Source organism: Solanum lycopersicum, chromosome 11 (genome assembly GCF_036512215.1).
Source record: "Solanum lycopersicum chromosome 11, SLM_r2.1".
NCBI classification, from domain to species: domain Eukaryota; kingdom Viridiplantae; phylum Streptophyta; class Magnoliopsida; order Solanales; family Solanaceae; genus Solanum; species Solanum lycopersicum.
Window position 1 is genome coordinate 45,018,781 of NC_090810.1, and position 72,089 is coordinate 45,090,869.

The 72,089-nt window shown below is 37.5% G+C and overlaps 1 protein-coding gene across 13 annotated transcripts; it reads right to left on the bottom strand.

Annotated features, from left to right (window-relative positions):
* Positions 1 to 2,534: 2,534 nt before the first annotated feature.
* LOC101261575 (uncharacterized) lies at positions 2,535 to 41,443 on the bottom strand. 13 transcript variants are annotated; one of them, XR_011212590.1, is made up of 19 exons: positions 41,123 to 41,443; positions 40,269 to 40,366; positions 34,341 to 34,551; positions 33,429 to 33,561; positions 32,983 to 33,134; positions 32,335 to 32,418; positions 32,165 to 32,227; positions 20,630 to 20,761; positions 20,336 to 20,542; positions 14,381 to 14,500; positions 14,105 to 14,151; positions 6,716 to 6,878; positions 6,466 to 6,603; positions 6,208 to 6,330; positions 6,022 to 6,120; positions 5,608 to 5,771; positions 5,068 to 5,149; positions 3,170 to 3,300; positions 2,535 to 3,031 (listed from the first exon to the last, which is right to left on the bottom strand). XR_011212590.1 is itself a non-coding variant. In XM_010314746.4 (19 exons), the coding sequence occupies exons 3-19, from the start codon at positions 34,482 to 34,484 to the stop codon at positions 2,903 to 2,905; spliced, it is 2,037 nt and encodes a 678-aa protein (XP_010313048.2). In that variant the 5' UTR covers positions 34,485 to 34,499; positions 40,269 to 40,366; positions 41,123 to 41,443; the 3' UTR covers positions 2,535 to 2,902. The 13 variants fall into 13 exon arrangements, 12 of the variants coding, with proteins under 12 accessions (XP_010313048.2, XP_010313047.2, XP_010313045.2 ...); XM_010314746.4 differs by having other exon boundaries at positions 5,608 to 5,697; positions 34,341 to 34,499; XM_010314745.4 differs by having other exon boundaries at positions 5,608 to 5,697; positions 34,341 to 34,545.
* Positions 41,444 to 72,089: the final 30,646 nt, after the last annotated feature.

The window sequence follows — 72,089 nt, forward strand, 5'->3', positions numbered from 1 at the left end:
ATCCTGCCGATCCATCATTCGTGGTGAGAAAGTCTGATTTGGGCGTCATGGTCCACAGATCGTGGCTTGACCAACGCTCTGTTGGTCTGGTTGTGGTTCCAAGACTTTTAGGCGCTCTTTGGGTACCTATCCACGGACCAGACCTATGGTCCGTGGTCGACTTCACGAGCCGTGGTTGGCCTCCGTCGATGGCATTTGGGACTTCTGAAATATTGTTATGTTGTCCTCTTTTGAATCCGGGGTGTTACATGCATTTACACTTTATGTTTTAGTATTACTTTAGTCTTATTTCAATTAAGTATGATTTTCTTGTTTCAATGTAAACATGTATCACATCAAATTATTGGACAAGTCATATATTTGTTGAAAGCATTTTCTTATTGGTTAAATCGGAAACTGAACCATTAAAGACCAAAAAATAATACATCAAAAATCAATAAAAAAATATCTTATTGGTTTCGTTATTGATATATCATATTTAAAATCAAAAATAGATAATATTTAAAGTCAAACTGAACTGACAGATACACACCTCTAGGTATACTCACCGTCGAACCTGTTGCAAGTCAAATTTATCTTCTCAAGGTACTTAAGACTTAAAAGAGCACTTGAATTCTCAATTGCACTGGAAATATACTCATTATCTAGTTCTAAGGCAATAACCAAAGAGATCACATTTCACCCCATCCCAACTGCAACATTCATTTGTGTTGTCGTTCCAACGCACCAACTTGGTAGAAAAACTAGAATTACATTGAATGATCCCTTTACTGTATCAACAATGACTATTGATCATTAAGACATTAAGAGGAAACAAAAAGAAAATATCTCCTTATAAGGTATAACAAGGGAATCAACAAAAAATATAGAAAGTGAAGAGTATGCATTTTTAATTATGCAACTTGTTAGGATAGATATGACTGAACAAGTATGATGTTACAAGAAATTATAAAAAGAGAAGCAAAGAAAATATCAACAGAAACTATTTAGTGTTAGTCCATTTGGTTCATTCAGTAGAAAACTTTACAATTTCTCACCAAATATATTTATTAAATGTGGAAAATAAATTTCAAAGCCATAATCTTTTGCGTTTTTTGTTACGTCTATGTTGGGACAGTGAATGGGATTTATAAGTATTTTTTTTGTTTTAGTTGACTCATATGCGCCACTAGGGGTGTTCATAATTTTGGTAAAAATCGATTCAAATTAGTTGATCTATTTGACTTGAATTCAAGTTAATAGGATCAACAGGAGCTTCAAATAATATATGATTGAACATAAAAAAATTTGAGTAAGGCTTAATTAACTCTCGATTCGAAGATCAGGGATAATTACGGATTCGATCGAGTTCAGTTACTTTGATTCAAACTATAAATTTGTAGTAATTTTTTTTAATTTGTACAAATTATTAATTTAAAACCTAATAACTTACAAGATTAGAATTTTAAACCCGTAAACTTTAATTTCTGAATCAATATATGTAGATGACACAACTTTACCGATTGAGAGGGTATTGAAAAATGATTGTATATTTTGATTGAAATTATATGGTAGTAAATTGTTGAAGAGATTGATCAGACTTCTCCTTTCCACCACTAAAGAAGGGCTTATAATCTTCTCATTTCACCAAACAATTAGTCCTCAATTTTTCAGTCGAACAACAGTATTATCATTTTTAAAAAATTTTAAAAATAATTATTTCATGATCTTAAATAAAGAACACACATTTTATACTAATATATATTTAATATGATGGAAAACACTTTTGGAAATTGTTTCTCAATCTTCTTATATTTAGTTGGTTTAGATGTTATTTTCAAATCAACTTATTTTTCTCAAATTTAAAGGAAATGATTTTCTTTAAAAATTAAGGAAAACATCTTCAAAACTTATTAAAAAAAATTCAAAAATATTTTCTTTACCAAAAAAATAATCAAATTATTGTGTCCCAATCCACCACCAAGAAAAATTTATTGGAAAAACAAAAAATTTAAACTCCTCTACCAACCTCACCCCAAAAAAACAAGACAAAAAAAAAATTAAATTTTCTTTTCATTTCAAAATACGATGTTTAGGTCGCAACTCAAATATGGATGAATCCAGACTAGAAAGTTGGGGTTGAAAATAAGAGAGATTTTCTTTAAAATGTTTTTATTCACAAATCAAACATTTAGAACATTTTCTATCTACCAACAAGCATAAGAAAATAAAGTCAAAAACAGTTGTTTTTTAGTAAAACATTTTCCCTTCATTCCAAACACCATAATATTCAATTGCTTTGCATTCCTAGAAAATACTCTGGGACCTTAGCTACTCTAATGTCGATATACAAAATATATCTAGTTTCTAAACATATTACAACAAAAAAAAAACATTACATTAAGCATACAATAAACAGCATTAATGTTAAATTGTTTTCGAATACAAAAAAAAAAAACGTTTCATTCCTTGATAACAGATTAACAAGAAAATAATACCACATGACAAAATTTTACTCCTTCCAATTAAAAATTTAATAGTGAATCTGACTATACTTAAAAACAAAGGCAAATGATAAATTAAAAATTACTGGTGGAACAAACTTATATTCACAAGGGAATAGATAACATAGAGCTTGAAGTTTTTAACTACTACTGAAGAACTTTACAGTAACCAGGAAAAAAAAAGGCAAACTAAAACAACTAATATACAAGGCCACCTTATCGCTATTGAAGAAAAAAACAAAAGGCCCAGTTATGGACATGGCCACTAAGTTTACAGTGTGCCAACTGGATCCATTCAACAAACCCAGTATAGTACACAAAACACGCCTAAGGACTAAGGCTGCTCGTAAATACCCTTCTATTTGATATACATGAACACAACTAAGCTCCAATACGATTACTAGCTTCAACCAATTCATTCATCTGCGCCGTACATGAGCTTTGCTATCACTCTGTATCCTATCCGCATACATTGGCAGTCGAATGATCTCATAAATCTCATTCAACAACACCTCTTCAGTGATGTTGTCGGTAATACTTCTCATCACCTGAATTTTAGTACAGGAACCATCATTACTCGTTCAGGGACCATAATCTATCTAAAAGATGACAAAGTATGGAAAAGCTTCTAATAAACTAAAGTCTACAAAGCAACTGCAAAAAGTTTATTGTCATTATAGAAATACCTTTCTGTACGTGTTGTAATCATTCGGAGTTCCTTTATCAACTCTGGTCCTCATCCATATCCATTTTTGGTTATTGGTATCAAAAGAGCACTCTATTATTTTATCAGAGTAGGCTGACGGATCAGAACCATCTAAAACATGAAAGAACCCAACATTTCAGGATACGTGCAAAAGGTAAAATACACAGAGAAGCGGGAGGGGGACAAAAATAACACAGAAGTTAACGGAATACAAATAAAGCACAAGAGATGCGCTTAGATATGCCACACTAAAGGAAAACAGATTATACATTTGCCTGGATGTCCCTTAACCTAATAACTGGAATAAGTAACTCACCAACACAATCACAAGGACCAACCATTGGATGTCCCTTAACCTCATAACTGGAATCAGAAACAAAATTGTTGAAATGAAGTGAAGCTTGAGAGGTACATGGTGCATGTCCTAGTCTCACTACGATGGTCTGGTTACTCAAAAATTTAGACTTGCAAAAGACCCTAACACTGTTTGGATTATTGTTTGATGTTGTTTCATAATATATTGTATTGTATTATACTGTATGATAGATACAATGTTTGGTTAGCCTCTATTTTTTTGTTTAATAACATTTTTATTGTTTGGTTTGATTGTATCGTTTCGTATTGTAATATTATAAACATACTAAAATTTCCTTAATTATTCTAGGGTAGGGGGTTTGACTAGAATCAAATAATATAGGATAAAGGGTAAAATAGTATTATGAAATATTAAGTAAGATACATTGAAAAAAGAAATTAAGTAACAACAAAATTTAACAATACAATACAATACATGTTAAGTAACAATTCGAACAAACATTGTAGGTATGATAACGATACAATACAACACAATCGATAACAATGATCCAAACAGAGTGTATATTTGGATTCATCTTGTTCACAATCACATGTGACGAGGAATTTCTGTGGTTCCATGGTTACGTTCCTGAAATTGCAAAAGAAGCTTCGACTACCCCTTGATTCATTTAAATCTTGTTCTGGCGATCCAACTAATCCAAACTAATATGTCTGATCTCTTTAACCTTAGCATCTGATCCAATTTCAAGTTGTGGAATATCCACATTCTATTTACACTAAGCCTTTACAGACCAAAAAATAAAAGCAAGAAAATGTATCTACTTTTTCTTTTTTTGGCTAAGAAGAATATGCATCTTGAGCTTACAAGAGAGTAGGATCAGAAAGGAGGATCAGTTGTGAAATAGCAACCTTGCCGTAAGGTTTTAGTCACAGCAAGAAGTACCTCTAGATTTTGTATATATATTCTTACTACTCCCTCAGTTGTCAGTTCCTTTTTTACTTGTCCCTGGTAATACAAATGAGTTCCCTTTTTACTTGTCGCAAATCAAGAGATTTTATCATTTTCTTCCAATATTACCCTTATCATTAAAAACTACATAAAGTATTAGTAGTCAAACTTAAATTCCAAAGCATAAATAAAAATGTGGGTTTAGTATAATAGACACAGAAGGTGCTAAGTCAACGTGGGCCAAGTAAAAGAGAGCGGAGAGAGTACTACTTAGCACCAAAGAGGAATCTTGACAGCTGCAAGAGGAGTGAATTAGCCCCCTTGACTTTTTAGATCATTCTCTAATGAAGGTTTCAACTCCATCAAATAATATCACTGCATCCAGTTCCCCCACAAAACAATTTTGATAAGAAATAAAATCCACCAGGGTCAGTAAAGTATACAAGACAGCAATAAAAACCAAACGAGTTCACAGTTATAAAAAAATTGTAAAAATTAACGAGTATGGATGTAGATGATATTAGTCTCTTATACTTCCAACTTAACCTCAATTAAGGGAAACATTCCTGCACGACACCACAAGTATATAACTAATATAACTGTGGATTTCTGACCTGGGAAAATAACTCTATTCCCCTCCATTAGTTTCTTCTTCCCTCGTTCATGTAGATACAGCAATTCACGATCATCGATCACCTGCCATATGATCAGAGATAATCATACTTATTTCCAATCGGAGAACATGAAACATGATACACTTCACAAAAAAAAAAGTCTGCCTTGTTGAAGAATTAAAGTATCAATCTAAAACCTTAGCTATTAGAGAAAGAACACTTTTGATAACTCAAATTATCTCAGCACATCCCCTGACATGCGGGTCTGATTCTTTTTCATGGGCCAAGCATGTGGAAACTCTTTTTGATAATGGGTGACAGCGAGACTAGAACCAAGGACCATCGCTTGCCTTAATATTATGTTTGTGATCATCTTTCCTAAAACCTTAAGCTCTTCGTTTTATTAGCTTAGCTATCTCAACATGCTTGAAGCATGGAAATAAATGATATTGACAGGTAAGGTGTAGGAGCATAACAACAAACCAAAAGGATAAGGAGGAAATAGCAACAACTCTATTCACTAGGAGAGCAGAGTACAACCTCAAACAGAAAGTCAACTGAGTTCATTTCAGGGTATTTCCACTTCAAGAGACCCTCATGAGTGCGAGGAACATAAGGATCATCCCAACCCTAACACAGAAAGAAAACAGGGTGGCTCAGTATCCAGAACCTAAATTCATCTGTATGATTTATGCATCTCCGTCCTGTTAGCCATAAACATGTCATTATCAATAACATGCAAGAGGATGTGCTTCTAATTCTATCTGCAACATAACAGCAAACGTAGATAAAGGTCGGAAACCACTTCCACAGAGAGTTTTCCAACATAGCAGCCAAAACATACATGTCATATAACTTGGTAACATCCTAAGTGATGTAAGAAATTAACTCCTCAGGAGAAATCCAATACAACACTAGAACAAGAAGCAATTCAGAATAGGTACTCTTTAGCACCTGAAAAATAAGACCATCAGCTTCATGTGAAAGCTTTGGGATAAATTCTTTGAGAAGTTTTGTTACAGTAGAGAGCAGAAAAAAATCCTTCCTCCTCACCTGATAAACATTGAGAAATCAGCAGCCACTTAGGCAGAACAAATAGTAGTAGAAAATTACAATATATTCCAATTTTGACAAACATACCCTGAAAGGCTCCAACTCATATCTATAGTAAGGGTTTCTACTCTGGTATATATGTTGACGTTCATAATTTCTTGGACCAATCACTTCTTTGTCGATCATTCTCCACCGTTCATAAAAGGGTCGCTGTAGAATTATAGAACAGAGAATTAACAACAATATACACATAATTCCAAAGAGAACCAAAAGACCCCTAAGCGTATAGCTAACATAAATTTTTCAAGAAGGAAAGGAAGGTGGTTTCATATCGAAGAATCCAACCTCGATGACAGACACATGGTTCAGGGCCATCATATCATAAATTAGGTATCTCCTTTCCTGCTTCTGTGTGTCAGGCAAAGTATCAATTACCATCTCTCCATCAAGTAAAGTGAAGTGGTGGGTCTTTTCAGCTAAACCCTGGGAGAAAATATCATATAATAAATCATATATACAGATAATTTCAAATAGTGAGACATAAAAGGGAAAAAGAGATCAGGACATCCTAATAGCTAACTGGACATTAGCATACTTCATTAGTGTGTCTGCAAGGAAATCTCATCTGAACCCTCCGGAAGTTGAAATGCCTATCAATTAAGAAACAGCCATCCATTGTGATCAGCATCATATATCGTGTCCCATCAGCCTTCCATGTAGCATAGTAGTAACGCTGCCTTAATAACTGCAAGTTTTCCCTGCACATCATGACAACGATTACCTTGGATGAATCTTAATTTATCACCTTCGTTTCTTTCTGTGGGATGCTACCATGGTTTATAAGGCAGCTAGCCAGTTTAACAAATAAACAATTGTTTTCTCAGAGAATATATTAATATCCATGTCCGAGTCCATATGAGGTTCCGGTATGACGATACGACAAGATTATTATCCATGAGTAAAATTTGTACAAGGGATTTAGAAATTAACTACTCAGAACACTTGATGGACAAGCTATCATGCAGAATAAAACAATATTAGCAGAACAAACAAAACAAACCTATTTCATGCTCGGCAAACATAATATCCCGGTCACTGTCGAAGACACATACAACCACCCAACTAAGGTAATTGATTCCAAATTAAAAAGATGGGTCTTTCTGCCTATTTGGCAGGTCACAAAAATCAAGAAGTATTTCAGTCTGATCATTTAAACATCCCAAAAACTTGGAAGTTCATGAACTACCAAAACCCCTCTTCTGTTCAAGTAGTTACTTTATTTTCAGGATCAGATCTAACTAAAACAAAACTATAAATGTGGGTTCAGAGAATATAAGCTATTGTGAAGACACTTCAAAGAAAAGTTTAGTTGCAACGTTTGTAGAAATACAGGTAAAAATATTTGGGAGTAAGTCCACAACTTCTGCAATAACAAATGATGACTAAGGGATATTCATGGTTGGGAGACGGACACTGAACCTGTCATCCAAAAAACTACGAAAAATATAATGAATCCAACAGCAATTAGAACACCAGAAATATATACATGATCGGAAAAAAACCTAGGAAAGGCCAGAGTCCATTTTCTATCATAAGCCAAATCACTCAGATAAACCAGCCAAAATCCAATTAATAGCCTGCTTAGGCACTTAATAAGTGCTGAAAAAACACTCAACTATTTTTCAAAACTGGATTTTTATTTATTTATTTTGAAACTGGACAGCACTCAACTTTTTGTCTCATAGTAAGAAAAGTAGAGTATCGAAATAAGCTCTTTATGCAAATGAAGCAAAAATAACAACCAAGTTTTATTCTATACCAAGTATGCTGTAATTTGTCAATCACATTAGACAACTTAAGGCTTAAACTGAAGAAAGCAAGAACTAGACGCCTGAAGAGAATAAAGAAATAATCATGATAATCACTTCACAAGTGATTTTACATGTTACATGCCACTGTAACAAACTTTGCAGTAAAACAAACTTCACCCATCTCAAAGAAAAAAGATCACTGGACCCATATTCACTAACAAGCTTCAAATCAACCATTAAGCATATTACTGTTAGCTATTTGAATCATGGAGGTGGATTTTTATATTGTTTGTTGTATTTGATATGTCGAGTAGCATTTTTGACATAGTAACTATTTCTATTTCTGTAGCAAGGTAAATGGGTTCTACTGAAACCATATTTACAAAAATTACTCAAAATCTTCTATCATATCCTTGTAATGAGACTAAGACATCAATGATACAAACAGTATCATTAGAGTATATCTGGTTACACCAAAAACATAGTCAAAATACAATTCATTTTGACTTGTTCTATAGTATTCTCCATATTCTCAAAGACACTAAGGTTCCTCTCCTTCCATATTGTCCACCATGTAGCCGCAGGTACAATCCTCCAGTTGTTTCTGTTTTTAGCGTGAACTCCGGCTTCTTCCCGACTGTGTAATGCTTCAGTGATTTGCCCTGGCATGGACCAAGATATGTTTTCGAGACATAGGAATAATCTCCATAGTTGACTTGTGACCTTGCAATGTATAAATAGTTGAACCACTGTTTCTGCAGTTTCCCCACAAAAAAAGAACATCTCGAACATAAAGGGGTCCCCTTTTTCATCAAAATATCTTGTGTCAGCACTACTTCCTTAGTTATAACCAGACAAAGCAAGCTACTTTGGTGTGGGATTTTGGCTTTCCAAATGTGTTTCCAAGGGCATCGAAGTATCGGCTGGTTTGGTTGGTTCATCTTCACCCACTAAATTGGTCGATGGTGCTGAAGAATTTTGGTACTCTTGGTATTTCCATTGAGGTGTCTCCTCAACACAAAATTCCACCCTTGAGGTGTCTACAATTCTGTTCTTGTGCTCTGTTGATATAAACTGAGTTATAAATATCAAGGACGAATGTCTCCACGTTACCTGCTTCGAGCCAGTCATCCTTCGAGAATAAAGTTTTAACTCCATCTGCCACTTTGACTATGGTGTTAACTTTGATTTCATTCCACAAAATTTGGATAGATTTCCATGAGCTAACACAATAAGGAGTAGTGACCTCCTTTGTCATCCAATTATCGTTCTTCTCATATTTATCTTTAATGACTCTAACCCATAGACTTCAATTTTCATTTTAATATTTCCATAACCATCTCATTCTTATAGCTTTACACTGATTCTTCAGATTTTTGGTCCCCAATCCCCCAAATCTTTTCTCATTGATCACTGCCTTCCCAATCCCCCGCACCAGAGTCGCGTCGAGACGGGTTCGCCTGCATATATGAAGAGTCCGCGCAACATAGCATTTCTCGATCATCCCATTCAAAAGCTTTCCATAGACAAAGACTTGGCCCCAAAAGGCAATTCAAGGTAGATGGTTGGTAGAGCACCCACTTCACACCCTAAGATTCCATGTTTGGCACTTCATTAACCGAGTATAAGAAGCTTTTCCTCCCGTGAACATGTAAACCTGACATTCCTTCAAATATTACCGAGATTAGTCTTGGTATTTCGAGATGCTCTTCCTCAACATCACAGAATATAAGTGTCATCTACATACTGAAGATAAGTTATCTTTAAGCTATCCCTTCCAGCTCTAGCAACCTCAAATATCTTAACCAACATTCCTTGTTTGTTGTCTTAATTATGTTGTTCAGTCCCTCCATGACTAAGAGGAACAAAAAGGGTGACAGAGTATCACCTTGTCTTAAAATAACCTGTTGGTGAACCATTATTAAGTAAAGAGAATTTTAATCCACTGATTCCATTTAATCCAAATCCCATCTTCTCTAGCATATCCATAAGAAAGACTCAATTGACATGATCATATGCTTTCTCAATGTCTAATTTGCATAGGTTTCCGGGTTTCTTCAAGTTCACCCTAGACTCTATTACTTCATCTGCTCTGGGGCAGCATCCATAATTTGTCTTCCTTTGATGAAGTCTAGTTGTTGTGAGTCCACAAGCTTAGCCATCACTCTTTTATACCTTTTAAGTAAGCACTTTGGAGAGCAACTTGTAATACTACCTATCAAACCGATGAGTCTGAAGTCTATTAATTCTTTAGCACCTTTCTTCTTTGGAATAAGAGCTATGGAGGTAGCATTGAAACTTCTTTCAAACCTTCCTTGCTCGTACAAATTCTGGAAGGTCTTCTTGATATCATTTTTTCCCACTTCCCAACACTTGATGTAGAACCCAATGTAAACCCATTTGGATCGGGTGTTTTATCAATTGCACATTGCTTAAGGCATTTCAGTACCACCTCCTCTTCATACCCCCTTTCTAAATCTTCCATTTCCTCCACTGTCAGCCTTGGGCAATTTGTGAAGTTGCTGGCAGGCCAACACCAGACATTCTTTGAGTACAAGTTCTAGTAAAATTCCACTATTTCCACTTGAATCCTTTCTTGATCACTAATCAGATCCCCTTGAACAAGAAGTGGGTCAATTATATTATATTTTTGTGTGCGTTAGCCATCTTGTTGGACGTCAACCAAGATAAAATTTATTTCCAAATCAACATTGTTAGAATAGAAATAAGTATTTCCTACTTAAAATAGGAATAAGAATAGGAATCCTAGTTGGAAAAGAATTCTAATGTATTGTCTATAAATGGGGTATCAATGTAACAATTTAGATACAAAATTCAGTAATATTTTTTTCATGTATTTCTTTCTCAGATGGTATTAGAGCATCAGTGAGAACAACAAGTCCATGTATGTCATTTCCGATGGTTGTTGGGTCTGATTTCTGTCAATATTTTTTATTATTTTTCTGTATGTGGGTGTGTTGTGGGGAATTCAACACCACCACGAGACTCAAAAAGCTCCCGCGACCAAACCCCAGCCAAAATCACCAGAAAATACTAACCTATGTGCACTTTTGCGCAGATCAAAGGTTGTATTTTCCGATGAGATCTGACACAAGCGCCAGCGCGTGAGGCCTATTCCGATAAATTTTTTCAAGAATTCTTTCTTCTATTGGGATCGTCCAGTATTTACGACCAGAATCCATTCAGTTTTCTCCAGATTAGGGCTTCGATGATTTTCGGGCAGTTTCCGGCAAAATCAGACCACTATAGGGAAGTTTCCGACATGTTTGTGGCAAAATCAAAATTTCCAGGCCACTGTCGGCCGATTCCGACATCTTCCAAAATTTTCAAACCAGTGTAGCAGTGTCCGTCAGTTTCTAGCATACATACTAGTCTATAGAGAATCGACGAGGAGGAGAACGGTTTGGAAAACCTCGATTTTAGTGTAGTCATTGTCATAAACATGAACACACACGTGACATGTTATATTTTATATAGTCCACCACCCAGTTATGATTCTATTGTTCTAAAGAAATATAATGGGCTGCTTTGATATCGCGCAAGTAAACAAAATTTTGGAAAACCTCGATTTAACTGTAGTCATTGCCATAAACCTAGACACACTAATGACATGTTATATTTTGCATAGTACACCACCCAGTTATGAACCTATTGTTCTTGTTAGAATAGAAATATGTATAAGTATTCCTACTTAGAATAGGAAGAAGAATAGGAATAGAAATCCTAGTTAGGAAAGGATTCAATGTATTGTCTAATAATCGGGTCTCAATTTAACAATTTAGATACACAATTCAATAATATATTTCCCATATATTTCTCACATGGTATCAGAGCATTGGTGAGAACTTCAAGTCATTGTATCAAATTTCGGCAACGACGGTAGGCCTGATTTGTGTCATCTTTCGTTCTGAAGGTGTTGTGCAAAAGACAACACCATCACGAGGCTCGGGAAACTCAATCGACCGAACCCCAACTAGATCCATAGGAAAATAACCCCCACGTGTCGACTGAAGGTTGAAGTTTTCCGGCAAGATCTGGTCACGCACTAGCGCGTGAGTGCTTCTCCGGTCACTTTTTGTCTAGTAGTTTTCTTTCGTTGGGGTCACCCAGTGTTTTCGACCAGTACCCATTTAGTTTTCTCTAGATCCGATCACCGGAATAAGGGTTCCGGTGATTTTCAGGGAGTTTCCAACAAGTTCCCAACGAAATGAGGCCACTGTAGGTAAATTCCGACAGTTTCCAGGAAGTTTCTTACTATTTTCAAGTCAAATTTTGAAAAATGTCTTTCGGTTGTGATGTTTTTGGCTCCAAAAAAGAGAGGTATTGGAAGTTCAAGCCTTACAATCACTTCAAAACCATTAATGGAAAGTTCAAACAACTTAGCTTGGGCTTCATCAGTTGAGTTGTAGTGCAAGGGTCAAGGTGTTCAAGATTATTTAACAAACAATGCTTGTGTTGTAAATGAAAAGACAATCTAGTGATGAAGATGCAAAAGCCAAAGCACAATGGGAGAAAGCGGATGCCCAATTATGTAGTCTCCTTTGGCGCTCTATTGATTTTATGTTGATGCCTTTGTTTTGCCCATTCCAGACATCTTACTTAGTTTGGGAAAAGGCACGTGCTTTATACACTAATGACATATCTCGATTCGATGATGTGATATCTCGGATGACCAACTCAAAGAAACAAGAATCTGATGTCTACTTGGTAAAAGTAAACGCAGTCATGGAGGAATTTGAAACATTGATACCTATCACTACAAACGTGAAAAGCAACAAGAGCAACGACAGACATTGTTTCTAGTTCTTACACTTGCTGGACTTCCTACTGACTATAACTTTGTGTGTAACCAGATTCTAGCCAGTCCTACAGTTCCCTCAATTGTTCGACATCCGGATATTCTGTTTTAGTAAGAAGTAATTTGGAGTCTTGGAAGAGTAAGAAACAAAGTGGTTGCTCGATCTAGTGCAAAATCAGAATATGCAGCAATGGCAACAACTACTTGTGAGCTAGTTTGGATCAACAGTTGTTGGGAGATCTAAATTTGGCAAAATTTATCAGATGGAACTTGTGTGTGACAATCAAGAGGCTCTTCATATCGCAAAATACTCTCAGGAGATATTGTTACAAAATTCGTGAAGACAAATGATCAACTTGCAGATATGTTCACCAAGTCCCTCATAGGTGCTCGCATTAATTACATGTGTAACAAGCTAGGTACATATGATTTGTATGCACCAGCTTGAGGGGGAGTGTTAGAGTAGAAACAAGTATTTCCTACTTAAAATAGGAATAGCCATCCTAGTTGGAAAAGGATTCTAATTTAGTGTCTATAAATAAGGTCTCGATGTAACAATTTAGATACACAATTCAATAATATTTTTTCCATATATTTCTCACAAACATGTTCCCTGCTTTTAATTAATCCAACTCAGTGGGGTCGAGGATAACTCATTCTTCAGCAACATAGATACTTCAGGCTTTGATGTCTTCACGCTTTTATTTAACAGCAATATCACAGAAAACAAATATTGGAATTCACATTCAGATATGCAGTTCTCAGCTTGATAAGCCAATTGGAAGTCCTCAACTAATTAGAAACACCTAATTGAAATATCTGTTCAAACAAATGTAAAGTTTGAAATCACATACTGGCCAGGAATGTATCACTACTGCATCACTTCCACATGAAAGAAGTCCGAAATATAACAGCATTATTCGTGTTAAAGACAATTAACACATTGCATCACACAGTACCAGCTTTTTGAAAATGGTACCAGTACATAAATTTGAGCATGAAGGCTATGCAGGAGCCATATTTACAAGCCTCACAAAGTTACACAGTATCCCAGTTCTACTGTCACACAGCAACAGTTTCTACTGTCATCTCCACATATCAAGGAATGCAGATAAATGTCATGTATCAACTTACGTGGAACCTTTTCCCCTTTTGATAAATTAACTTTATGCAGTTTTTATTCTGATTTAGGTGAGACCAACTCTGATAATTTCCTTTTTCTTTCCAGATGTGGGTGAAAAGAGCCCTCTTGTATGCATGGTTAAGCGTAATATCCTAAACCTATGGTTACGCTTGACTAGACCAAAAATATATAATGGAGTTAAAGTTCTCGAAATAAGGACTGGAACCAAACCTGTCAAGAGAGACTGGATGTGAACCAGGAAACTGTGGGCCTCTACCCTGAAAGACAAATACACCAAAAGGATTTATGATCTAGAATTGGAACAGCAGACACATATATATTTTGCAGTAAGTAGTCTACATAATCCACAACTGCACAGTAGAAAGTGAGTCCACAGCAAGATCGAAAATAAAAAGTAACGCACAAAAACAATACAGGAAATCTGCATATATAAATTTCCATGCAATAATTATAAAGACATCAAAGATCCAATTGCAAAATTCCTACCCCTGGGGTCATTTTCAGTGCTTGATAACAGAACTGTCGTAAATAATTTTGCTGATCTTGGGGGATTGCATCTCCCAAAATGTCATCATTTGAGGTTACTACTTGTGCTTCAAGATTGTCCTGAGAAGGGAGAAAATGAGTTATGAGGAAATTATAAAAGCTCTCTTTCAAATAAACAAACTTTACTACACTGCAAAAATAGAGAGACCAAAACCATAACATGTTGGTATAAAGATGTAATCAATCAAAAGCATCTGTATTCTTGATTATGTTATCATGATGAATTTATACTCTAGATTCTAGAACCTGCACCATTTGAATAAATTACTAAATTGAGTTTTCTAGCGCAGTGTTCTAAACAATTGTTAGGAATGTGAAAAGTGGAAAAGTTAGTTGGTTGGTAAGACATCAAAAAAAGTTGGAAGTAATATAAGTTTTTACCAGTTTGAATGATGGGAACAGAGACTTCTCATTTAACGAATGATCATATTTTGGGACAGACCAAATGGAAAGAAACATCAGGTATACTAGCACGGAGTGGTAGATTGGACGACATCAAGCAAAAACAAGTCACTCTTCGTAAAGAATAACATGATTTCACAAACAAGACCCCTCCTTTCACTTCAGTGCAATCCTCACAAACTTCCATTCTCTCTTCCTATCTGCATTGCCTCCCGTCTTTGTTTTACACATACACACACTCCCCCCCGGATGCGCCGCGTTTCTTCCCACTATTTGCCCCACTCACACCTTCTCTACTACATCCCCATGACCAATTTTCTCGCTCAACTCTCTGGCTCTCTGATAAGGCACGTATCTTCCATACTTGTTCAAGGAGGAAGAAGCAAAGAAGGATAGGAGAAGATACCGATTTGCATCATCTCAAATTACTAGAGGTTTCACCCATGGAGCAATGAGCAATTTCTTACTGTTATTAGGAGTTATTTGGAAGTTTCTAACTGTTATTAAGAGTTATCTATCCTTATCTTAAATAATTATAAAGTAGTTATTATTTCTCTATTATGTAATAGGAGATCTAGTAAATAAGTAGTGATATGGTAATATATCTTTTAAGATACTTGTCTCTCTTTGTATTTTCTATTGTTTTTATTCGGTATAAAACCTCGGTTCTTATCATTGGTATTAGAGCAATCAGATCTGTCATGGTAAACACACGAACCAACGCTTCCCACAGCGAACCTATCATGTCGACTCCTGATCAGATTGGTTAGCAATTAACCACTAAAGTAAAGAAATTGGGAGTCATTAACGCTTTGGCTGCTGATGTAGCTGCATTAAAAGCACAAATACGCAAAATCAACATGGAAAGTCTAAAGTTTTACAGAAAGAGGTTGAGGTTGAGGTTGATAGCACTTGGAGGCATTAAGAAATTATCGACGTTGTCACACAAAGATGGAATTTCCTAAGTACGAAGGAGGAGATCCTCGAGGTTGGATTTTGAAAGCAGAGAAGTATTTTCAAAATTATCAAACACCTATGATTGCAAGGTTGATGTGGCTTCAATGTATTTGGAAGGAGATGCATTGGATCTTTTTGCTTGGATCATCAGTGAAAGAACAATTTTATTAGTGGGATGAGTTGGTGAAAGTTGGTGAAAGTTATGCAGGAAAATTACGGACCCGCTGAGTTTCAAAATCTAGATGAAAATTTGTGTAGTATCCAACAGAATGAATCAATTTTCGAGTATAGGCAGGAATTTGCAAAATGGGCAGCCCGTGTGCGAACTTGGCCAATACATTGTTTGCTTGGACTTTTCCTTAGCAGACTCAAAGAAGACCTTCGTGTGGACGTTAGGATTCATAAGCCTCGATTTGTGTATAAGGCGATGAGTTTGGCCTTAGAATATGAAGGAAAACAAGGACTAAATCAGTCCAGTAAGGTGCCTGCTTGGCATCTGTATTTAAGACCTTCATCTATAGAGACTTCCTCTCCAACGACTCGAGAATCCTCTAATTTTCAATCATCCCGCCAACCAGCTACACACCCTTTTTAATAGTCATCTCTTCCAAACACTTGCCTATTGAATTCTGAACAACAAATTCGGCGAGAAAAAGGCCTATGCTACCGTTGTGGAGACAAGTTTACTCCTGGTCATCGCTGCGAATCTAGGACTTTTGCACAATTGGAGTTGATGCAAGAGGAAAACCATGTTCAAAGTGTTGACGGTAACCAAAATGAAGACATACCCCCTACTGATTTGGGGGAAATCTCTATTCATGCAATTTTGGACAAAGAATCTACTTCAACTTTGAAACTTGAAGGCACTCTTTGCAAGCATAAAGTGTTTATGTTGGTACATAGTGGTTCTACACATAATTTTGTAGCAGAAGAAATTGTCACAAAAGTTGGGTTTGCAATCAAATATATCACTACTTTGGTGTCCATGTAGGCAATGGTGATATTATCAAATGCAACAAAGTTTGTCATGACCTATCAGTAGATGTTTCTAACTTGGTCATAAAACACAATTTTTTCCCTTTTTCCTTTAGTGGCGTAGATATGGTGTTGGGTATACAATGGCTAGCATCCTTGAACACAATACAAGCCAGTTGGAACGAGATGTTCCTAATTTTCCAATTGAATGAGAAAACTTATAAACTGCAAGGTGTAAGGTGTTCCTCAGAAGACGCTCATACCAACATCTTTCCAATCAGACCTTGAAGAACAAATGTTGCCCAGAGATGCAATGTTAAACCTTATAAAGGCAGATTATAAGCACATAGACCTCTCTTCTAATGTTGGTGATGCTTTTGTTTTACGTCTTCATCTATATGGCCAAAAATCTTTTTTAGCGGCAAAGTTTCCAGATTTTCGCTTTGATGACAAGTCGCCTTTCTAGGAGGGATGTACTGATAAGGCACGTGTCTTCCATACTTATTCAAGGAGGAAGAAGCGAAGAAAGATAGGAGAAGATACTGATTTGCATCTTCTCAAATTAATGGAGGTTTCAAACATGGAGCAATGAACAGTTTCTTACTGTTATTAGGAGTTATTTTGCAGTTTATTGTTATAAGGAGGTATCTATCTTATCCAAAATAGTTAGAAAATAGTTATTATTCATCTATTATATAATAGGAGATCTAATAAATAAGTAGACAGATGGTAATATATCTTTTAAATGCAGAAAAGGTTGTTCTAAAGATACGAGATACTTGCCTCTCTTTGTATTTTCTATTTCGAGATACGAGATACTTGTCTCTTTTTGTATTTTCTATTGTTTTTATTCAATATAAAACCTCGATTTCTATCACTCTCCCAGTTTTTTTGTTTTTCTGGAACACAAAATTTCAAATAGTAAAAGGTGAATAAAATAGAACAGGGAAAATATATAGTAGATTGTCTGCAAATGCTCGCTTTCCTATGAAGAATCAGTCCTACAAATTAATTTTTCAGTAACCATTTTGATAAAAAGGCCAGTCATCAAAACCTTGAAAAGCAGTGAAGGAGCGATGATATAATATAACAAAATACCAAAATACTTTTTTCCCAGCAAAAGATTACAGAAAAAGGAGGACAAACTTCATTTATCTTTTTAGAATGTCAGCAAAAATGATACCACTAGCATGTGTATTTCTTAAAATTTTCATGCCAAACACTCTTAATCAAGCTAGAAAATACTATAGTTGCTCCAAGCCTAAGCAAGTTAGACATCTCTTAGCACTTTTTAGCCGCTTTTGTCGAGCTTTTAAGAAAAACTAGATTTCTTCTTGGGTGTGTGTTTCTTTAATTGGTGGAGCATACTTTGTTTATCTTTCTAGAAGGTCAGCAAACATGACACCATTAGCACGTGTATTTTTTCAATTTTTCATGGCAAGCACACTTCATCAAGCTAGAAAATATTCTGCTTGCTCCAAATCTGAGCAAAGTTAGATCTCTTCTAGCACTGTTTACCCACTATTATCATGCTTCTAAGAAAAACTAGATTTCTTCTTGAGTGTGTCTTAATTGGTGGAGGATCAAAGGCGATGAAATAGGCTGTCAGTGGAGGTAAAAACGCTCAAATGCAAATAAGAATACAAATATGGCAGTACACAGTTTTCATAATTTATAGGAGAAATTCGTTATCAGTTAGGCACCCAGTCAGACATATGGATGATGACCCAAAATTCTTCAGCATTAAATTTTGGCTACTTATTTCTCACCCTTAATCTGCTAACTCCATAAAGGGCTGCTGGGTGGGAATGGACAGATAAAGGAGCACAAAAGATCATTTTCTTAATTATCATTCCAGAATTGAAATGACATTGAGTCTAATAAAGCAAATTATATAGACGATTCATATCCTGAGTAAAACTAATTTGGAATTGAAGCATAGTTGAAGCCGAGTCTAGGGAAAAGAAGTCCTCACTCTGAGAATAACATATCAACATCTTACGGTACAAGTTTTATCGGAAAAAAGAAAGTGAGTATTAAGACCAGCCATGGAAAACGTCTCTTGGCCGACGAAAGGATGCTCGCATCAGGTGGCTCAAGTTATCTAGTCTCGACAAGCATGAGGCTTTAATGACTAGCCCAGACCGAATTCAAGTAATCTCATCATGCCTTTAAAAAGTTGTGGCGATCCTCGCATCCCAAGTATTGCAAGGTCGGTACTCAAGAGTTACTCATTTACAAGTTCCATTGGCAAAAGACTTGGGAATGATATAAACTGGTAATTTTCATAATCAAGCTTAACATTGCACTCAAAATCAAGTTTTACTAATTTCTACCTTTTTTCTTTTTGAAATTGGTAATGTTGTATTCCTCAGCACTATGCATATTTTAAAGACCTTCAAAAAGAAGCCAAGAAAAAAAAAGAGTAGGAGAATGCTACTTTCAGAGATCCTAACAAATCTTCTACTTCTAATTCATCTATTTCTATCTTTTTACACCAATAACAAAAAGATACAATACAATTCCATTTAACTTTATGGATGGACTTGGCCCTATCTTCAAAGTTTCTACTATCTCCCCCTTTCCATACATTCCACCATATACAATGCGGGATGACTTTCAACCATCTCTTCTAGCTCTTGCTTCCTCCTCTTCTAATCCAACACTCAGCATATCTGTTGATTGCTCAGGCATGGTCCATATTGTATCTGTGAAGGAAGAAATAAGGTTCATAGTTGTGCAGTGAATTTACAATGCAAAAAGAGGTGATTGTTTGTCTCTTTTGTTTCCCCGCAAACTTGGCATCTGGAAACTATGATACGGCCCTTCCTCTTCAAAGCCCAATCTGTTAGGCAAGCCTTTCTTACTACCAATCAAGTGAAGCATTTTACTTTAGTTAGAGCTATGTTCTTCTATACATTATTCCACAAAAATTGTCGTCTTCTGTTTTGATGTGCATTACTCATTTCACAAGCCCTCTAAATAGAGAATTTTCCTTCTTTTTCGTGCTCCATCTCATGGAGTCTGAATTTGATGTAGTGCTTGAGAAGTCATCTAGTAGAAGAAGTGTGTTGGCACCCTTTCCACCTAATAATTTAATAATCATTTAAAAGAAAAACCACATCCGTGATCGGTCCAACATTCTTCGACAATTGATTATGGGTTGCTGCATGTGAAAAGAAGTTGAAAGGGTTGAGATCTGATGGAAATAGGCCACCTGAATGAGGACCCTAGATACCCAGAAAGGGTCTCTAAGGTTTTGGTCTTGGGGAGAGTGCCTGGGAGCATTTTTCTCTCCAAGTCCCAATGGACTCCTCAGTATTTTGGATGTTAGTTCACTAATTTCTCACCATAGAAGTATCAGAAAGAGATAGGCTTCTCATCTAATGCCGAGACACACTAGAATGTTACCACTTTAGTGTTCACATTCAATCAAATTCAACACCGCACTAGTGGAAACTGAAGGCTTACAGTTGCATCGAAAAAGGAAAAAACAAACACTTAACCACGAATAAAGTGCCAACAATATCAAAGAGCAAAGTTATGTTGGAGAACACATACAGTCAAAGGAGCTGTAGGACCTCCATCGTCATCGTCATCAGGCATAGCATCACCATTCAGATCAAGCTCAGAAGATCTTTTCCACTCAGGTGTTGGAGGACAAACAACCATTTCAGGTTTTTTCTCATGATAGAAGGCATATAGGGCATCAACATAGTCTAGCTTATAGATCCCAGGAGGACGAGCATCAGAAAAAATTTTAATTGCCTGCATATCAGTACTCTGATTATTCACACCCAGAGATATGTGTTTAAATTTGAAGCAAGAAGGATGTAGCATCGCAAAAATACTAACCTGACTGACAGATATTGGTAGTGTACGCATAAGATAATGAATGATCATAAACCCTGTGCGGTTATGCCCATGTGTGCAGTGGACAAGAATATACTTCTTTGCATGTTTCTGACGGGCAAGAAATTGTGAAACCTGATAGAAGCGATAAATATTAACGTCAAGTTCCTTTCAATAGAATTCAGTGTGATATGTTAGCCTTTATTTGCTTAAAGCCTTGAAAAAAATAAAACTCATATGACAACATGCTTCTCATCAATGATGAGTCCTGATACTTAGAAAACCTAACTAGAAGTTAATAGAACACTTTTCGAATACTCTGACGAAGTACAGTATGTTTTATCTGAGACAAATTCTCAGAAAATACAGTTCCATTGCAAATACAGTATTCCCCACAACTTTTTGCATTGGAAAAAGAAAAACGCTAAAATGGATTATGAACTTGAAAGGTCGTGGAGAGGGGTGCAAGTTCAAGCAAAGACGGGATATTAGCAAGGTGTATAGTCGGCTATTTTAGAAGAGGAGTGAAAGAGACCCCAACTCTACTAAATATTAGAAGGTGGGCACTCTCAACATGGAAGAACACTTTCGGGTGAACATATATGAAATGGCAGCAGCCAGGCAATTTCTCTTAGAGTTTCCAACTAAACACATGACAGAGCAGGTTTTACAAGGAGAATGGACATGGAAGAAGGAGAAAATCCAAATTGAATGCTGGTCACCGGTCGCTGGTTGTTGCACTGATATCCAAGAGACAGAGTGGACATCAATAATAGCTATGGGGCTGCCCTACATCTATGGTCTGAGAAAACCTTCAAGGCTATTGTGTGGTGTTGGTTAGAAACCTCTTTGAAAAACCATCTCAAATGAGAAAGACTAAACATAAGAGGAGGGCACAGGGTGCCATCAGTAGTGATCATAGAAGACAAGGGACTGATATACATAATACCCATTTCGAGTGAAATTCCGATGAGGGTGGATGTTGGAGAAGAGTGGAAGAATTTGTGAGATTTGAGAAATTATCGGGAGACTGGTTCACAAACACGAGAGGAGGGTTTGGTCCTTGATTTACTAAATAGAGAGGAAAGTGGGCCATCTGCAGGTGATCGGGTTTTTTCAGCAGAGATGGGCTTTGACCAGAAGCCCATTTGGAGTGATAAAGATTTTGGGCCCAAAAGCTTTATTTCCTCACGTTTGGTGGAAGAGCAAGATATGTACCCTCTTACGACACTATTACTGCTGAATAGATGCCAACAAACTTTGTACCACAAACCAAAATCGAGTCCTACATGCAGAGGAGAGATAGAAGGAATATAGAGCATCATACAAGTTTTTCACATCTAATCTAATCCATAAGAGAGGGTGATATCATCGAGACAGAAAAACGGGCAGCAGATATGAATTCAGAAATAACTGGGAATAAAAACACTCAATCGGCCGAACTTGAGCATTGGCCAGTCGAAGATGTTCAACCACTAGATACTCAAATGCAGATACCAGAGGTGGATGCATCATTATGGGTGTAACGTAATGTTATGAGACTCAGTAAACAATTCGAGGTGGATATTCAGGGGTACAAATGGGAAGTATGGTCTCTTCTCATGAAGCTACATAAAAGAAGACGGGAGAGACTAAACAATGCTAAAATTTCTTCTCCTAAATCAAAATGGCTAGAATGAAGTGAAGAATCTTCTTCCATTTGGGGTAAAATTTAAGGATGGAGAACCAAGAATTAGGGGAAAGGGAATATGCAGTGGGTCTCAATGGAAGTCCATATCATCTCGTGGAATGTGAGGGGATTGAATGACATCAACAAAAGGAGGGTGATCAGATCTCTAATTCAAGATTTGGGCGCTGATTTTTACTGTTTTCAAGAAACAAAAATGGAAGGCCAATATGGGGAAGTTGTCAAAATATCTATTAAGTAACAGGTGGGCTGATTATGTGGAATTGGATGCCAATGGAAGAAGTGAAAGGATTGTTATCATGTGGGATAAAAGGTGCTGGACAGGAGAATTAATCCACTAAGGTGTATATTTTTTTTCTTGTAAATTAAGCTCTACAACAGAAAATTACAGTGCTGACTGGGGTTTAGGCCACAAATTGTCGAAGGAAAAGGGGCAGTTATGGTTGAAATTAGGGGGTACCAAGTGGGTATGTGAAGAACCTGGGTAGTGCAGGGGGATTTCAATACTAACAGATTACACTCATAAAGAAAGAACTGTATAAACATCTCGAGAGCCATGAAAAAATTCTCGGATGCCATCGAGGGGCTAAAACTTATTGACCCTCTACTTCTGGGAGGAAAATACACTTGGATCAGAGGAGACAATCATGAAGGTTACTCTCAGATTGATAGATTCATGTACTCGGCGGAATGGGAAATAATCAGTACTTCCAAGGATCATATCTGACCATTCTCCTATTTTTTTGAAATGTGGGGAGTGGGACTTTTCAAAGTCTTACTTTAAATTTGTGGATGGAGGTTCCTGGAATTAACGAGAGGGTGGAGGAACGGTGGAATTAATGTGAAGCACAAGGAAAACCTGATAGTGTTTTGTCTTGTAAACTAAGATTCCTCAAAACATAAATTGAAGAAACGGAATACTGCTTACGGGAGGAATCTAAAGGCTAAGAAAGTTGATAGGCTTTCTACTAGAGTTCCCCGGATACCATACAAGACCAAAGAATGTTGTCCGAGGATGAATTACTTTTGAAAGCAAGCTTCAAAATGGAGTATCAAGAGGTGGCCAAAAATGAGGAAATTTCTTGGAGGCAGAAATCCAGAATCTTATGGTTGAAATAAGGAGACAAGAATACTAAATTCTTTTAAATGATGGCCTATTAGGATTCAATTACATTGACACCATAGAAGCTCATGGAGAGAGCATAACTGATCCAGATAAAATCAAGGAAGAGATTGTGGATTTCTATAAGAATTTGTACTCTGAGACAGAAAGCTTTATTAAATTTCGAGAAGGCTCAATAATCACTAAAGATGATAATGATTGGTTGCAAAGAGAATTTGAAGAACAAGAGGTACTGGAATGCTTGAAGTTATGTATTGCTGACAAAGCTCTAGGCCCAGATGGATACTTTATGGGATTTTTCCAATGCAGCTAGGAAATTATAAAAACGGAAAAGGGCCTAAAATACCTCGAAGTATTGAAAATGGTACACAATTACCCTCCATCCACCTATTGGCCCCCAAATACCCTTCACATCCACCTTTGGGTCCAAATTTACCCCTTCATTAACAGACCAAAATTAAAAATAATTAAATAATAATTTTTAATGACGTGGCACTCAACGATTGGTTGTAATTTAATTATTTAAAATAATTTTAAACCCACCCATTACCCACCCATTTTAACTAAACCCACCCATTACTTTCCCATTCATTTTTCCCTTATTACCCTTCTCTCTCCTAACTTTCCCATTCATTTTATAAGGGAAAGTTAAAATGGGTTTTTTCCCTTGTTTTATCAGTTATGAAGTAAGTTAAAATTATTTCTTAGTGAAGTCTTCCTCAATTTACACAGATTTTCTCGGGAAAACATCTTATTCTGTTCCTTTAATCACATGTCTCGGATTTTTCGTCTCTGAATACAGAGTAGTCTTTGTTAGGGATCTAGAGTACCAAACACTATCCATGTGTTTGGCAGAATCCTGTTAAAAATCTATGTATAAATAATTTATCGAAAAAATTAATTGAACTTTTTTTTGGTTAGAATCTAGGACTCATAAATTCAAAATTGTGGATTGTTACGGCTTGTAATGTACTCAGTTTTTATGTAGTACTGCTAATTAGTTTTTGTAATATTCAAACTTATGCAGAAAGTGAAAGAACAGGGGATAGAAAGTGAAGTACCGGAATCAGGCGAAGAAATTGTGTGTGCACAAAAGACGATTTTCTGCCGGAGGAGTTCAAGAGCTGGGGAAATTACGCGAATGCGCTGAGGCAAGAGAAGGGTAATATGGGAAAAATCAATGGGAAAGTAATGGGTGGGTTTAGTTAAAATGGGTGAGTTTAGTTAAAATGGGTGGGTTTAAAATTATTTTAAATAATTAAATTACAACCAATCGTTGAGTGCCACGTCATTAAAAATTATTATTTAATTATTTTTAATTTTGGTCTGTTAATGAAGGGGTAAATTTGGACCCAAAGGTGGATGTGAAAAGTATTTTGGGGGCCAATAGGTGGATGGAGGGTAATTGTGTACCATTTTCAATACTTCGAGGGTATTTTAGGCCCTTTTCCGTTATAAAAAAGGATGTGATGCACACTATCAGAAATATTCACAGGAATAATTATTTGGAAAAGAGTTACAATGCAACTTGTGTTTCCTTGATTCCTAAGGAAATTGGTGCCAAATGTCTTAGAGATTTCAGACATATAAGTCTAATTGGGAGTGTGTAAAATTAGCTCTAAGCTCCTCACTGAAAGGCTCAGGCGAGAGTGGTTGATAAACTGGTGGATAGACATCAAATGACTTATCAAAGGTAGACAAATCACGGATGCAGCATTTATAGCCAATGAGTGTGTGGATTCTAGAATCAAATACCAGACTCTCGGTATTCTCTGCAAACATGACATTGAGAAGGCTTACGATCATGTTAATTAGAATTTCCTCCGAAAAGTTCTAAATGAAAAGGGTTTTGGTATGAAGTGGATTAGATGGATAACCCCATCTGTATTAAGACTGTCAAATTTTCTGTTCTGGTAAATGGATCTCCTGAAGGGTTCTCTTCCGAGAGAATATTGAGACAAGGTGAACCTCTCTCTCCTTTCCTCTTCTTATAGCTATGAAAGGACTGAATCAGATGTTTGAAATTACAAAAGACTTAGGAGACCTGAAGGGTTTCAAGGTTACAGACAGGTAGAGCATTGGGAACTGGGAAAGAGAACATCCATTTACTTTAGGCAGATGATTCTCATTTGTAGTCTGTGATGCTGATATTGAACAGGTCAAACATCTGAGAGCTATTCTGGTCATTTTGAGGCAGTTTCTAGGCTGCATGTCAACTGGCATAAGAACAGTTTATTCCCGGTTAATAAAGTGGACAATATTCAAGAACTTACAGGTATTCTGGGATGCATGGTGGGTTCCCTACCTACTACATTTGGGGCTAACTTTGGGTGCTAAAAGTATAGCCATGCAGATCTGGAGTGGTGTCATAGAGAGGTGGGAAAAGAGGATAGCAATATGGAAGGGACAATACTTATCTCTAAGTGGTAGGATCATACTAGTCAAAATAGTGTTTTGGATCCCCTTCCGACTTATGTTGTGTCTCTTTTTCCTTTACCTAGCAAGGTTAGAAAAAGAATTGACAAGATCTGAAGGAATTTCATATGGCAAGGCAACAACCAAAGAAAAACATTCCACCTGGTTAGCTGGGATATTCTTATCAAATCGAGAAAAGATGGTGGCCTTTGCATCAGGAACCTAACTGCTCACAACCAAAGTTTGCTAATGAAGTAGTTATGGAGGTATAAAACATATGCTTTACGTTGAAATGTCATCCATGACAAGTAAGGTCAAGATGACCCAGTGGTGTTGAAAGGTGGTTGTGAGCCCCCATGGTATAGGAGTCTGGAAAGTAATAGATCCCTCTGGTCCCTGACGGCTGAAAAATTAGTCCAAGAGTGGGCAATGGCAGGAAAAAAAAATTCGTGTGATAATTGGCTTGGGCATGGACCTCCAAAGGAACTCTTCCGTGAATTATATACCATTGCCGCTATGCCAGACATTAGACTGGAATCAGCAAAAGAAGTACACAGATGGAATATTACTTTTTAGAATGCCACTACATGATTGGGAGTTGGAGAGAGTTGTTGAATTTTTCAAGATCTTGGAATCATTCCAAGGGTTCAAAGACACTGAAGATTCACTTATGTGGAAGCCCACTAGTAAAGGAACTGGATCTGTAAACTCAGCGTATAACATTCTGATTAGGCACAAACAGTCAACTAATTAGTGACGATGGAAGATCCATTTGAAGATGAAGGCTCCTTTTAAGATGGTAGGCTTTTCTTGGCTAGTAGCAAGAAATACTAGTCTCACACATGATAAACTTCAAAGAAGGGGATTCCAACTGTGTTCTAGATGCTTTTTGTGTGGAGCTGCTGGGGAAAATAATAGTCATCTATTCATTCATTGTCCTGTTACCCTGGACAATTATGGCAACTATTCTTGAACATGGTAGGAATCAGATGGCCAATGCCAGCAACAAGTGCTTATTTGGGTTAATGCTGGAACCAGAATGATGGGGCAGTTAGTCACAAAAGTTGGTGGAAACTTGTCCCTGCTTGCATATGGTGGACCATTTGGAACTAGAGGAACAATAGAGCTTTTGAAGAAAAATATAATTATGTGGAGAAAATCAATATGAATTGTATATTTTTGTTTTATTTTTGGTGTAAAGAAAGTTATGCTGAGGAGGCTGAATCCCTAGTTGTTATGATAGGATCCTTGTGATGCAGTGACTAAGCTTGGTTCGGATTTTGTGTTATATATATATGAATATAAATATAGTCGTTAACAGTTTAAAAAAATGCTTTGTTATCCATTCCAAAAGACAGGTGATTTTTGGTTAATTGGGAAGGGGGGTATGTGGATTGGGACTAACCAAGAAGGAAATGCAGGATCCAATGATGTTCCTATCCCTATTAATTAGATAGGATAGTCCTAGTGCACTAAGGTCTTATAATGTATGGGGTCCAGGGAAGGATGGATCACAAGTTTTACTGTAGTGTCAAGGCTCCCCCTGACATCTTATGTGAATTGGGACAATCCAAAAAGGAAATGCAGGATCCAACAACGTGTATTAAGTTTCCACTTTTCAGGGTCTAGAGAGGGAACCATATTTTTTTGATGAAGTGTTTTATAAATCACAAAGGCATCAACAAGATGCATAGTTACAAAAGAGGAGATATCAGCTAAAAAGATAACAAAGACCTAACAAAATCTAAAGAGGAGACCATATTTGATCTACTGATCTACTGCAAAACAACATTATTTTGCATTCCTGCAAAAGCTATTTTTGTTACGTGTCTCATGATCTGCTTCGAATGGGTCAGAGACTTCAACTGATTATTAGGAGATAAGTTTTCTCTTAGTCATTATCTTATTAACTAGTTATAGTTGTTCCTATTTTATAGGCATGTTAGCAGTCTTTTAGAAGTCCATGACTCCATGTTGTGGAACTGCCCCTCTACTTATTTAATCAGCTTGAAGTTCAATAAAAGTTTACCATTTTTCAGATTTCAATTCATCTTGCTGTTTCAGTTAATTAATAACATTGGTATCAGAGCCCTACTTCTTAAGGGACTTGTGTGAGACTTGTGAGGTTCTTTTCCAAGTGTTTATCCATATATTATTCTCTGCAAACACCATTAAAAAAATGGAGAATGCTGGCTTTTTTCCTGTAATGGCTCCACCAGTTCTCGATGGAGAAAACTATCAAGCCCGGGCAGTGAAAATGCAAGTTTATTTGGAGGCTAATGATTTGTGGGAGGCTGTCGAGGAAGACTACGAAGTGCATCCTCTCCCAGGGAATCCAACTATGGCTCAGATTAGAACCCACAAGGAAAAGAAGACAGGAAAATCCAAAGTTAAATCTTGTCTCTTTGCTGCAGTTTCTGCCACCATTTCAGTAGAATAATGACATGTAACTCAGCCAAAGCAATTTGGGATTTCCTCAAGAAAGAGTACGAGGGAGATGAAAGAATCAGAGGAATGTAAGTACTGAACTTGGTTAGAGAATTCGAGATGCAGCGTATGAAGGAATCAGAAACCATTAAGGATTATTCTGATAGGTTTGCTTGGGATTGCCAATAAGGTAAGGATACTTGGAAATGAACTTACTGATAATAGAATAGTTCAAAAAATACTTGTAACTTTACATGAGAGATATGAGGCAACTATTGCTTCATTGTAAAATACTAAAGATCTGTCTAAGCTTAGCTTGGCAGAGTTATTGAGTGCACTGCAGGCACAAGAATAAAGAAGAACGATGGGGCATGAGGGATCCATTGAGGGAGCCTTGCAAGCCAAGTTGCAGTTCGGTTCAAGTGCCAGGGGAAACAAAGGAAAAGGAAAGAAAGGGAATCATGGAAACTACGAAGCAACAACAGCGAGAAATGGTGTTTGCAACTGGCAACAACAAAGAAGGTAAATATCCTCCCTGCCAACATTGTGGGAGGAAAAATCATCCACACTTCAAGTGTTGGAGAAAACCTGATATGAAATGCAGAAAGTGTCACAAGCTCGGTCATGCTGAGATTATATGCAAAGAGAAGGGATTACAACAACCAAATGATGCACAGATTGCAGACCAACAAGAAGATGAGCAACTATTTGTGGCCACCTGTTTCGCAAGCAAAAATTCAAGTGAAAGTTGGCTTGTTGATAGTGGTTGTACGAACGACATGACCAGTGATGAAAAGCTATTCAGAGAACTTGATAGATCAGTTAAATCAAGAGTTAGGATCGAAAATAGAGAATACCTCCCAGCGAAAGGAAAGGGGACTGCAATTGAAAGTCACAAAGATACAAAACTTATTTATGAAGTTTTATTTGTTCCTGAAATTGATCAAAATTTATTAAGTGTTGGGCAACTCCTAGAAAATGGACTTAAATTATTATTTGAAGATAAAGCGTGCCTGATCAGTGATCCTAGTGGTCAGGAAATATTCAGAATTAAAATGCAGGGAAAAAGTTTTTCCTTGAATCCATTGAATGAGGAACACAACTTTTCCAAGCCAGCTCACTGTAGCGGAAACGTGGCACAAAATGTTGGGGCACTTTCATCACAAAGCTTTATTGTTTATGCAAAGGAGCAAAACGGTAAATGGTTTACCCAACATGGAGGAGAACATTTCAAGTTGTAAGGCTTGCGTGCTTGGCAAGCATACTAGACTTCCATTTAAAAGTTCCACTTGGAGAGCTACAGAAAAATTGCAACTCATTCACACCGATCTTTGTGGTCCACAAAGAACTCCATCACTCAATGGCAGCAGGTATTATATTATTTTTATTGATGATCTATCAAGAATGTGTTGGATTTACTTTATGAAGTTTAAGTCTGAAGCTGCTGGAATTTTCATGATGTTCAAAGCTTGGATAGAAAATAAAAGTGGCTGCAAGATTCACGTCATTAGGTCAGATAATGGAACAGAATATACCTCAGATATGTTCAATTCTTTTTGTGAAGAAGCTGGAATTGAGCACCAGCTTAGTGTCCCATATTCTCCACAGCAAAATGGAGTGGGTGAGAGAAAAAAAAAGAACAATCATGGAGATGTCGAGATGCTTGTTGCATGAGAAGAATCTACCAAAGAAGTTCTGGGCTGAAGCAGCAAACACTGTTGCTTTCTCGCTGAATAGACTGCCTACGCGGGAAGTGGAAGGAAAGACTCCATTTGAAGCATGGTATGGTGTCAAACCTGTTTTGAAAAACCTCAAGATATTTGGATGTCTATGGTTTTCTTATGTGCCACAGGTTAAGAGAGACAAGCTAGATAAGAGGGCAAATTCGGGAATTTCATTGCCTATAGCTTATTTTCTAAAGCTTATAGGATCTTTCAACCTCAAACATACAAGATTATGGTAAGTAGAGACATTCAATTCCTTGAAGATGAGCAATCAGAATGGAATGAGGGGTCTCGAGTTAAAAAACATAATTCACAACTTGATTATGATGACTTGGTGGATGATCAACCAATTAGGGGAACAAGGTCACTCTCTGATAATTTTGAGAGATGCAATACTGCTGTTTTTGAACCTGCAGGATATGAGGAAGCAAAAATGGATCAAAATTGGACAAATGCAATGAAGGAGGAGCTCACCATGATAGAAAAGTACCAAACTTGGAAGCTCGTGGAAAGACCCCAAGATAGAAAATTGATTGGAGTTAAATGGATTTTTCGAACAAAGTTAAATCCAGATGGTTCGGTAAACAAACACAAAGCTAGATTGGTGGTGAAAGGCTATGCACAAGTTTCGGGAGTAGATTTTTCTGATACTTATTCCCCAGTAGCCAGATTGGATACAATTCGGATGCTTTTGGTTATTGTGGCACAGAAAAGTTGGAAGATTTTTCAAATAGACGTGAACTTTGCTTTCTTGAATGGTCTACTACAGGAAGAAATATATGTTGAGCAGCCAGAAGGGTTCAGCGTACCAGGACATGAAGATATGGTTTATCTGTTAAAAAAAGCTCTATACGGACTAAAGCAAGCTCCTAGAGATTGGTACAGCCGAATGGATAATCATTTGCTAGGCTTAGGCTTTGAAAAAAGCTTAAGTGAATCGACTCTTTATATCTAGAAAGTAGCCTCTGACATTATTATTATTTCTCTGTATGTCGACGATTTACTTGTGACAGGAAATAATACAGGGCTGATTGAAGAATTCAAGGAGGAAATGATGGAAGTCTTTGAGATGACTGATCTTGGCGAGATGACTTATTTTCTGGGAATGGAGATCAAGCAAACTCAGAATGAAGTTTTTGTTTGTCAAAAGAAATATATGAAGGAGATTCTAAAAAGATTTAGAGTGGAAGAACGCAAGAGTGTATGTTTTATCCAAGTTTTTAAATTGCAGCTGGAGCAAGTAGAGAGCACTGAGATCCTTGTCGATAATCAAGCTGCTATAGCCATATCCAATGATCCCGTGTTTCATGTTAGGACCAAGCACTTCAACATCAAGTTTTATTTCTTGACGGAAGTGCAGAAAAATGATGAAGTGGTTTTACTCTACTGCAAATCAGAGAATCAGGTGGCAGACATTTTTACTAAGTCATTTCATGTTAGCAGATTCGAATTTCTAAAAGAAAAGTTGGGAGTTTGCAGCTCCTGATTCAGGAGTGTTGTTACGTGTCTATCTGCTTTAAATGGGTCAGAGACTTCAGCTGATTATTAGGAGATAAGTTTTCTTTTAGTCATTATCTTATTAATTAGTTATAGTTGTTCCTTTTTTATAGGCATGTTAGCAGTCTTTTAGAAGTCCATGACTCCATGTTCTCTGTTACTGGAACTGCCCCTCTACCTATTAAGTTCAATAAAAGTTTATCATTTTTCAGATTTCACTTCATCTTGCTGTTTCAGTTAATTAATAACAGCTATTTTCACAGCTTGAACATATGGCAATCCAATAACATGATGACAGCTTTTACTGTTACACAAAAGTTCCCTTGAAGAAATAGATTACATTCTTCCTTTTGATAAGAAGAGAGTACATTCATAATATAATATAAATATTTACATAAACATCTACCCTGCATTCTCAAAATAGCTCTCTTTTTTATTCATAGAAGCTTATACACTAACTAGAAATTAACTTTGTTTTCCACTTGATGGGCAAACAACATCACCAAGTGAAACATATATGATAATAAATCTGTAACAGAGAAGATCTAACCATGCATGAATAAAGGTACAAACAAACTTGGAGTACTTTTACACTGTAAGTAATGCAAGCTCATTCTCAGGTACAGAATTCAACTAAAACTGCAACCAACATATATAAAATTTACCTCATAGACAAATAAATTTACAGACTCATTGTCAGGTGCAGACCCACGGCCTCTGCATTGAATCTGATACACATGAAACAGTAAAATAAGAACAACAACCAGAACTCAAAGAGAAAAAATCACGCCCCCGCCACCTATTCTCCTCCATGACTTTATTACCATGCACCAACCTTTACATGCTTGATGCCTTCTTTCCTCCAATCTGACAATGAATAGTATCGACTTGTATTGGTGAGATCAATCACCATACCAAGCTGAAATTAACATGCAATGAGTCAGTTGTAGTTTAGAAGCTCCTGTGCTGTCAAGGTAACTCAAATGAATGAAGGGGTCAGAGTAAACAGGGCATCTAATGATAGTGAAAGTAACCCAAACAAATTAAGAGGACAAGAATTTACAAGACATATAATGATTATATCGTACCAAGTGGCAAAACAAAATAGGATATAAGCCTCAGCTTTGACATAAAACATATCCAAGATAGTGATATAAAACATGTCTAAGAGCATAATTCATATGCAGTAGCTTATTAACTGATTCAACTTGTTATTTAAGTCAAAATTAGAATCTAGAGGACATATACAACAAAAAGCACTACCAACAAGGCAACAACGAAACAAGAAAAACTTCAAACAACAAGAAAAGCTTCAATCTCGTGATAACATTTACGAATCAAACTTATTTTATCGTTGAAGGTCCTTCATTGAAAAAAACAGCAGAGGGAACAGTTTATCATTGCTGTAAGGAATCAAATATTTTGAAAACAAATCCACATCAAGTGAATGAATAAGGACCCAAATTTAGATCAACACACTCACTTTTCTTCCTAAAACTCTCTGTTGGTGGAGGACTTGCCTAAACGAGTATCTTTTGCCAGGAAGAACACAATCATTGAAAGTTTCATCCAATGGAACCTTTGAAGGAATAATACACCCTATCTCCTGTCCAAATGCAGGACAGTCCAACCAACCTGCATAAGCAATCGAAAAGATGAATGATGTAATCGAACCTTGAGCAGCAAGGAAGAGGGAAAAAGGAGAGAAATAAGAACCTGTGTTAAGATGATAGTCAAAGAAGGCACCGTAAAGTTATGTGCAATCTAGAGTTACACTAACATGACAAGAACAAAGAGAAAGATGGACTACATGGAGGGAAGCAGGAACCTATTGCTACTTCAACAAATCATAAAACACACACACACACAGCAAAGGAGATAAGTGACACACAATAGAGAAAGAGTGTGTGTCTGTGCACAAAAAAAAACCTGGAGGAAGTCTGCTGCTTGGCTTCTGTCTCTTCGTCTGAAAGATCTCATCCCGCATTCGTGGTTGAGATGGATATGCAGGTCTATCATCTGGATGTTGTCTTTTAAGTCTTTGAATCCTTTCCTCCCGCTCCTAAAACAGACAGCATTTAGAAAGAGGGCATACAAACTAGAAAATACTTTTTTGACGGAGTAGAAAAATATAGATTTAAAGAAGAAAATGGAAGTCTCCACAATAATAAGATTCACAAGAACATACCCCTATCTATGGGCAGTCCCCTATCCTTTCTACTATCATAGAATGAAGCGATAAAGAAGCAAGTTCTATTTCTTTATTTTCTCCCCTTTTAATGGAGACGAGATTGTTAAAAGGAGGTATGAAGTATGCAATGCAACCAAAAATAGTTCAATTTCGATCAGTCAGATAGCTGTCTTGGAGGTAACCAGATGACCAACAACAATGCTGAATTCCCCACTGCTCAACAACCACTCTTCCTCTTCCATTTGAAGAGAGGGGGGGGGGGGGCTATTACAGGAGGAAAGAAAAATAAGTTAATCTGCGTAGTAACCATGTTCCTTCCTAAAATAACTCTTAAGATTTATCAGACGTCATAGGCACCTCGAGCAAGTAGGGGTTTCAACTTTCAGGATTCTTACTTTTTGGTAATCAATTCCATCCTCTGGATTTTGATTTGATGAAATTTTACTTCATTTGATTTTAAAAAGATAGAGGCAGCACACAAAGCTTTCTACTGGTTATTACTCTGTAAAGACAAGCAGCAAAGAGACAACCAATATAAAAGAGACATGTATCAAACAAAGAGGCCAAAAAGAATATCAAATAAAGGAGCAAGTTAAGGTAGTAGTACAGCTCAATAGTTGATATAGAGAGCAAAATGAACAGAAACATACGCGACGTGAAATCTCTACAGCAGTAGTGACATAATCTGCACGTTCGTCGCTATGTAATATAATAGGTTCTTGCGGTTCATCTTCTAATTGTTGTCCAAAAATCTCGTCATCATCCTCTGGCTGTGGCAAGGCATTCAGATCCATGCTGGTGATTCAAGTCTGAACATAAAGCATATGTCAAGGGTCTTGTAAGCAATGTATAGTTCTGTTCCTACAACAAACAAGAATGACATCGAATTGTTCAGACCAAAAATAAGCTAATAATCTTATACGACAACAGAAAAGGCTGAATTTATTCAAATGTAAATGCATCGTGCAAATATTAGAACTTAATGAACCAAACAAACAGCATAAATTTGGATATTAAAGAAATACAAAATTAACACAAAAGGAAACAATGCTAAACTAGATGATATGAAAACAACAATAGTTGACTCTAATTATAGAATACAACCCTTTCAGGGCCAGATACTAAAGAGCAAAAAAACATATCAACCCAAAAGACGTATACAGATCTCCAGAGTGTCATCATCATTTGGGTTTCATTTGGTGTCACCCAGTGTTTTGGACGGCGAGAGGCGACAAAAGGCGACAAGGGCCTGCCTCGCCACGCGGCGAGGCGCTCGCCTTTTTGAATTGAGGCGCCATTAATACCAAAAATTAAAAACATTTAATTGCACATATAATATTCAAAATATCAATAGCAATTACATATATTACAAATACTACAATAATTACTATAGAAGGATTATTTTTTTTTCAAAAAAATAATGGACAGCAGTCACAACACAGTGAAAGCAGAAAGCATTTTACAGTAATCCGGGACAAAACAGAGTGAAGAAAACAGAGGGAAAAAAAAGAGTAGTGAAGGCAGGGAGCAGCAAAGAGAAAGAGACGAATGGAGCAGCAACTCGAGGGAAAGAGACGAAGAAGAGAGCAGCGACTGCGGAAGAGAAGAAGAGTGCAACGACTGAGGAAGAGAAGAAGCAACAGCGACTCGAGGAAGAGAAGTAGAGGAATACACGAAAGTCTGATGAAAGTTTGAAAATAGAAAAAAAAACTAATATTATTAAGTTAAAACTTTTTTAAAAAAAAAATCAGAATGGCGACGCCATTTACGTCGTCATTGGGTCGCCTCGACTCGCCTATTTGAGGTCGCCTCGCCGTAGTGGATAATGGCGACACAGCCTCGCCTCGCCATTCGCCAAAGGCGCTATGGCAAGCGCCTTTCACAACACTGGTGTCACCAATACAAGAAATCGTCAATTTTGAAGGAGAGAATAATTGTTTATGAATGACCGTAGTCATGAAGCAACAAGGCAAAGAACTGGTAACTCTCTACTTTAGCAGAAATAATCCATGACAGTTTGTGTAAGTGTAATTTGAGAAGTTGAGGAAATGTGGGAAGGGTACATGAATTCCCTTTGAGATATTATGTACATTATACACGATTTTACTTTTATGCTCCATCCAGAGTTCGCAATTCAAAGCTAACTTTGTTTGCTTTCGACATTGATGCATAGACACGTACAAAACAAAGGAAAAAGGGTACTCCAAAGATTAAGAAAGTTAAATATATTTGTTATTTGAACTAGAAAGTATATTAAGCATATGATCGAAGGGAAAGAGTGAAGATTTTGTTGAATAACAAGATACAATTAAATGAGGGACTGTGAATATATGACTTTCACAAAGAAAAGTTTGGCATTTAAAGAAAGGGGACAAGTGAACATAAGGGGAGAAAATAGGATAAGTGAACACACTTAAGTGATGAGTCTTCTACCAAACAAAAGACAAAAAAAATGAGTGCTTGAGGAAGTACTTATAAAAGAATTTTTGTTTGCTTATGATCCTAAATAAATATAAGTTCATTGGCAAAACCTAATGCTAACTTGTAATACTAAATACAAGTTCGTTGGCAAAATTGAATCAGATGAATCAACCCTACAGGCACCAGTGTTTTGGATGATGAAAGGCGATAAAAGGTGACAAGGGTCCGCCTCGCCACAAGGCGAGCGCAAGGCACTCGCCTTTTTCAAGTGCGGCCCAATCAATAACAAAAGAATTAAAATATTTGATTGCATATATTAATAATCAAAATGTTAATAGCAATAACATATTAGCAAATAAAACTGAAAATAGATAGTACATACTTAGAACTTGAATGAGAAAATTACATAACAAACGTAAAAACTGAGGGAAAAAGCTAGAATAGAAGTGACTCTGAAGTCTGAAAAAGAAGGAAAAAGAAACAAAGGAAGAAGGAAGAAGAAATATGAAGGAGAAAAGAAGAAGAAGAAGAAGAAGAAGAAGAAGAAAGAAGAAGAAATACATATTGGTTGGATTTTGGAGTCGCCGGAAAAGTCTGGCTAGTCGTCCGAGGAGTCTAGTCAAAAACCTAAAATTACTCTAAATTGGTCGCCTTTTTAAGGAAAATACAAAAGTGACGCCTTTCTTGCCTCTCGTCTTTGTTGCCATAGTGTCATCATTCGAAGATCGCCTTGGCACAGAGCTAAAAGGTGATGAAATATCGCATCGCCTTGCCTCTCGCCATTGGCGACAAGGCAATCGCGTTTCACAACACTAACAGACACTAAGTGGAGAATAGTCACAAAATAGGCAGAATAGTAGACTTGCATTGAAAAAAAAATGCCCAAGCACATCTATCGAGGTCTTCTCAAGATTGCAGAACAACCTCTTTCCGGAATTTGAACGGACTGATAGCTCAGCTTACTGTGGTTGCTCTCAAACTCTTCTTTCTCTTTCTTTTTCTTTCAAATTTCACAACCTGTCATCTCTGACAACATCTCCTTTTCTCTTCGTTCTTTCATTTAGGCCCACAGATATTTGAGTATGGAAGACAATTGGTTATACTTCAATGCTGGATTCAAATCCTTTGATATTACCAGGTGGCCAGATAGCAAAAAGAGCTAATATGAATCTGTAGGAAGTAGTCGTAGCATCATGAGACAATAGACTCTTAGCACAAGGACTATGTCTTGGATCTGCAACATTCTCAAGAGACATAGAAAGAGAAGACAAATTCGATCAAAAGATGGAAAACGAAGCACAAACAATCAGAGACATCTGTATTAAATAGGTTCCTCAGATCGGGTTGTGGGAATACATAAAACTTGATATGTTGTCTCTGCGTTACATAAGCATACCTGAGCATCTAGAGGGAAGGAAAAGGCTTACTTAACAAGTGTGGCATTAGAGAATTTTGTGAGGAGTCTGAAAAAATCACATTGTCGGATACAAAGAGATGGACTAGCATCGCTTAGGTGGCTGCCTTTGGGGCCAACATTTATGATATGGACGAGAATATGTTCTTGTTTGAGTTCCCAAACAGGAGTATGGCATGACAAATTTTGTGGAGGCTAGGGGATAGAGGACAAGAAAGATTAGTGTGCTCCGGTGGAGCCATACAATAGGTTGTTGTCTACCAGCTTCCAGAAGATTAATATGAGCAGCAGGATCCCACTTCACCTTTGGTCGCAAAAGGTTTTCACTTAAATTGGAAATATATGTGGCGGATGGGTGGTTACTATGTAAGAAATTGAAATCAAGAACCATCTCAAGTAGGCGAGAATCAAAATCGAGGGGATGACTGGAATTGTCCAAGTGAAGTATCCAAAGAAAGAGATGGGTACAAGTATCACTTTTTCCGATATTGATCAAAACAGAAAGCGAGATTTGAAAAGAAGTTGCAAGTGATACAGGGAATCAAAGAACCTATAGGATCAAAGGCTTCTTTTGAGTTTGGACCCGTGGGGCAAAGGAGTTAAACATTGTGGAAAAATAGTATGATTACATGCAAATTTAGACTGTATCAATGATGGACGTGGAGACAATTGTTCAAAACCTAGGTCAGTTGAACATACTACATAAGTGTCAATTGACAACCTTAGGGGCCATTTGTAGCTGGTTTGGGGATGAATCATGCAGGAATTAAATTTGCAAAAGTAATATCACGTTTTGATAGTTGTTTAGGAAGTATGTTATCAATCAATAAAATTAATACTGTGTATACTGTATAGTTTGCAATTTAGAAATTCACATAACTAATACATGTATAAGTTATGAGGAAACCAATGTATTTATTATGCAGGAAAGAAGATGGAATAAGTAAACCCTACACACTAATCCCAGCATAAAAGAAATACATAGATTCCCTCATAATTCGTTCATTATTAATACCTGCATAACTTTAACCAACTACCAAAAGAACTTTTTTTGAAGAAGAAGAACTATCAAACAACTTCTAAATGTATAGAGCTAACTCCCCTTTGAACACAGGAAAGGGTACCACATTACATTCATGTTATAGAAGGTTGGTCCCTCCATGCAATAATGCAATTGTCCTTTCAGTAAGTTGGTTATTATCCCCATACAATTGATACTTCGAATGTAATGTGGTACCCTGCCTTGTCGTTCTTGAACACAGGGGAGTTAGCTTTATACATTTAAGAGTTAATTAAACTTCATTTAAGCTTATTTTAACAGCTAAATAACATTAACTATGGTATCATGCCTTGTAATGCATGAACACAAGGGAGTTAGCTCTATACATTTACGAGTTAATTGAACTTTATTTGAACTTATTTTAACAACTAAATACCATTAACTCTAACCAGTTTAAAACTAATTCCATCAACTAAATCCACCAACTAAACCATATTACTTCAAATAATTGATCAAACTAGGGGTAATCAAATATTATTTGAACTTATTTCAACAACTAAACTATATTAACTCTAACTAGTTTTAAACTAATTCCAACAATTAAATCAACTAGCCAAACCACATTATTTCAAATAATAAATCAAACTAGGGGTTAATTAAACTACATATGAATTAATTTCAACAATTAAGCCACATTAATGTTAAATTAGTTCCAAATTAATGCCAATAGGATCAACTAGTGTTGTTGTGTATGCTTAATACACTCATTATCCTTAAATTTAAAGCTAAGTATAAGCACTAGATGAACACAAATTGATCTTGCAAGAAAAACAATTTTGTCATCAATAGGATCAACTAGTGCTGGTACTCATACTTAACAAACACATTATCCCTAAATTTAAAGCTATATGTAAACCCCGGATCGGCACAAATTGATTTTGCAAAAAAATCAATTTTGTCGAAATCAAATATAGCAAGCAAGTCACTAATTTGTTCGGCTTACAGCTTCATTCCCAAAGTAAGGAGAAAGGGAATAGCTTCGAGAGGGACTTTTCCGAGTAAAGAGATAAAAACCGGTAAGATTTATTCTAATTGAGTAGGTGAAGAGTCTCTTCCAAGCGAGATCCTTTACCACACCTAACTAAATGAAAGAAAGTAAGAGAGAGTGGCGGCCTATGTCTTAAATGAAAATGAAGGACTTCCTTATCCTAAGGTTGTCACTGAATGTATCATCACATCGCCTCCGACAACTTCTTGTGCTTTGTAGTTACACCTCTTATCCTTCCTAAGTGATTCATAAGTCTCTCTTAGTTTAGACTTCTAAAGACTATTTGCACCGTTGTTCCTACTTAGCTTGTGAGGGATTGCTCTTGTTGTTCTAGTGTTATAGATTTATAAGAGTAGAGTGAGTACTAATCTAATTAAAAAAAAGGTGGGGGAAGGTGTATGGTTGCATACAGTGAAAGATTTGGCATAGTAGAGTGAGTGTCACTGGTTGTTAAATTTGTTTGTAAGTATCTGCTCTACCCCAACCCACTCTCCTCCTTTAGGTATACGGTTGTTAATGTGTACACCATCGTTATCAATAGGATTAAGTAGTATTAGAATTTATGCTTAACAAACACATTATCACTAAAGACAACCCTAAAAATTCGAACAAACCCTAAGCAAAATGCATGTGTGGTACATAGAATAAGACAAAACTAATATATACAATAATTAAACATTTGGAGGGAAAAATACCTCAACTTTTTTTAATTAGGGCTGGAGATGGAAGTGTTGGCAGCAGTTGGCTCGACAGCATCAGCGATTGGATACTTTAATTGGACTGTAACCATGCACTTAGAATTTCATACACTAAATTTATTAGTACATTTTATAGTTGTCGAACTTTTCCTTTAAAAAAAATACTTTTTTAACAACAACAGATAGATATCATAAACGACTTAGAAAACAAATAAATATACTCATATAAATTGCTAAATGCCATAGTTCAATTTGATACATTTCCTAAACACAATACCTCTTTCTAAATAAAAGACAAGACAACAATGCCATATTTGACTTCCTATGTTCCAAAAACACAATACTGTTATTGCTAGCAATTTCGTGGAAAAGACACTGGCAGAAGGCAAGTGACCATTCCAAAGATCAACTTGCAATTATTGCAATATCTTAATAAGCTGTTGTGGGTCTTTTTTTCTTTTTGAAGTCTTTTATGGAAGAATCAGAAATTGGGGACTTGAAGTCTTTGGTCTTTGTTGGAAGAATCAGAAATTGGGGACTTGAAGTCTCTGGTCTTTGTTGGAAGAATCAGAAAATGGTGAATTGAAGTCTCTGGACTTTGATAGAAGAATCAGAAAATGGCAAATGTAGCAGTGTGATTTCTTGCGGAGAACTTGATACAGCTGCTAGGGGACAACGTAGAGTCAGGGAGTTAGCTGGAGAGATCAACGCTATACGAAACAAAGTCAAAGAGATCCGACAGAATGATGCCATTGGCCTTCACGCCCTTCACAATGATGATCTATATGATCGAATGATCTATTGCAATTGAAGTCTCCGGATCCAACAAATTAGTTAACTAATTTTATTACCTTTGAGATTGCAGAATGGAAGTGCAGCGCTACTGCGATGTGAGGCGGGATGCTACGTGCGGCGGCCTGCGACGTGCGGAGCTGCTGCGACGGCGACGTGCGAGCTGCTATGACAGCGACGGCGATAGCGATGTGCGAGTTGCGAGTTGCGAGTTGCGAGCAGCGTGACACTGAGGCTCGAGGGACGTGTTTCACCTGAGACAACACTTAGGGTTTTGAGGGAAAGGAAAAAATTATTGCCATTAATAACAAAATTATCCACCCATAGAAGTTGATTTCTTTTAAAAAAAAAAAAAAAAAAAAACTGAATATACTGACCTTAGGATCTCCATAATCTTTAAAAATCTATATATAGATATATATATATATACATATATTTAAAAAAGATGTAGATATTGCCAATTAACATTATTAAATATCTATAATAAATAGTGACAGAAAATTTGATATTGATTAAATTATATAATTTAAATATACCGGTTGAGATCGGTGCTTATTAATTTCTTTTAGGGAAAATGGTCAAAAATACCTCCTCCTTTGATTTCTTAGTCGATTATTTTTTTTAAGCTAAACGGATGGGTCAAGCCCCTTTATTAATAAAAAAAAATTCAAAATGTACAATAATAAACCAGACCCAATAAAGACCCGATCCATAAACCTATTCTAACAAAGGAAATATAGGAAACAAAATAGGAAAAGGAAAAAGGGGATCGGATAAGAAAGTTCTTCTCCATTGCAGACCTATATATGAAAAGTATCCCACTTTTTAAAAGCATACCCACCTAAACCCATACATTGGATGTAACCCTACCTTCATCGGGGTTCTTTTTCACAAATTAGGGGAACTCTATCGGTGGAAGAACCCACAGATGAAAAGCTTATCATACCTTAAACAAAGCCTAAGCACAAGTCTTTAGCAATTGACCCTTTGTTCTCGACCTTAACTTCAACCCTAGCTTCTTCTTCAATTGAGGTTCTTCTTAGGGAGAGAAATATTCTTTGGAGAGGATGAAGTTGGGTTTTCTTTTTATTTTATGGACAATGACTTAATTGAGGTAAATTAGGTCTAGTTAACTTATATACTTTCTAGGAAAGTAGTGGAGAAGTGTTGGTTCAAGTTTTGGAGAGATTACTTAAAGACCCCAACTTAAAACATAAAAACATACCTTTCCCACGTTGTAGATCGCCCTTTGGCACACTTTGGTTAGCCAAAGCATAAGCAACTCGCCTAATGCTCCTTCGTCCGCCCAATTTAACAGTACTTCCCTAAATGGGTAGTGCTTCACTATTTCGGGCATAACTCTTTACCCCAATATTAGAACTGTAACAACCCTAAAAATGAACTAGGTTAATATACAGACTATCATGAGTGCTATAAGTTAATAAGGTGTTAAAAATGAATAATATTTATAGAAGTCAAATTGAAGAGTTTGGAAGTCAAAAGTCGAAGAACAACCAAGACGTTCGAAAAGTAGTCTTGTGTATGTGCTAGTGTGTCCTTGTATGTTGTGCATGTTTTAAGGTATTATTTGGAGTCTAAAATTAGTGGGATGACCCTAGTACATAGAGGGACATACCTAGGGTCAAAACGTCCTAGCATGACTCCCTAAGGACCAACCAAAGGGTCCTTGAGAAGGACCTAAACATGGGCCAAAGAAGCTGTTGAGGCAGCCCATATTTGGAGACCATGGCACGTCGCGCTTGCAACATTTAAAAGGCAAAATTTTTGCCTTGCGATGTGGGCTCAACACGAACCATTCAGTCTCAAAATTTTCTAGAACTAAGAATTGGAAGTGTCCCCGTGACGCGCAGCCACGTTCAAGATATGGTCGCGTCATTTTTAAGTCAAATTAGACTTGGTTAAAAGGTCCAATAAGTTTAGGGGTATTTTGGGTACTTCGGGGTTTATTTATTGACTGTTATTGGGTAATCTTAAACCCCAAATTCACCAATCAAACCAAACCCTCAATCCAAAACAAAATGTCTCCATTCTTTCTCTCTAAAAGCTCCATTGTTGAAGCTTTGAAGCTCCTAAGAAGAAGACCAAATTCTCCAAGTTTTTTCAACCCAATTTTGTGGGCTTTTTACCAATAATATATGGTGATTTCATCTTTGATTCTTCTTCCATTCAAGGAGCCAACTCCAAAGATTTTTCAAAGATGATAAAAAACATAGAAAATCCTATTTTATATTCTAAGCATGAGTTCTTGCATGAAAAGTTTAAAATAATGTTTTGTGAAGTAATTGATGTTAATTGAATGTTTTAAGATAAAAAAAAAACTCCATATACCCATGTTTTCTTTGAATTCCTAATTTTGACTCTAAATTGGGTGAATTGATCATGACTTCAACTTATTGAAATCATGTGTACATTGTATTTGACTATTGAATTACGTATTGATCCATGTTAGAATTGTTATAGTTTGCCTTATAATGTTGATATCTATATTGAGTATTGTTGGATCATTGATATGGATGAATCTTTGGCCTAATAATGTGTATATTGTTGTTGTAAAGATCTCTTGTTATGTGAAATTGTTGGAAAAGCTAAGGAATGGTGACGATGGCTATTGGAAGGTGGTGAGTTGACCTAATTCCTTTGTTTGACATAGAATTGATATTGAATTGTTGTTGATTGGTATGGTCCACTTATGGTGGCGGTGTTTGATTGTAATATATGTTATGAACATGGCCTTGTCGGCATTATTATGTAAATAATGGTATGTAGGGGTGTTCATAGTTAGATTTGAATCGTTATTGATTAAAACCAAAACCAAACCAATCTAGTCGTTTTTTTATGTTTCTAAAACAAAACAAAACCTAACGAAAAAAATAACCGTTGGTTTGGTTATTGTCAGTTTTGTTCGGTTTTATTGATTTATTCAGTTTGAAAGTAATAATTTTTTTGAGGACGTACGTAACTTGATAGACACAAATACCAACTACATGAACAATTTACTATTAAGCGAATGTCAGTTCATCAAGCAATATTAGAGTTATCATTACACGAACAAAGTGATTCATTTAAGAGAAAGTGTGACTATTTTATGTGAAGTACAGTAGGTAAAGACTAAAATGAATTTTGATGAACTTGGATTTGAGATTGTTATATTTGACCTAAGTGTTGGGCTTGAGAAAATGGTAAAGTTAAAGACTAAGTTAATTAAATTTCAACAAAATATTTTTAATCTATTTATGAATAATATATAAATAATTATAATATTTATATATCTAATTTATCGGTTCGGTTTGGTTTTCTTTGCGGTTGTTTTTTAGTAAAACAAATACCAAACCAAATAGTATTTTTTTTCAAAATTTAAAAACCAAAATAAACCAAAGATCAATTTTTTAAAATCGGTTTGGTTTGGATTATTGTTTGATTTGGTTGTTAACCGTAACCATGAACAACCCTAATGGTATGATCATGATATATTATATGTGAAGTTATAAAGTGAAGGTGCTCGTGTATTGCCTATATGATCTTCTATGGGTGCTATAATGATATGATTGGATATGTTTCTTCTCTAGTTGTTTATATGTGATGATGAAGGACTAGGAAGAGCCTTTAGAGAATGATGTTATATCTAGAATTTGTGATCTTCCTTGAATGACTAAATGAGGTATCCTAGTGTATGTCTTGAACCGGTACACCAAGCATGATGCCCCTTCTTGATAAGTCTAGAACCCTAGGTGAATGTAAAGCCTTGAATATGTAAAGAAGGTAAAAGGACGTAAAACCTTGAATAATGAAAAAAGATCAAGAATGTAAAGCCTTGAGTAAGAAAAAAGGTTGAGAATAAGAACCTTGAATATGAAAATAAGGTTAAAAAGAAGCCTTGAAGTGAAAGACCGTAATAGTGTCCTTCTTGAGTGGAATGATGGATTTAGGGGTAGGTTGGCTAGAACGAGATGAAATCATCTCTAAGAATGTCATAAGAGTTATCCGAATAGTTCTTAGTTGGGAGCCCTAGTGGACCCATCCTTGGAAAAAAGGGTATTGTGAGTTGGTAGGGCATACTGATGGTACCTTCTCTAATACACATAGGAAATGATTTACTCTATGAGAACAAAGGCAAACCACTGAGTGAATATTCTTGTGGTAGTATCTCTACTTTAGATGAGACTAGAGTACAAAGAAGCCTTTGATATTCCATAGCCATGTGCCAACATGGGATGATTACTAGTTCTACCTTTAGCAAGTGGAACACCTTCCACATTGTGGGGTCTTATGACACCGGATTCCATACCTAGCTAGTGTGGTCTATGTCTTTTATGGCCTATTCTCATATATGGGATGTACACTCTAGTCATTAGATTGGTTCTACAACATATAGGTAGTGGATAGGGCACCATTTATACATTGCACGAATAGGCTTTGAACATGTTAGATAAGTTCCCTCGGTCCTCCAAGACCATTATGTGAAGTCCTATAAATGCTTAATTGTCTCTTAAATGGCTTAATGAATACTTTTAGCTTAATTTAATGCATGTTGAATAGAAATGTTCTAATCTAAGGTAGCTTTGAGGATTGCTTAGGTAGGCTTGAATAGGGTGTATGGGCAGTCTCTTCATGTTTTTTACTTAGGTGAGTCTTATAGTAACCTTAGGTGGAGAGTTTAAATGATGAAAAGGGAATAATATTACTTTGAGAAGTCTTAAGGATCACTTAGGTGTGTGTGAAGGAGTTGTATGTGCACTCGCTTCATGTCTTACTTAGGTGGGTCTTAGGACAACCCTTGGTAGGAGGTCTAAATGATGCTTATGTGTATAATTAAGGTTGTCTCTTATGGATTACTTGAATAGATCTTATATGTGAATATTGAATTGAAGAAGGTTCTTATACTTGTTTTACGAGGTTTCTATCAACAGAGCATAAAAAAATACTCCATCCGTTTTCAAAAGGATGACCTAGTTTGACTTGGAACGGAGTTTAAGAAAAGAAAGAAGGCTTTTTAATCTTGTGGTTCTAAATTAAAGTTATGTCAAATGTACCAAAATGCCCTTTAATCTTGTGGTATTAAACATGCCACGTGGAAAGCTAAAGTTAAAGTGTTGCCAAAAATGGAAAGGGGTCATTCTTTTTTAAACAAACTAAAACGGAAATATGTTCATTCATTTTGAAACGGAGGGAATATGATTTAAGGCAAATGTCTATTTTAACATGGTTTTATTGCATGTCCACCATACTTAGTGCATTCAATGTGCTAATTCCATATGTTGTTCTATTTATATAAGTGTAGGTGGCAAGTGAGGATTCTCTTAGAAGGTGAAGCTTGGGAAATAACATTCTCTCAAGATTGGTATTGTAAGGACCCAAAAATGTATTAAGTCAAAATGGAGCCTAACAGGTGTTTCATGAGGTTTTGAGGTCATAAAATGGTTAATTATGGTGCTTAGAGGCAATATATAAAGTTTGATAGAGTTTGGAGGTGAAACGTCCAATTACATCCTGTGACGTTTGAAAGTTAGCCTTGAGACGTGCTAGCGTGCCTTAGTATGTTTCATGAGGTTTTAAGTAGTGATTGGAGATAAAATTGATATGGAGGGTTCCTAACATCTAGACGGACATATTTGGGGTGGAAACGTCTGGTCATGGCTCCCCAAGGACCCACCTAAGGGTCCCTGAAGAGGGACCCATTACTTGGATCTGTTTTTATGCTATTAGCTATTGTTAGGAGAAAAGTTGTCAAAACCAGCCCCACCAATGACGGGCACCAATGGACCGTAGGTCCATCGACGCCCCGTTGGTAAGGGGAGTTGGTCGAGACTTAGTCTCTTGATCTTAAGCCTCAAAGGAGGAGTCTCTGACAAAGACGATGACTTGCCAGCGCGGCCCGTCGTCAGTTGACGCCCCGTAGGTGGCCCTCCGTCGATGGATCTGCAATTTCTCGCAACTCACTGTAAAGTGGAGGGGTGAATTGGGAAATTCTCCCTACGTTCAAATAATTATATGGGCAGTTCTTTTAGGTATTTTTAGGCATTATATGAGTATTAAAACAATAAAAGACCCCCTTAGACTCTAGACTTCAAATCAGAACCTCTCTCTCACATTAGAACTCTCAGGAACACAACTGAAGAAGAAGAGAAGTTTGGGGCAGCAACTTAGGACGAATTCACCAAGGGTTCATGCTAGGATGAAGGCTCTAATATAAGGTATGTTAAAGTTATTCATTCACGAATTCTTCCATCCATGAATCCCCCTAGTTCACTTTCAATTGTGAATCCAAAGAACCCCAATCTAGTGAGGGTTGTGATTGCATTGTGGGTAAGGTGTGCGTATGATCCCAATAGAGTAGGTAGCATTCACTTATGTTCATGTGATGATTATGTCTTTTTTCATGGTGAATTATAGTAATTGAAGTTTAAGGTGATCATGGTAATCTTGGGCCATTAGAGGCTAGATGAAGGTTTTGTATTGATCTTCTTAACTCTATTGTATCCTATACTATTTGATCATGATTGAATCACCTAGATATAAATTGAACCAGGTCTAATCGATTAAGAATGATCTTGACCGAAGGTGGAATTGAACCTATGTGATCATGCATGACTAGAATTGCCTTCTAATGATTTAATTGAATAGATTAATATGTAATTTAGTATAAATCACGGGGGAATAAATGTACTAGTCGTTTGTAGGGATTATGGCCATTGTTTCTAGGGCTTTGGGGGTGAGGTCATAATGAGAATGATTGTGATGATTTTTCCTAGTAATGAACAATGAGAGAAGAAAGCTAAGACTATAAGATCCTATACTCTACCTATAAATGAAGATAGAATGAATTCATGAATAATTAAGCTTAGGTTGGTTGTAGATTTAGGATGATTGAATGAAAGTGACAGATTCACTTGAGCATGGAGAGATTTTCAAGCACATCCTTCCATGAGAGAAGTGTTGAGAAAGGCTTGACAAGAAAACATTGGAGTATAAGCTTGACTCCAAGTGGATATGCAAAGTGAGACGGATAGTCTAGCAAGGGTCCGGGCTCCAAGTAGAAAGGAGAGGCTCACCTATTAGTTGTAATGACTATCGAAGTAGTTCTGATGAGGCGGAGTCCTTCACGTAGTTGAGTCAAGATAAGACGTGCTTGAGAAGCATATTGTAGTGTTCAAAGCAACGAATGAACTTATACATGCCCAAGGGGTATCTCGTAGTGTTCATAAGGTGTGAATGAACTCAGACATGCCCAAGGGGTATCTCGTAGTGTTCATAATGTGTGAATGAACTTAGAAATACCCAATGGGTATCTCATAGTGTTCATGATTATTAAAGAATCAAGACATACATTAAAAAGTATCTCATAGGATCCATATGATTAAGGAACTTAGACATATTCAAGAAGTATCTCATAGTGTTAAAAAGACAAAGACAGGGGCTAGGCTCTAATGTAAGAAGTAATAGAAAAGGATCTAAAATTAGTACCTTGCATGAATGTTGTTATGAGGCATCATAAGTTCATTGCACAAGGTATAACCTAGGGTCATTATGGAAGAAGAGATTGAAGATAGGATTGGACTAGAGTTTCCTTTCCTAGTAAAGTAGACTAAAGATGAGAGAATCTTGATAAATGAAGTTAAGTAATCATGAGGCTATGGAAGATGAACATGCTAAGGATAATACTTCCAGATAGGCTCAGTATGTGAGGTAGTATGGGATTCTTTATGTACATTGCACAAGCATGTTTTGAGCAAATCATAAGGTTATAGTACTTTTTAGTATGAAGTAGGTCTACAAGAATTCCTAAGGTGACATGAAACAAGATAAGGTGACTTCAAGATATGCTTCGTGTATGAGGTAGTATGGGATGCTTCACATGCGTTGCAGAAGTGTGCTTTGAGGTGGCCTAGGTGCATAGTGCTCATATTATATAATGCATTTAGGTCCTTGATTATGAAAGTGGGCTATGATCAAGAACGACCAAAGTGATGTACTGAGCTTTGGTAGTAATATGGGATGCTACCTTAGCCTTTCACTATTATACTTGGAGGTGGCTTGTGATGTAGTTCATTTAAGTAAGAAAGTCAATGAGTTAAGAATGAACTCTTATATGCTTTATGATACTTATGATATTCATGTTATGCTTATGCCTCTATATTTTATGATAAAATCTATTGTTGCCTAACCCTTTGAGATATCTTATGTTTGGTATGATAGTTTCCATACTTAGTACATATTGTACTAACACATATTGCCTAATGTTGTCCATGTAGCGACTTGAGGATATTTAGTTGCTTTCAAGGGTAGAGTTTCCAAGGCTTGCAAGGAAAGAATATTGGTGATTGACACACTCAAATTTACTTCTCAAAAATAAGTATAAGCTGTCGTATCAAGTAAAGAACCCAACTATGAGGTTGGGGTCGATCCCACAAGGAAAATGATTTAGACTTAACTTTAACCCATTATTACTTCTATTTAGTCAAGTCCTTTACGAAAACAAGTAACAAACAGGGTTTTTTTAAGCAATAAATGTATTATCTATTTTAAAAAAACAAGTGATAGTTTCAAAATTTGATTTTTATCAATTAATGAGAGTGACTAGGGCTTAAGTGTTCCTTACAACATACGCGGTAATTCTAGCTATAACAATACTTTCCTTGTATCTTGCATTCAAATTGGAAGTTATGTATCCCTAATTCCTTGGTCCGACAACTAGAAAATTTCACTTTGAACCTTGGTCTGACTATGTGTGTATGCTTTACTTAACCTTACCTTTACCTCATATTAAACATCATAATCGATGTATGACTTGGTTGTTACATCGCACCATTCGACACTAGCCTATTAGATAGTATATACTAAATCTACATTGATAATTCTTTTCTTACTATCTACCTCCTTGGTCCGACAAGTAGCAACAAGGTGAGTTCTAATGCGTGCAATAGTTAAAAAGACTTCTAAACAAAAGAATTATCAATACATGCAAGACACTATTCTAGAATTGTTATTTTAGCTAGCTTTTACCTTGTTAATTACCCATGGTTCCCACAACCCTAGCTATGGATTTAGTTACCCATGTAAATAATCATACAATTCATATTAAGTTGATAAGAATTCATGTACTTATTTTTGATGAGATTGAACAAAATCCAGAAAATTACTTGAATTAATCAATAAGCTTGCAATAAATGATTTCCGGAAAATAGAATAATTTCCCAAAATCACATGTTCACAACTAGAACAATAAAATCTGAAAATAACCAAGAGTCTAACCCCCAAAACGAGGTTTTTACAAGTATTTATAATAGAGAAGTCCTAATATAAAAGGGAAATCTATTTAAGGAAAATCTGCCCAAAAACACGTCTGAGTCAACGACTGGAGAGATGGATCGTCGAGGTCACAATAGACCGTCGAGGCCCTCCGTCATTCCATACTTAACTTATTTTTTTGTTGCTTTCTTCACCTACTTTCTGTTACCATCGACGGACGTGGATGACGGTCCATTGCGTGCATAACAGTCCGTCGATGGCTTCTGTTCCTCCATAGTTAGAATCTTTTGAAGATGGGTACTAGGGTTACTTTCTGTTAACATTGACGGATGTGCAGGACGGTCCGTTGTGGCTATGACGGTCCGTCGAGAGCCTTCGTAGCCCCACACTTAGTCAGAGTTACCCAACTTCCTTTCGCAGCCTTTTTCTTCATACGACGGTGGCCACCTACGGACTGTTGAGGTCACGACGGACCGTTGATGGCTCCATAGGTCGTCACTTCTGCAATTTTCAGCATAATTCTCCCATGTTCTCCTTCTAGACAAATTTCCTGCAAACAAAGAGAAAACTACATTAAAACCAATACAAAGGGCATTAGACACACACTAAACTTAAAAAAAAAGCATTGATAGTACTGTGAAACCACGATACATCAATATCCTCAACTTTAATTCGTTGTTTATCCTCAAGCGACGCACTATGACTCACCACAAAATCTTTGTGCAAGAGTATCCTTATATTAGCTTTTATTTTGCAATTATTTGGCTATGAATCCCGATTATTTTCACATTGATTTGTGCATGCTATCACTCTTAGGCTTGATTATGTGGATCAGACCATGACACAGACTCACCACACACCGACACCTATCCTCTTTGACCTCTCACCAAGGTGCTAATTTTCTGATATTGCAACTAGTGCCCTTGCTTCAGAACAATATCCTCAGTTTTCACACAATGATTTCAGTTTGAGTATAAGGATTATTTTTCAATACTCGCTGTCAGAACAACTTCACACCTCATTTATGCTTATTGCCATAGGTTTACCCTAATTTTCACTGCTTTAAGTTCACCATAATGCATTCTTAGGATCACGATAGGACTTTCTTAGCTTGTAACATAGGATCAGGGTCAGGTAGGGTACATTTATATATGTTTTAGTGACCTGTTGTCCTCCTTGACATAACGGCTAAGCGTCCTACCTTTTTATCGTTTTATTCCACCCTCTTTCTCAATTTTATTTCACCTTGATATTCTCCCTTCTTTCTTCATTTGTGTAAGTTACTCTTTTTTTTCTTGCTTGTATTTTCACATTTTCAAATATATATTTTTTAATTTTTCTTTAAACTTTTCTTGATTCACTTTTCTATTGTTCTTTCTCTCTCTTTGATTTTTTTCAACCCCACTTTTCGGAGCATTCCTCATAATAGCCACCCTCAACGTATGGCTTTGCCATGAGTCAAGGTACAAAATACCCAAAGTTGGGTCAGGTCCACGACAAGGTTGTTTTCTGCATTATTTACCCTCAACTTATGCTTTTGGCATAAGTTGAGGTGTACATGTCCAAGGAGGGACCAGGGCCAACACATTGTTCTCAGAAAAGATCAGTTGCGGTAAAAAAGAAAGGTCTATTTTAAGCTCAAATCGTTTGGATCAAGAAGGGATTAATTTCATTCGATTTTCTGTTATTTAGGCTAAAGATTGGATATATTGAACAAGGGCCTGTTATCTTTTCCTAATTGTCTATTATGACTTACTTTTAGCAGGACTAGTTCTAGCTCAATACAAATAGTGGACTATTAAAATTTTACTCACAATTACTTGACATCTCGTTACTCTACCAGATTATTAGACACCTATTTTGAGTCTTAGATTTAGGGTAATATAGTGTTGTATCTCCATGTCATGCTTAGAGCCACACATTTATCAGTTACTATGCCTAGTCATGCAACATTTTCTTTAAATCAGGATATCATTTTTGTTTATCCATCATGCTTCAGAGTCCATTTCTATACTATGTACAAAAGATACCAACATGCCGTTCAATAATAAAATAACCAGTCTCTTGGGGAAAAAGAACACAGGCAAGAAAACCCCAAGAGAGGATCGTGAGTTGGGCTACTCATACTTCACCCTATCACTCACTTTCCATTTACTCCACCCCAACAAAAAGACATGCAATTGTCCCCAATGCAATTGTCCCCGATGACCAACAAGCTTGCGGGTCCGTTGCCCGAAACCCGCTCCCTCTTTAGTCGGGATACCCTCAGTAGTGTCCTCAGCAACAATAACACCACAGTAGTGATCCTCGCAGCCTCAACAACTCTGGAGCTTGATGCCCCAACAGCCAACTCTACAGCCCTCAACTGGCGGGCCTCCTCATCAATAAGTGAGGCTCTCCTTGCAGCCTCCAACTCATGGCACTCCTTCTTCCAGACTCCTCCTCATATATAACTCTATGCCTCTTGGAACGATCTCGTTTGGGAGGTGGTTGCACTGTGGCAGTGGAGAATAAGGCCGCCTAAACTGTGTCCTTAGCGGGCTCTGCAGAAAAGGCCTCAGACTCCGGCACCCGAGCCTCTAGTATAGTATCTAAGTCTTCTCTAAGACTCTCCACAACAGCCTGGAGAGCCGTCACATCCACTGTAGGGGATGGTAGGGCAAGAACCCGTAGCTCTAAAGCGTCCAAGATCTGGTGGACCTCCATGAACTTCCGCTCAGTGTGTTGTTCCATCTTTCTTTCTAAGCGCTCCTCTGCCTCATATATAGACCTCTGCATCCAAGGCTAGATGTGGTGCAGAAGTGTGGCCATTTAGGTCTCAACTTTCTGGACCCTAGCGAGCGGGACTAGAATAGCAGATGGAGTCAAGCGTAAGGAGCTCGGAGCGGTGCTACAACCCAGGACAGATTCGACCGGAGTGGTGTAGGTAGGTTCAAATGTAGCCGGGTTAGACGCTTGGGCTTGCTCTACCGTTGCCGCTAGGTTCTCACCAAGCGGAAGCATCTCGGGACAGGGCCCTCTGTAGGGAGCCAACTCATTGACCTCATCACGAATGAGGCCAATATCTACTATGCCAGGCGAGATCTTGAGCACATCCATGTGCCGCATGGACACTCCTGCTAACCTGCACAAAGCAAAAACCATGCATAGGAAAGGGTAAGTAGTGTGGTCTAGAAGGCCCTCTCGTGCATGAGCGCCTGTAGTAGCCATGTGAAGTCCTTCTCGAACCCCGCAATCATCGCCGCCATCAGTACCGCATGATCCCAAGTGACAATATTGTTAGATGAAATGGGGGAAAGGCAGTGTTAGACTATTAACCACAAAAACATGGCTATGAAGGTGAGTTTAGCCTTCTTGATACTTCCCTTGGGCTCGAGCACCCAATCAGCAACCTCACCATTGACGGAAAGGTACTACGCAATCTACCGCTTGGTGGTCTCTCTAAACTCTGGCTCACATTGGAACCGGCCATCTTTAATCAATTTCCACTGATAGTCAAACTCAGAGATGAGAGGTGTCCAATTGGCATCAACATCCGCACCATAGAGAAACCTGCGGATGGCCGGTAAGAAAATGTAAACCCGCTTGCCGCGAACTCAGACGTAATCCGAAGGAGCATGTTTGGCGGGGGCTGCCTGCCTGTCTAGCTGAGATCAGAGAGTCTCCATATAGGAGGCGTAGAAATCTTGGACCATCTCCTCACTGTAGCGGCCTACATCCTGAGCCGCCGATGCCTGGTGAATATTTCATGAATAGACGACATGGTGGGGAGACTCCCCGTAAGAACCAGCCACTCTAGTTTCAGGGTTTGGGTCATGACCCCCTTGTCATTCGACAGCTTGGCGTCGGTTTATACTTGATATTTCCCTTCAACATACCACCGGTTGGGCTGATCAGCAATAGGGGAGCGAACGCCAGTCTGGGGTGTGGAGTAGAGTCAGCACTATCATCCTCATCAGACGAGGCAGATTGGGATGCGGTGGCGAGAGCAGATGCCTCTTTGGACCCGGAGACCTCCTCATAACCAGACACTTCCTCAGAACCGGAAGCATCCTCGGAGCCAGATGCTCCCTCAGATTGTGTAGCAGACCTAGAAGGTGTGCCGGTCAGTATGCGCTCCTCTTCAGACTGAGAGGCAGTGACTCCGCCGGGCGCCACCTTCGTGGGCGTGGCTCTGGTGATGCGTGCAGCACGGGTGGGAGTGAGAGTTCCTGGTGGCACGTACTCCGGGTCACGCTCATCGTCTTAGCCTTTGACTATCTGGATAGACGTGGCGACGGACTAGGAACGCCCTCCTGAGTAGACACGGTTTTGTTTTGGCGCCATTAGTAATTGCAAAGAAAAGCAATTAGCACCAGTACATGCAACAGAATAAAGCAACAAAGTAGAAACAAAAATGGAATGGCAGTTCAGCAGTTGCAACACTGCATGATGGACCCATAGATGGTCCGTCGGAGGCACGACGGTCCGTCATGGGGCTCCGTCGAGGAACACTTAGTGAAATTTTTGTATATCATTAGAATCAAAGGTTCTCATAGTGGTAACGATTGTGCAGGACGGACCGTCGAAGGCACGAGGGTCCGTCATAGGGGTCCGTTGTGTAGGACGGACCACTGAAGGCACGATGGTTCGTCATAGGGGTCCGTCGAGGGACACTTGGCCTAACAGTGAGAAGTGGTGAGTGACGGACCCCCATAACGGTCCATCGAGGGCATGACGGTCCGTCGACGGGGTCTCATACTGTCACTTAGGGATATATTTTTTTTATTTTATTTTAGCCAATTTAGTTCCCCTAACTTACTAATGCGGAGTATCCTTAACAACCCAAGATTCCCAAGAAACTACCCAACATCCTATCATCCCTAGGGCAATAATTTTTTTGAGTTTTAGTATTCACTTTTCAACAGCCTATCAACCCTAGGTCAGAAACAGAATCAGGAAACACACACCATTTTTAACAAAACACCCCCATTCCTTTTTAATACCAGTGTTTTTCGAGAACTTAGGACTACGGGGATGAGTTCTAACATGCAATAAGGGTCCCAAATTCGAATCCCACATAGTCAGACATCAAGTTTAATCAGAAAACAAAAAATTAGTGATAGTTAATTCACGGATCAGAAGAACATACTTGATAACTAGAGTAGAGGAAGAAGTAAGACAATGGTGTTGAACAGCAACACAAACACCACGAACACTGATCGACAATGGATTGAAGAACTGGGAGAATTGGGAGAGAAAGGGATTGTGGGAAGTTGGGGAAAATATGGGAAATCAGAAGATGGAGAGGGAATGCGAGTTAATGGTGATGAAGTGGGGAGAAATGGTAGGAAATGAGGAGATAAACAGTTATGAGGGGTTATGTGAAGTGGTGGGAACTTTAAAGGTTTAAAACTTTTAATATTCAGTCGGACGGGTCGGGTCTGGTCGGTGGGTAAAGACGCGACGATTCCCCATCGATGGACCGTAACGGGGTCGCCGCGTCATGGGGTCCGTCAAGGGTGCCTTAACTTTGAAAATTTGAAAGACGTACCTGGTCATGATGGATCCCACCGACGGTCTGTCGATGACACGATGGTCTATCGATGGTTCCATCAATGGGTGCAACAAACCAATTTTTTGCATATTTCTGGTGATTTGATACATGCACATTTAACACCCATTAAGCTAATCTTTTTGTATTTTCTGGACACTTTTTGGACAAGGACCCTAATCTATGCTCTAGCCAACACGACTAAAGAAAAAGAAAAGGTTAGTCAGACGGAACATTAAATAAATAAAAGCATAAATAATGCAACTATTCCTAGAAAATAACAAAATACATATAGTTGGCTAGAGGATACATATTGGGTTGCCTCCCAATCATCGCTTGATTTAACATCGCGGCACGACGGAGGACTCTTGATTAGTCATACTTCCTCAAGATGGTATGCCTCAATTACTTCCTTTATCGTTTCAGCATGCCCAAGATAGATTTTGATTCGCTGCCCGTTGAGCTTGAACCTCACACCCTCCTTGTTCTCCAACTCAACTGCACCATGAGGAAATAGTTGGGTGATCAAATAGGGACCAGTCCATTTGGACTTGAGTTTGCCAGGAAACAAAGGCAACCTAGAATTGAACGAAAGCACCAAATCCCAACCAAAAAATCGCGCTTTTCAATCTTTTGGTCATGGTACTTATTCATCTTTTTTTTGTAGAGGGATGAATTTAATATGCTTTCAAGCGAAATTCATCAAGCTTATTCAACTCGTTTAACCTTTGTTTCGCAGCCTCATTCCAATCCATTTTCAACTTCTTCATTGCCCACATGGCCTTATGCTCTAATTCAACCGGTAAGTGACAAGCCTTCTCATATACAAGTTGGTATGGGAACATACCTATGGGAGTATTGTATGTTGTCTGGTAGGCCCAAAGAGCATCATCAAGCCTCCTTGACCAATCCGTTTTACTAGCATTTACCATTTTTGCCAAAATCTGCTTAGACTCCCTATTTGACACCTCAACTTGCCCACTAGTTTGAGGATGGTAAGGAGTGGCCACCTTATGGTGAACCCCATATTTTTCCAATAATCCCTTAAACAACTTTTTGCAAAAGTGAGATCCCCCATCAATAATAATAGCCCTTGGGGTGCTAAATCTTGAATATATGTTCTTTTTCAAGAACGAGGTGACACTCTTCACTTCATTATTCGCGATTGCAATAGCTTCCACCCATTTAGACACATAATCGACTGCCACAAGAATGTACTTCGTCCATGGATAACCCACAAAAGGGCCCATAAAGTCAATGCCCCACACATCAAACAACTCAATCACAAGAATGAGATTTAGAGGGAGCTCTTGCTTTCGCGAAATGCCACCATCTCTTTGGTATATATCACATGCCTTGGCGAACTCATGATCATCTTGGTGGATGGTTGGACAATAATAACCACATTGCAAGATCTTGTGAGTTGTCCGAATACCACTATGATGCCCACTTACAGGCGAAGAATGACCTGCCTCCAAAACACTGAACATCTCAACTTTTGGCACACAACGTCGAATAAGCCCATCAGCACAACTTCTATATAAGTATGGCTATCCCAAAAGAATTTTTTCACATCATGTATGAGCTTTTTCCTTTGATGAAAGGACAATTTTGGTAGGACGATATCACTAGCTAGATAATTCACAAAATCTGCGAACCATGGAATCTAGTCTTGGGAGGCATCCAATACATGCTCATCAGGGAAGGTATCATCAATCTCAGACTTTTCACCCAACTCTCTCATTTCTTTGTCTTCTATTCTGGACAAGTGATCAACAACTTTTTTGGTCCCTTTTCTATCTTTTACCTCAAAGTTGAATTCTTGGAATAGTAATACCCAACGAATCAACCTCGGTTTTGCATCCTTTTTTGCCCTCAAATATCTCAAAGCAGTATGATCAGTATGCACTATAATTCTCGTGCCAAGCAAATAAGAGCAAAATTTCTTGAAAGCAAAGACTACTGCATGGAGCTCTTGTTCAGTCATAGTGTAGTTCTTTTGGGCTTCATTAATGGCTTTACTAATGTAGTAAATGGAGTAAAATATTTCGTCCCTTCTTTGTCCCAATACCACACCAAGAGCAACCCCACTTGTATCACACATAACCTCAAAAGGCTTGCCTTAATTCGGAGAAATGATGATAGGTGAAAACACCAACTTTTTCTTCAAATCACCAAATGCCTTAATACAAGCCTCATCAAATTGAAACTTACACTCTTTGTCAAGCAACTTGCACAAAGGATGTGCAATATTTGAAAATCCTCGATGAACCTCCGGTAAAAGCATGCATGCCCTAGAAAACTTCTCACACCTTTTAGAGAGATAGGTGGAGGAAGTCGCTCTATCACCTCAACTTTAGCTCGATCAACCTCTATACCCTTCTCTGATATGCGATGACCCAATACAATACTTTTTTTCACTATGAAGTGACATTTTTCCCAATTTAGCATAAGGTTGCAATCTTCATCCCTCTTAAGAACCTCATACAAATGACTCAAACACCACTCAAAGGAGTCATGAACCTCTGAAAAAATCATCCCTAAACACCTCAATAAAGTCCTCCACCATATCGGAGAATATTGACATCATACATATCTGAAGTGTGGCTGGTGCATTACATAACCCAAACGAAAATCTCTTGAATGTGAAGGTCCTATAAGGACAAGTAAAAGTGGTTTTCTCTTGATCTTTCAGTGCAATAAAAATCTGATGATAACCCGAGTAGACATCAAGAAACAGTACCACCCCTTTCCTACAAGTCTATACAACATTTGATCCATGAAGGGCATAGGAAAATGGTCCTTCTCGGTCCGTGCATTTAATTTCCTCTAATACATACATACCTTCCTTCCAGTCACCGGCCTCATCGGAAGAAGCTCATTTTTCTCATTGGGGGACCACAATCATTCCCCCTTTCTTAGGTACACACTGAACAGGGCATACCCAACTACTATTGGTGATTGGATATATCACTTAAGCATCCAACCACTTAATGATTTCCTTCTTCACCACCTCTTGCATAGGTGGATTTAAACGTCTCTGGTGCTCAATACTTGGCTTATGATCGGGCATGAGTTAGATTTTATGTGAACAAATCCCGAGAGGGATTCACAATAGTCCACCCAATAGCTCTTTTGAATCTTTTTAACAACTCCAGCAAACTCTCAACTCGATGTATATTTGAATCTGATGCAATAATTACCGACAAACTGTCACCTTTTAGCTAGAATACATACCTCAGATGAGGTGGCAGAGCCTTAAGTTCTAATTTTGGAGTCTCATCTATAGATGGTTTCGCCGGTGGAGACTCGTGATGTTTCATATCTAACTCCAACTTCTTTGGTTTAAACCGAACATCACCTCGATCAAATGCCACGACCAATGACCATACTCTTCAATGCAATCATTATGAAAATTCATGATCACTGCCGCTAGTTCTTGTACACCCAGACGCTCTTCTATTTGTACCTCAGATGACTTTTCAACCCTGTAAGATATGGGAGATACCGATTGGATCTCACCACTCTGCCTCATAGACCTACAAATATTGAAAGTCACTTGTTCATTGTCCAACCAAAATTTTGTTTGCCCTTTCTTCTTATCAACCAAGACTCTACACGTAGCAAGGAATGACCTTTCAAGAATAATAGGTACCTCAAAATCAACCTCATAATCAGGAATCACAAAATTTTCCGGAAAGATGAATGACTCCACCTTTACTAACACATCATGGAGTATAACAATAGGCCTCTTCACCATTTGATCGGCCATCAGTAGCCGCATCGTAGAGCTTTGGGTCACCCAAACCCAACTTCTTGTAAGTAGAAAGAGGCATGAGATTTATGCATGACCCAAGATCACATAATGCTTTCTCAAAGTGTAATAACTCGATTGTACATGGAATAGTGAAGGCACCCCGATCTTGTTTCTTTTGCACTAGAGACCTTGTAACAATAGCACTATAATGCTGCATTCTATCATCATCCTCAAACTGACCAATCTTTTCTTAGTGACCATATCTTTCATTAGCTTGACATAATCGGGCATTTGTTCAAGAGCTTCTATCAGAGGGACATTTATGGAGAGCTGTTTGAGCATAGTGATAAAACGCCGGTATTTACCATCCTTGGTCTTTTTCACTAACCTCTGTGGGAATGGAGGTGGTGGTCTAGGCATGGGGGTCACTTTTTGGGGTACCTCAGCTTCTTTCCCTGTTTTGTCTTCTAACTCACCACTTACCCCACTACCTCATCATCGCCTCTTATCACATTTTCTACGCCAGACGGCATCGGTGGGTCAATGGTTTGCTTACCACCTCGAGTTGTGACTGTTATGCAATGTTCATTTTTTTTCTTATTTTGGACAGTATTATTAGGAAGAGTGCTCTGTTGGCATGGGTTCACAGTCAAAGACAATTGGGCCATTTGCAACTCAAGATGCTTAATCGATATTGCATTGGCACCAACTTTTTTCCCAATACTTGCTAAGTCACTCCTCAACTCTTTAGTATGCTCATCACTAGCATCAAACCTCTTCATCATTTTCTGTCACATATTCTCAACTCGCGCCATACTACCTCCACCATCCCTAGGAGCAACTTCATGATTTTGAGGTGGAACGTAGGGCCCACTCTTATCATTTGTGTTACCATAGTTACCCCGGTTGAAGTTGTTGTCGCGGTTGTAATTTACATTTCGTACATAATTACCCTCTCGGTTGTAATTAGCATAGTTCCGACCTTTATTTCCCTAACCTTGGTGCCAATTCTCCTGATTGGAGCATTGGACGTTTGGTCGAAAACCCCCCGTCTGCTAATTTATAGCATAAGATCCTCTCCTAGTAATACTCATCAGTCAGCGGTGCTGGTTCAAACAAGTAGTTCACCGTATTTACCTTTTGTGCACCTCAGTGACGTGTTTCAACACAAACCCAAGCTCAGTTCTCATTTGAGCCATTTGTTCATGAATCTCATCTATGGCTGGGTTGTGTGCGGATTGCATTGCAAAAGTCTTTCTCCAAGTATGTGACTTCCTAGTACTCCAAGCTTTATTATTTTGGGAGATTTTCTCCAACTTCTCAGCAATCTCAACATAGCACTTCCCATAAGAACCAACTGCTATCGTATCTAGTATTTTTTTATTATTATTATCTTGTCCCCAATAGAAGTACTCTTTTAGTGACTCATCATCGATTCTATGATCGGGGATACTTCTCAAGAACAAGGTGAACCTATACCAAGAACTACTGACTGATTCTCCCGGTAGTACCACAAAGTTGTTCACCTTATCTTTGTGGTTTAGCTTCTTAGACAGCGGGTAGTAACGTGCTAAGAACACATCCTCAATTGATTCCAAGTGTAGATTGAGTTATAGGGGAGCTTGGTAAACTATATAGCGGTCTCTCCCGTCAGTGAGAGAGGAAACACTCTCAACCCAATTACGTCCATATTTAAATCAAGCCTCCCTACACAACTCTGACACACCAACATCACCTTGGCGTTGTTAGCATGTGGATCCTCAGAAGGTAGCGCCGAGAACAAACCTCTAGCGGTGAGCATTTGCATTAGACTACTAGTTACCATGAAAGTATGGCCGTGTGGTAGGGGAGGCAAGACAAGTGGGCCGTCAGAGTCAGTAATATTATCATATCCCCTATAATACTCTTGTGGGCATGGAGCGGGAGGTTGCCTATGTATTCCACCTGCCCCAAGATTTTTAGGTAATAATTGATCATGAGCATCAACTGGTGGTGGAATTTCAATATTGTGATCATCATCGAGAATACCCAAATTTCAATTTATTCTACGTAGTGTACGCTCTAACCCGGGGTTAGGTGAGAGTATAGGTTCTCCTTTACTCCGCGTACTTGGCATACACGGAAGTTAGATCTCTAAGATAAAAGAAGAAAGAAAAAAAGTAAAATTAGGAAAATGTTGACTAAACTTTGGTAATAATCTTAAAGTTAATCTAAAAGCCACTTTTCCCCGGCAACGGCCCCAAAATTTGATACGATCAAATTTACTTCTCGAAAAGAAGTATAAGCGGTCGTATCAAGTAAAGAACACAAATATGAGGTTGGGCTCGATCACATGAGGAAACTAATTTAGACTTAACTTTAACCTATTATTACTTCTATTTACTCAAGTCCTTCCTGAAAACAAGTAAAAGACAGGGTTTTTTAAACAATAAATATAATTATCTATTTCTAAAGAAACAAGTGACAGGTTTTAAGATTTGATTTTTATCGAGTAATGAGAGTAACTACGTCTTACGTGTTCCCTGTTGGTTCATAACGTAATAATTCTAGATATAACAATACTTTCCTAGTATCTTGCATGCAAAGTGGTAAGTTATGTATCCCTAATTTCTTGATCCGACACCTAGGAAATTTCACTCTGCACCTTGGTATAGCTATGTGTATATGCCTTACGAAACCTTACCTTTACCTCATATTAAGCATCATAATTGATGTATGGCTTGGTTGTTACTTCTCACCCATTGACACTAGTATATTAGATAGTATATACAAAATCTATGTTGATAATTATTTTCTTTTTATCTACCTCCTTGGTCTTGCAAGTATCAACAAGGCGAGTTCTAACGCGTGCACTCGTCAAAAAGACTTCTAAACGGAGGAATTATCAATACATGCAAGACAATATTCTAGAACTGTTCCTTTAGCTAGTTTTTACCTTGTTAATTACCATGATTCCTACAACCCTTTCTATGGTTTAGTTACCTATGTTAATAATCACACAATTCAAATTAAGTTGATAAGAAAATCTAGAAAATTACTTGAATTAATAAATAAGCTTGCAATAAACGATTTCCGAAAAATAGAATAATTTTCCAAAATCACATGTGCACAACTAGAACAATAGAATCTTAAAATACCCAAGAGTCTAACCCCAAAAACGAGGTTTTTACAAGTACTTATAATAGACAAGTCCTAACATAAAAGGGAAATCTATTTAAGGAAAATCTTCCCAAAAACGCGTCTGGGTTGACGACTAGAGCGATAGACCGTCGAGGTCAAGACATACCGTCAAGGCCCTCTGTCGTTCCATACTTAACTTCTTTTTCTACTTCTTTCTACACCAACTTTCTGTTACCATCGATGGACGTGAATGACGGTCCGTTGCGTGCACAATAGTTCGTTGATGGCTTCCGTTCCTCCATACTTAGAATCTTTTGAAGATGGGTACTAAGGCTACTTTCTTTAACATTGACGGATATACAGGATGGTCCGTCGTGTTTATGATGGTCTATCCAGAGCCTCCGTAGCCTCACACTTAGTAAGAATTCCACAACTTCATTTAGCAAACTTTTTCTTCGTACGACAGTGGCTACCTACGGACCGTTGATGGCTCCATAGGTCGTCATTTCTGCAATTTTCAGCACAATTCTCCCTTGTTCTCCTTCTAGACAGATTTCCTGCATACAAAGAGAAAACTACATTAAAACCAATAAAAAGAGGCCTTAGACACACACTAAACTTAAGGAAAAAGCATTGAAAGTACTATGAAACCACGGTACATCATTGAGCCCTCATAGCATTTGAGGACATCACTACTACATTGTCTCTTATATCCTTTCATGTTTAGACATTTATGGGCTGTGACCCAAGGCTTTTTACTCATGATGTCATAGATGGTTTTTGATACATATGTTAGACGTTTTATGAAATGATTTCCGCATTATGTTTTTAGAAAGAAATGTTTTAATTCTGCACTATTTTTCGTATATATACAATGAATGATGTCTAAGGGATTGAAGACCTCCAAGAGGTCAAGTACGCCGCGTTGTGATTCGAGAATGACTTGTATTCATGGATATTTTCTTGGGTCATGACATGTATATCCTCATATGTTTGAGGATATGACTTATGTTTTAGTTTCCTTTTCTAAAAGACTTTGTAATAGACTATAGTTCCTTTTAAATTGATGTAATGGTTATGACCCTATGATATTATATATGTCTAAGATGGCTATGAAGAGACCTAGTTCTTTCTTATATTCTATAAATATTTGAACTATTTTTGTGAAAATTTTTAATTTCACACTAATTTTCATATATATCCGATGAATCTTGTATAAGAGCTTGTATAAGACCTCCGATAGGTCGAATGCGTCGTGTAACTTCTAGGGTATACCCTTGGGTCATTACTTGAATTGGTAAACTCAGTGGCATTGGAAAAATGACTTAGAGTCCATTAATTGGATAGGTAATGATCCACCTAATCCATTTTGAGCTAAGAGATATCATCATTTAAAGTCTACCCTACACTAAGTCAAATGAAAACCCCTCACAAATGACTTTACGGTTCGTGTGGGGCTTCATGGACTGTTGTGATGCCTTTGGTCCTTTAACAGTAGCCTAGCTTGCCACTCCCTAACTCCTTTTACGACCTTGCTCTCCCAATGGACCCACTTTGCTTGCCAAGGGAAGTAGGTGACTCGCCAAGTAAACCTTGGGCTCGCCCAAATTAATAGTACGCTCCCCAAATGGGCAGCTCACTAGGCGATATGGAGGCTCAAAGGGTGAATCTCCAAAAAGCTTTGGTGACACATGACCTTTTTCGCAACATCTAGGAAAAGTTAAAGTGTTCCACTAGGCGAGGTCAGTCCATTTGGCTCATCGCAAGGGCACATGGGCGAAGTTATTGCCCATCGTCGAATGAACTAAGGGTAGCTATGCTTTCTCTTTATTTTTCTAGGGGATTTAGGTCTTGCACTTCATCCTAAATGCTTGTATCTTCCATTTTATCGTAGTTCATTCTACACATCTCCGGAAAGTTATACCAACCCTCATGTTAAGGCGCTAGTCCAACCTATCATTTTCCATTAGGCTCAAGCTTGGTCTTATTAGATTTTTGGGTTGTTAAATTATACCCCCCTTAGGAACACTCATCATCGAATATCATTCCTAAACACTTCTTAAAGGAAACAACTCTATACTAGCAACCTAGCGTGCATGCATTATTTCTAAATGCACACACTGTAACGACACCTAATGATTTAGGTTCAAATAGAACCTAACATGTGTCTTCAGCTTGTAGAGTCGTAATATGACTAAATTAGTTCTTAGAGTCAGCATGCGAAGTTTGGAGGTCAAATGTCCAAGAACGTCCAAGATGTTCAAAAATTAGCCTTGAGAACGTGCTTGCGTGCCTTAGTATGTTTAATGAGGTTTTATGTAGTGTTTGGGGCTCAATTTGATAGGGAAGGTTCCTAACATCTAGGTAAACGTACTTGGGGTGAAAATGACCGGGTATGACTCCCCAAGGACTCCTCAAGGGGTCCTTGAAGAGGACCTAAAAGTGGATATTGCATTGCCTTAGCAGTGCTAAAGAAAGACAAGATTTACGCTCCAAATCAATAGAACTATGCCTCGTCGATGGAGGGGGGGGGGGCGCCCTATACTTATAATGGGAGCCCCTATTTTGTAGAGTCTCTTTGCAGGCCGTCATTAGAGTCTGCAATTCCCTGCAACACAATGTTTAATGAAGGGATGAATGGGAAATTCACCCCACGTCCAAATAAATGCATGAATGGTTAAATTAGGTGGTTTTAGGCATTTTAATTTGAAGCTCACCAATGCCTTGTTGACTGCAGGTTTCACTCAGAGTGCACATGATTACTCTCTTTTTACCCTAAAAAGGGATGAAGGACTTGTCATTATTTTAGTTTATGTTGATGATTTGTTGATCACAGGCAACAATGAACAAATGATTACAAAAGCTAAGGCGAATCTACATCATCAGTTGAAGTTAAAAGATATAGGTGAACTAAAATACTTCTTAGGTATTGAAGTGTTAAGGTCTTCCAAGGGAGTTATTTTGAATCAAAGGAAGTATATCGTAGAATTTCAGATGCAGGGCTCACTGGTGCCAAGCCTGCTCCCACTCCTCTTGAATCAAACTTGAGACTTAATTCAGTAGAATATGATTCAGTGAATGAAGTTATTGGAGATGAGGTTCTTCATGATATTACATCTTACTTGAGATTGGTTGGAAAGATTATTTATGCCAACATCACAAGACCTGATATTAGCTATGCAGTACAAACTCTCAGCTAGTTTATGCAGTCCTCTAAAAGGTAACTTAGGAGGAAACTATAAGGGTAGTTAGATACATAAAAGGTACAATGGGTGAAGGTGTTTGGATACAGGCTAAACCTGCCACTATGCTAACTTGTTGGTGTGATTCAGATTGGGCTAGTTGTCCAAATACTAGAAGACATGTTACTGGATTTGTGGTAAAGTTTGGTGACAGTTTAGTATCTTGGAAATCTAAGAAGCAACACACTGTCTCCATAAGCTTAGCTGAAGCAGAATATAGAAGCATGTCTTCAATTGTGTTTGCAATTACTTGGTTGTTGGGCTTATTTACTTAGTTGGGGGTACCTATTCAAGTGCTTGTAACTTTTTTTAGTGATAGTAAAGCAGCAATTCAGATGGCTGCTAATCAAGTTTTTCACGAGCGAACAAAACATATAGAAATTGATTGTCACTTTATTAGAGACAAGATCAGAGCAGGGGTGATTGAGACTGTGCATGTTCCTACTCAACATAAACTTGATGATCTATTGACAAAAGGATTAACTCGTTCTTAATATTTGCATCTTCTCAGCAAGATTGATGTGCTTAATGTCATGCACCCTTCAGCTTAAGGGTGTGTTAGAACTAGTAGTTAGTTAATAGTACTGTTAATTATGTTTCATTTACTGTTTCATTTGTTAATTAGTCAGTTAACACTATTCATTCAATTAGTTAGTTAGTTAACTCAAATTTTGTTCAACAACTATGAGCTTGGAATCTTGTTTCACATATCCTAACTATAAATATACTAGTTGAGGATCACACTTTGTATGTGAATGCAATTAACATCAATAAACACTTTTTCTTCTTCTATTCACATTTCCTGTTCATCAATGAACTAATGAGCTTGTTAGCTCACAGTTTTTCTCACAAGTATAAGCATACCTTGGTTAAAGTAGAGAAATGTCACGATTGGGGAGCACCCCTTAGACGTAACTGGCATCGTCGTCCTTGAAGAGGTCTAAGACTAGCCTATTATAATTCATCATTACATTTCATAGGTCAAAATGCGGAAAAATTTGAAGCTTAATACATATTGAGGTATACATTGACCTCTCGCTTACATTAGATATATACATATGGAGTTTACATAGACTCCTCACATAGGAAGCTTACATTGGCTTCTCGTTTAGTTATCATACACAACATTTAAGGAGTTAGTCTACTAATACAGTCTCACATTAAACCATCTAAACGAAGTAAAATATTTGGGCATAGCCCTTATACAAGTACATATTTCCACTTAGGCTTAGAACAAATGTCTTTAAGAATAAGGAATCAACAAATGTCATTTAGGTTATTTCGATACTACTAGGGTAGATCAAAGGCCACAATCCTCGAACTCGGAGGACTCACTTCTACTTGGAGGAAGAAGTCCAAGTATCTTTGTAAAATGGCCTAGAAGCTCTTCAATGTCCAGAACGTACAATGTTGGGCAAAAAGGGAAGAAATATTGGTTAGTACAAAACACATGTATTAAGTATGACTCCTATGCATAAAATCATCAATACATGAGAAAAGACACAATTTAGTCAAACCTTGCTTTATGTCCAATAACTCAACATGCACGTATTTGGAATATTGTAAGTCAATCCAACATGATATTAACCGAACACATAAGCAACCCAAAGCAATACTTGTGCAATCCCAAGAATAGAACCTCATAACCCTATCCAAAGCTAAGCATCACATTAAGTCACTTATTACATACATATAATATAATCTCATAACTTATCATAACATGCTTGTTCATAAGTTCATATATAACTTGACATGCATAACATATAGACAACTTGATCATACAACCCACTACTAGAACCATCCCTTAGGATCCCACATGTGCAATGAGTAAGAGAAGTCCCATACCCCCTTACCCTATGTAATAACCTTCTATACAACCCTAATAGTAGTTACATACTTGACTTGTCCATTTATATTATTACATTAGGGAAAATAGTTCAAAAACCGACCTGAGACCATGTGAGCTACATGGAATTCCATGTTCTCCTCCCACACCGAAAATAAAAGGTTAAAACTTGCCTAAGGGTAACCAATCTACATATATATTTAGGTGGATCCACTAAGATATAGTCCTATGTGGGTACATAGTTAAGGGTCAAGGATATTGTTACTAGAAACCTTGACTTACAACATGAAGGTTTCCATCTCATGAGACAACACATATCGTGGGAATCCAAACTTGTTAAACGTGAAAAACCCATGTGGGAGGCCAAACTTACTAAATATGAGACCTCCATCTAATTTACATTCCCTCTCGGTACTAAACATCTATTCCCTTTAGTAATCATCATGTCTTTTTTACAAGATTGCACTATTTTCTTTTAGACCCCTATGTGAACAATCCATCATAATGGATCATATATATTCAATTCATAAGTGAGAAATACCTTTTCACTTTAGAAGACCACATACAAGTGAGTAAACCATTAACTCAACACTTTATCATAATATTGAGAAGTTACTTTCAATCATATAATAATCATATCATAATACAGTTGCATATTTCACAAGCAATCCAATAGTCTAGGGTTAAGTATGATGAATACTTAGTATCAACATCACAAACAAACACACATAGAACATAGAAGCATTTCGATCAAGTAAATCATACTTCATAATTGGATTCAATAAGAATAAATGTTCATACCTTATTGCGCTCTCATTGCCTGCATACTTCAATTACCAAGAATTCCACAACCAATGCATAAACAAGGTGAATGCAAGAAGTAATACATAGCAATTACTATTCTACACCTTCATGTAATCATCATCTTTTACAATACTGTAGAATTTCAAGACATGATAGATGTAGGGAAGAACAAAGGTTCAAAAAGAGAAATCTTAATGGATTAACAATAATTGACAATTAAACAATGATAAAAGACTATAATTCATCACGGTTGTTTAAAAATTTCGTTTTGAAAAGAGAATCCATGTCTAGATTGAAACCCTAGTTTTGGCGAAGTTGAAAATTATCTTTGGAAGGGACTCTAGGGAAAGGAATCCCAGGAGTGAAAGAAACCATACCTTGGTGATGATCTTGCCACGAATTTGAGATTAAATACTTGGTGAATTTTTCCTTGTATTAGAGCCCCAGTGTTCTTCAATGGAGGTTGAAGTTTAGGGAAGAGAGAGATTAGAGAGATGTGATTTTGGGAATTGTGGGGTGGTATTTTAGTTTAATGAGGGTTAGGTGTTGTATTGTCCCTTAATTAACTTAATTAGACCTCCCTTAATATATAATTAACCAACTAACAAAGTAACTAATTAATTTAACTTACTTAAAACTCACCAACAAAAACGATCCCTGACCTACGAGACCCCGACCTACGGTCCGTAAGTCAGTCGATGCCTCCTTGCAACCACCGTTCTGCAGAACCATTGTGTGTGTTAGAGACCATGTATTTGACACCCTTTTGAAAATTTATAAGGAATAACCCATGGATTCCCTTGATGCCTCGTTGCCTGGATGACGGCTCGTCCACTGGTCTCGTAGGTAGCCACTGTCATTTGACTGCGAAAGGTCCTCCTCAAGGACCCCTAGGGTGGTACTTGGGAATTCATACCCATATGTTTCGATGAGAAACATATTCTAATACATGTTTAACACCTTCCTACAAAATTTCATCAAATTCTGACTCCTAAAACCCAGTAAAATAGGCTAAGGCACAATATCACCTATTTAACTAGTCTCTGGACGTCATGGCGTTTCTTGACATCTTGACTCTAAAACTTACAAATGGTTTATAAATAATATTTTACGCCTTAAAAAAGTAGTAAAATCCCTTGTTCATCATGCTAGGATATAGATTAGATCTTAGACTTCCGGAGTGTTACATTATCCCCCCCTTAGGATCATTCGTCCACGAATGACACTAAAAATCTTTCCACGGCAATGATAGACTCAATTCTAGCAGCCCAACAAACAAAAACATATATTAAAACGAGTCATATCTCAATCAACTTTAACAACATGTCATTTAGACATAACAACTCAAATCACAATTTACTACATATAAGATCTCAACATCATAACATGAGGAAATTCCTTCTCAACATTAATATGAGCTTAACATGATCATCAAGTCGCTTATGCCAAAACTTCTTACAACACATTGACATGCTGAATAATATTTCATGAAGTGAACAATAAACAAAACACAATTAAGTGGAAATAAAACAAAAGAGCATTATCACAAGAAAGCTCATCTTAATACAAAATTTTTTCCTCAAGATATGCATATTTTTGCAAAACAAGTCAAGACATAACTTATTCATTATTTTCATTATTATTAGGACTAACTAACCTTAGTTAGGAAAGAGATAACATGACTTCATGTCGGCCTCGACGTCACATGTTTCTCCCTCTACTAGGTGGTTTCTCCGTAGGACTTTTACGAGGCCACCTCCTTGTTCCTCAACTTCCTGAGTTGTCTATCAAGGATCTCTATCGGAACCTCTTCATAGGAAAGAATCTCATCCACACCTAAACCTTAAATAAGAAGAATGGATACGGGATCACCAGTAAACTTCTTTAGCATGGAAACATGAAACACCAAATGAATTGAAGATAGTTCACTAGGTAGTCTCAAATTATATGCAACCTTTCCAACTCTTTGCAAAACCTCATAGGAAACCACATACCAGGGAATTAACTTCCCCTTTTTGTCGAATCTCATCACCCCTTTCATAGGTGAGATCTTTAAATACACCATATCACCTACTTCGAATTCAAGATCCCTTCTCCAATAGTCGGCATAGGACTTTTGCAGAGTAAAATCTACTTTCAATATATCCCTTATCATAAAAACCTTCTCCAATGGTTTGTAGATAATATAGGGACCAAGGAGTGAAGACTAACCAACCTCAAACCACCCGAACGGAGATCTACATCCCCTACTATAAAGTGCTTTAAATGGAGCCATCAAAATACTCAAATGGTAACTATTATTATAGGATAACTCAATCAACGACAAGTGATCATCCCAACTCTCTTTAAATTTTATCACACATTCTCTTAACATATCCTCAAGGGTTTTAATAGTACACTCCGCTTGACCATTCAATTGAGGATGAAAAGCGGTGCTAAGCTTCACTTATGTAACCAACCCTTTTTTGAAAGATCTCCAAAATTCGAGATGTGAATTGAGCACCTCTATATGATATGATGGAAAAACATATCCCATGTAGACTCACAATCTCATCATGTATTTTTTTGCATAATCCTCCGCCGAATAAGTAGAATTGATGGGGGATAAAGTGAGTGGATTTTGTTAATCTATCCACAATCACCCAAATTGAGTCATTTTGCCTCCCGGTTCGAGGCAACCAAAGACAAAGTCCATATTAATTTCTTCCCACTTCCAAGTAGTAACACCCATTTCTTGAATTAAACCACTAGGCTTCCGATGCTCGACTTTTACTTTTTTGCAATTTGGACACTTGGATACAAACTGTACTATGTCTTTCTTTAGTCCATTCCAGTAATATACCTCTCTAAGATCACGATACATTTTGGTGGAACCCAGATAAATGGAATATCAAGACCCATGAGCTTCCTCTATTACACTATTCCTCAAAATTCTCAACATACGGTTCGCAAAATCTATTTTTTTTACAATAGCACACCATCCCCCCTTTGGGAGAATGACTCATTCATCTTACTTGTATCGATTCCTTCAACTCCATCAGTGGCGGATCAAGACGTTGTTTAGACTTGACCTGAATCACCAAAGGTGATTCGGAGTTATGGTGAACGACAAAACCACAATTTGGAGATCTTCCAACCGAAGACCCAATCTAGAAAATCTATGACCATCTTTCACTAGGTCTTTCCTGTCTTCCTCTACATGAGGCACACTACCCATGGTCATATGACTCAAAGCATCCGAAACCACATTGGCCTTGATGGGGTTGTAGAGAACATCCATATCTTAATCTTTCAACAATTCCAACCATCTTTATTGACGGAGGTTCATCTCCTTTTGAATAAACACATATTGAAGACTCTTATGGTCGGTATACACATCCATGTGGACACGATACAAGTAATGCCTCCATATTTTTTAAGCAAACACTACGGCCGATGATTCAAGATCATGAGTCGG

Coding starts and splice junctions, on each gene's coding strand:
- LOC101261575 (XM_010314746.4), bottom strand. CDS start 34,484: ATGGATCTGAATGCCTTGCCACAGCCAGAGGATGATGACGAGATTTTT. Junction 14,152..14,380: donor CACTGAAAATGACCCCAGGG/GTAGGAATTTTG, acceptor TTTGTCTTTCAG/GGTAGAGGCCCACAGTTTCC. Junction 3,301..5,067: donor GAATAGAGTTATTTTCCCAG/GTCAGAAATCCA, acceptor TTCATGTTTTAG/ATGGTTCTGATCCGTCAGCC.